A 72,089-nucleotide genomic window follows, 5' to 3' on the forward strand; every position below is an offset into this window, starting at 1 on the left:
ACCGGCTTCAGTCTCGCATCTTCTGGTGGCGGCGCCTCCCACGTCGATCGCCGAGGTTCCGCCGCCTTCTCTGGCAATTCGAGGCGCTCGTGGGGGTCGATGTCGACGAAGAACCAGTCCCGTCGCCATTCCTCCCACTTGTTGCACAGCACCTGGGGAATGTAATGGTCCCCCAGGCCTTCCCGGAGCCGAAGGTTGCAGCACCCCGCGACGTCCGCCGTGGAGTGCCCCCTCTTCTTCCCCACCGGCCGAAGGACGAAGAAATGGCGAAGCAGCGTCACGGACGGCATCACCCCCATGAACATTTCGCAGAGATACGCGAAGACCGCCAACGCCACGACGGAATTGGGGCTTAGGTGCACCATTTGAATGCCGTACGTCTCCAGCACTTGCAGGAAGAAGGCGGAGAACGACGGCACTAACCCCGCCGCCACAAAGGAAGTGAATAAGACGGTCCACCCAGGGACGGTCGTCGCCGGCGTCAGAGTCGCCGACCTCACCACCACGGCACCTTCCTGACCCTCCGGTACCAGCAGCTTCCTAATCTTATCCGCCGCCTCCTCGTTCCTCAGACGAGACTCCGGCAAGATGCTGTCCGAAGTCTTGTCCCGGCGACCTCCTCCAACCCTCGTCATCTCGTCAGGATGGAGGGTGTTTTTGGTGGTGAAGGGAGAGAGAAGGGAGAACGCTCCGGTCGCCTGGGAGTTCCCTGAGGGCTTCGGAGCACAAAGAAGGCAAGAGCGCAAGTGCGAGAGAGCGTAAAAAGGGGAACGGACCGATCCATTCCCCCTTTTATATCTCAAAGTTCAAAAACTGCCGCCCAAACGGTTCGCTCGGCGAAGCGTCGCCTCGATCGGCGCAACTGCCAGGCAAATCTCCCACCGATCACGCAATATCAGCGGCTGCCAGGCATATTTTCCTCGATCTGCGCGACGACCGCGCGTGCCGCCCGTATGGTCATCATACCCTTCGGAAGTTGTGTGGACACGCGTCCACTCATTTTCCCGTTGGAGCGTACTTGAGGTCTAGGTCCGCAAGGGCCACCTCTCGAAAGCTTGCCACATGGCGTCCGCGCCAGCCTTGGCCTCGGTCGCGACGAAGGGCCCATTCGCAGTCTCCGTCCCGTCGGCTACCAATGGGCCCGGGGGCTACTGTCGGTGTATTCAGAACCAGGGGTCCCTAGGTCCCGAGACCAGGCCGGCCATCCGCCACATGTCACCACCCTGCAAGGTAAGAAGAAGCTAAGTCCCGGGAGAAGGTGCTCGGGGCCGCCGCCTCTGGTTCCCGAGCACCCTAGTTCCCCGATGATCCGCAGAGCCCAAATACCAAGAAGGAAGTGCTCGGGAGAGAGTGGTCGGGGCTGCACGTGGCAGCCCCCGAGGACTCGGTGCCCCGAAGGTCCCACCGAAGTGCTCGGGAGAGAGTGCTCGGGGCTGCACGTGGCAGCCCCCGAGGACTCGGTGCCCCGAAGGTCCCACCGAAGTGCTCGGGAGAGAGTGCTCGGGGCTGCACGTGGCAGCCCCCGATGACTCGGTGCCCCGAAGGTCCCACCGAAGTGCTCGGGAGAGAGTGCTCGGGGCTGCACGTGGCAGCCCCCGAGGACTCGGTTCCCCGAAGGTCTCACTCAAGTGCTCGGGGGAGAGTGCTCGGGGCTGCACGTGGCAGCCCCCGAGGACTCGGTTCCCTGAAGGTTCGCGCAAGATCATTCGACGACCCGAAGGGTCCCGTCGTCAGGGTGTCATCCAGTCAAAGGTCCAATGCCGCATTTAATAGGCACGCGCGGCCTGACATCCCGACATCCTGACATTCTCAGCTGCCCACGCCCCAGTGTCAGACCCTGCCATGCACTGGCAGGGGGGGCGTGGGTCCATTAAATGCACGGGTCCCGTCCCGTTTCATCCGGGTGCCTCGGGATAACGCTGCCAAGATCGAAGCGCTCCGTCTGCCACCCTGCCATGGCGGAAGAACAAGACAGGGTGGGCGCACCGGTCATCTCTGAGGCTGCCCGGCGGGCCCCCTTTATGGCGCCCGAGGGCTTCCACAGTGGCGGGTGGTCGAATGCGCGCCGCCTTTCTCCACCGCCCCTGTCACTTCGCCAAGACGAAATGATTACGCCTTTCTCCGTGGCACCTTGGCATTCGCATCCCCTCTTTCCCATTCAGGATATGTTGAGGTTGGCGCGCCTATAAAAGGAAAGGATAGAGAACACGTAAAAGAGGGACCGGAAGTGTGTGAAGAAGAGGACGCAGACGCTCGAACCAGCTCAAGCCAAGCTAGAACACGAGAGCCTCAAGCTCTTTGTAAACGGCTCTCCCCTTGGAACCAGATACATCCTTGAAGAATTCCCTTCAAGGATAAATATAGCGCTCACACAGGAGTAGGGTGTTACGCCTCCGTGCGGCCCGAACCTGTCTAAACCCCGGTGCACCCATTTTTCTCGCATTAGGGCGATCATCTCCCACCAGCCATCGCATTTGTTTCCGTTCCCGCTTATTTCCCAAACAAGCTTTTCCAGGATCATCCCCCCGGGCCGAATCTCTAAAAAGGGGTCTCTCGGGATCCCTGCGACAGGAGTTCACCCTCCGACAAAGTCGCTCGATTAAGTTAGATCTATCTAGGATGGCCACACACCCCTTGTAACAATACCAAAGATCAATACAAGATAAATAGGATGTAGGATTATTATCCTAAGGGAGACTCAAACTTGTATAAAAACTCCTCTATGTGTTCCATTGATTCGGCTACTTGAAGCATCCCCCATATTTTGTACAAGTTCATAAGATTGGCAGTTCACCAATCGTCGACAGCTGGCACCATCCATGGTGATCATGATAATATGCATTGAAGATTCTACACACCATATGCTGTCGACTTCACCCATGCCTACACCGAGGACCAGATTCTTAGATGAGGGGTTCTACGGCAACTTCACCCCTCCCACTGATGAACCGATGATCGATCGGGTAAACTTCGATGAAGAACTTTTCAGTGATGATTCTAGTGATGAGGTAAGTCACTTTATGGATCAATGCACCAAGAACTACATCATTGAGTTTGAACCACTCAGCTGCCAAGACAACCATGAATGCACTATTCACACCAGGTCGAGATCTTTCCCTATAGCTTCCGACAACATGGATTATCGAGACACCTATCCGGAGCAATCAGATGAAAAATACATGATGGAGTTGAACTCCTCCTCTAGTGTAGCTTACCCCTAAACCCCTGAGATAGTGGTGATGATCTGGTCAACAATGGTGGCGATCCTACAAACTCTCATATCCCTCCTACTTCGGGTCTGAGTAATGACCATCTTCTATTGGCCACACCTCCTCAGGACTAAAACCCTAACAGAGCGCATGATCCAACATCTCCTGATCATTAGCAGGGGGCTCAGTGCTACATATCCACAATGGTGTAGAGGCTCCTCCAACAGGAGACCCTTATGTGACCTCCTACAGCAGACATGTCCATCAACACGCTCAAGCTCTACAAACGATCCCCTTGTCGCAGCCTTTCGTGACTTGGGGTCTAGATATTCTAGGGTCCCTTCCTGCTAGCACCCATGAGCTTCAAATTCCTTTTCATCTCCATCAGTATCTCTACCAAGAAAGGACTCAAATGTTGATATGATCAACCGAATGTCAAATCCCTCCAGATGTACTATGATGAAGACGTTTGACAATGAGCCCTCCAAGTCAGGAACCTGATTATATGACCTATTCAGAGCCAACATAACATCAACAAGCTATCCTCTAAGTGGGAGGGTCTATACTCAGTGGTCAAATATGCTCGCCCTGAGTTTGCAATTGAGGATGGACGATTCTTCAATAATTCTTGGAACATCGCCCAACTCCAAAAGTTCTATGTGCAAGTATTAAGAGTAAGTTTACACTATTAAACGTTCATTTTTCTGTATGGTCACTTGAATCTCTTTGTGTTGTTCTTTGTCTTACCTAAACTAAATGTCTGGCACCTGTAAGACGAGCATACCAGCAGTAAGCCGCAATCTAGGTACCTCTATCTATCACGCATACATGGATAAGCCCGTACAAGGTCATACGGGAATTGACTTCAGGAAACAAGAGTTTCTATGACCAAATGAGAAGTACGAGCATTCAATTCTTTTCTCTTACCCCGGCCGGCTAATTTGTATTGGCCAGTTGGTGATTTTTATCTTATTGTCTTTGATTGCCTATCTGAGTTTTCTTTCTAGATAACTAGTCAAGGATGGATGAATACTATATACTAAGAGCCAATGACAACATATTGTTTATGTGCCAAAACGATTTCCTCCACGTGGAGACGATGTTCAAAGTGAAGACCTCGTGGAATGTGACAAAGGTTCCCTATCGCATCCTTGAGTGCCAAGTGGCTATGATTCCTCACACTCATGTCGGACCTTGGGCAGACCCGATTTAGCTCCCCGATTAGTAACGAAATCATCCTACCTAGCTGGAGGAGAAAGCGAGTAGCACTAAGCATGTTAGGTTGTTTGTAACTCCTCGATATCGAGTTCCCAACAAGTTCCACCTTTTTTCATTTACATTATTTTTTGTTTTTTACTAATAAAAAGAATAAGTTTCTATTTCCAATCACATAATACAGAAGAAAACCTAAGTGGACTTGACGATTTTCCGACTAGCCACCACGACGATTCCAAGTGTTACTCGAAGCTATGATTTTCTATGCCAGGCTCCCATCAAATTTTCTATTCGGGATTGAAAGTGCCTAGAGGGGGGGGGGGGTGAATAGGCTTTTCTGAAAATTAAAACTAAAAACAACGGATTAAACTGCCGGATACTCCGGTGAAGTCCGGATACTCCGGTATAGTCCGGAGTCTCCGGCCTGACATGAATTTTCAGAATAAATTTGAACTAAAGACCACAGCTAGATTCTAAGAGTAGCACTAGGTCAAGTAGATATTACAAAGCTAGAATAACACTTAAAACTAACAAGATTGACACTATAGCAATTTAAATGACAAATTACCAAATGCACACGATAAAGTAAGTTTCACAAATAAGAACACGAGAATATATCCCGGAGTTCGGCCACCTCACAAAGAAGTGCCTACGTCTCCGTTGAGGAGCTCACAAAGAGCCGGGTCTTCTCCAACCCTATCCTCTTCTAGCGACCACAAAGATCAAGCTAGAAATTCTTACTCAATATGAAGTTGCTTACAAACTTCCCGAGGCACACCACAAGTTTTGGGTGCTCTTCGGGCAACTCCTTATCTTCTAGAAGCCCAAAGCTTCAAGGGAGATGATCGCAGTAGATGCTCGATGAAGAAATCAATGCTCAAGTGGCTTGAACCCTCTCCAAACACACACTCTCAAATTTGTGCAAATTTTGCTCTAGAGATGATTGGAGGGGCTTTGAATGCTCTTAAAGTGCTCAAGAGGTCTCAAAAAAACCAGCCACAGCAAGCACTAAATGCTATGGAGAGAGGGGGCATTTATAGCCCTCTCTCACAGACTAGCCGTTACTGTTTTTGTCAGAGCTTACCGGAGTATCCGGTGTACACCGGAGTCTCCGATCCTAATTCCAAAAACGGCGTCAGAACGGTCACGAACGTGTCAGAACTAGCCGTTACAGTTCTGTTTAATTACCGGAGTCTCCGGTGAACACCGGAGACTCCGGTCCTGACAGATTTTCCAAAACAGACTAAGTCCGGAGACTAGCTGGATCCTCCGGCATCTCCAGGTACCGGAGTATCCGGTGAACACCGGAGACTCCGGTCTTTATTTTTTTTATCAAAAAGATTAAATGCTAACCGAGAGCCTCTGCCGGAGTCTACCTCGGAGACTCCGACTGCACACTAAACATTTTACTAGAGTATCCGGTGAACACCGGAGACTCCGGTCTTTTTCTTAAAAAGATTAAACCGTAACCGAGACTCTCTGCCGGAGACTCCGGCTGAACGGTGAGTACCGGAGTATCCGGTGAACACCGGAGACTCCGGACTCTGAAGTTTTTCAGAAAGAGTTTCGTGTCCGTGAGTGAATGTGTCTCTCAACTGGGTGGTTCTAAAGGATCTCTTGAGCATTGAGACACTAATCAAGCAATCAAATCCATCCATCTAAGAAAAAATCTATCCTAGACTCAATTTCAAAAGTAAAAAGAATGTAAACCCTATCTTGTACCCTTCGTTGATTCTTCAATTGTTTTGGCGGGCGTCAAACGTCATTTACCTTCACAACTAATGCTTATACCTGTTCAATACTCGGAAAGCATGTTAGTTCTTTAATCGTTTTGTCATCAATAAGCCAAAACCCACTTAGGAGGCCTAGATGCACTTTCAATCTCCCCCTTTTTGGTGATTGATGACAACCTGATTAAAGCATACAAGGATATATGAAAAAGATTTTGAATTCTAGAAGATATAGTGAGCTCCTCCTAAATGTGTGCATTGGTTTAAACGAAGTTAAACATCAATGCACCTATTTGAGAATTTAAATTCACAAGAGCTCCCCCTATATCCTAGAATCCGAGGGATACAAAATTTATGATAAGACATAGAGCACACAAAACTTATGAAAGTACGACAATCATCACACTAACATAAAAGGTCTTACAAATTAAATGACACAAGGTTCATCACAAACAAGAGTCCAATTGTCCAACGGCGAAAGGAATTAAAAGGAGACCAAAGCTAAGGAACCTAAGAGAAAGGATAACTATCTCTCCCCTTTTGGCATCAAGCACCAAAAAGAGAGAGCCTACTCGCTGCTAACATCTTCCTCATCATCTTCTTCCTCTTCTTCACTTCCTTCGTCGCCGTCAGAGGAATCGTTTTGAGCTTGTTGTTGAGAACTCTCGGCAGCTGCTTGGGCTTCGTCACAAGTGATGCATATTCTATACACATAGAACTTGTTATCCGCACCACAATCTCCAATGAAATTAAATTTATACTTCTTAGCTAGTGTAGGTACTCAACAATGATCCCATAGATGTAATTTCAGAAATGGTTTCCATCATACAAAATAAAATGGATAGGCTCGCTATGCATGATATAAAATAAGGAATTGACAAGGGGTATTCACAAAAGCACTTCTTTATAAGTAATGATTTCCATATGAGCAGATTTGTATGCAACTAATTCAGAATGTGGATCAATCAAATCAAGGCATAAGTTCGCTATAGCAGGTATATGCTCACAATTATTTACCTTCTCTTGCTACATAAAATAAACCAAAACCTTTTTCATTACCTTTCATGTTGCCCTTACTTGATGTAGGTGTTGTGTTTTCACCTTCTACCTCAAGTGATGTGGGTTGTATATTAATCAATTTCTCTTATTTATTAATCCATACAATGTAAGAATCACTATAAGTATAGATCAAATTGTTAGTTCCAGAAATTTCATCACTTTTGATATTATGTACTTCTCTCATTTTTTTGGATCTCTCACAATCTCAATTTGGATGCTCTCAACCAAGCGCAATATTATTTAGCAGTCTCACTGAATTGGGATATGTATCCCTCATCTGCACATGGGTTTTGGTGCACCTCATCCTCCATAGACCATGGGCCAACAATGCCATAACTACCATCAACCTCGATCTGATCAAGTACTACATACATGTAGTAAAGGGGCACTAGATGTCAACATGGACGAAGGGAAAGTCCCATGCTCGACCATTTTCTCTTGCTTTTGAATTTTTTCCTCTACCTCAATAGCACAATGCACATGGTAACATATACTATTGAAATATTTATGTTGTAGTGCAACAACAATTTGAGAATTTAGTCCACTCTTGAAGTATGCCTTCTCTTTAAATGCATTGGTTATAATAGCGCATCGCAATGCACAACTAAACTTAACATTGTAATCTTGGGCAATTTTTCTCCATTGTGCTATACCCTCCAGATGACAAAGTAACTCTTTCTTATAATATGGTGGAACAAATTTGTCACATTCCAAATTCTTAATCACGCATTTAAGCAAAATCATGCTTCTTAAGCATTGTACTTAATTTTGCATAATAGTAATTCGGAGCGCTAATATACTTCGTTAAAAATCATTTGGATAAGAGAAAGAAAATTGGGGGGAGAAAATAATTGAAGTTGCATTGGAAACACCCATTTTCTCTAACATGTGGCCCCACACCAAACCCACTCCCTCTCTCAAGTGGGCAGCACCCCACCTGCCCTCTCTCTCTCCTCTCCTCACTCCTCACGCCCACCCAAGCTGCTGCAGCAGCAGCTCCCCTCCCTCTCTCCCTCTCCCACTCAAGCTCTCTCTCTCCCTTTTCTTCCCAAAATCTGAGCTCAAGTGGAAGATTCAAGGTATGCATTTGGTACCATTGCATTCTCTAGCTCATGAGCTACTCATCTATTCAATTTATTTTTGTTTTCGTGGAAGAATCAAGTAGTTCTTGAAGTTCTTAAGCTTTTTGGAGCAAAAATGGGGTTTTGGTCGAAAATGAGCTCTAGAGTTGTGTTGGTAGTTGATGAGCAAGTTCCAGTACCCTTAGACTATCCCTAACATGTACCATTTAGGCTTGGAAAGGATCGCAACTCGAATCAACCAAAAGTCCACTCAGAACAACTTTTCTGGGCTGACTCGAATACTCCGGACTCACTCGAATACTCCGGGTTCAGCAGAATTTATCTGTTGAATTGTGTTCAAATTTGGTTAGGGTTTCAAGTGCGAGTTTGGTTTAGTATCTCATGGATAGGGCATATGCACGTTTGTGTAGCGTAAATTTGTAAAATGAGTCAAATCACCAGAGTGGGAAAATCTTGAAGAACCCAAGTTTGTATCACTCGGATTATCCGGAAAAACCCGGAGACTCCGGGTAGTTATATGATCGTGTAGCCGAGAGCTTCGTTCGGAACCTCACTCGGAGTGTCCAGCACATCCTGGATAGTCTGAACCAACCCGGAGGTTCTGAGTCAAGTTAGAATAGTGCTAACCAAGAGCCTTTACTGGAGGATGGCCCGGATACTCCGAAACTCAGATATTCCGGATTCACCCGGATATTCTGGGCCAGTCAAATAAAAAGCAGCAACCGAGCACCTCTTCCGGAGGGTCACCCGGAGGGTCCGAGCCCGGATACTCCGAGCCATTCTAGAGACTCTTACTAAACTATAAGTTATATTTGGTCAACCTCTTATCCATTGGAAATGGTTCGTCGTAAGCTTTCCAAAATATCTAAGATTGCCTAAAACAGATTTCGTATGAGAGAGTTATACCCGTTTTACTGACTGATATCATGTGACTCGACTAGAGCTCTGCCTCGAGTCCGAGTAGACTTGGCCCTCGAAGGGTGATGTCTGTGTACGGTTTTGGTGCTTCTCCCACGTTTCTAAGCAATAAAATATCACAAGAATTTAATAGTAATCCATCTAAGGAAGCATGAACAACGAGAAACGAGTTCACCTGGTGGTTTAATTGTCATGCACGTGATGTTGTAATTGGACCCTGTATGATTTGAGGATTATCGGCGGTATTGATCGTATCTGAAGAAGCCTTGGGCTCATCATCCTCCCCCTCTTGAATTAGAGTCGTCCTCGACTCAAGCTCTTCTTCTTCTCCCAAGTAGAGCTTCAAATCTGAAATGTTAAATGTGGGACTAACCCCAAAATATACAAGTAGGTCCAATTTGTATGCATTGTCATTGATTTTCTCAATTATCTTAAATGGTCCATCAGCTCTAGACATCAACTTTGACTTTAATAGTTCTGGAAACCTATCCTTCCTCAAATGCAACCAAACTAAATCACCCGGTTCAAATTTTATTTTCTTCCTGCCTTTACTTCCAGCAATCCTATACTTTTCAGTCATGCTCTCTATATTCTTTTTAGTAGTTTCATGCAACTTAAGAATAAATTCAGCACGTTTCTTAGCATCTAAATTAAGTCTTTTCAAAAGTAGGCAAATGTAGTGAATCAATAGGCGTACGAGGATTAAATCCATACACTACCTGAAAGAGACTTACATTTGTGGTGGAGTGTACCGACCTTTTGTAAGCAAATTCAATATGTGGTAAACAATCTTCTCACATTATCAAATTTTTCTTTAAAACTGCTCGTAAAATGATCGATAATGTACGGTTGACAACCTCTGTTTGACCATCGGTTTGGGGATGACACGTAGTAGAAAATAGCAGCTTCGTCCCTAATTTATTCGAAAGTGATCTCCAAAATTGACTAAAAAACTTTGTGTCACGATCCAAGATGATAGTATTAGGCACTCCATGTAGTCGAACGATTTCCCTGAAAAATAAATCAGCTATGTTTAGTATCATCGCTCTTATAGCAAGGTATAAAATGTGCCATTTTAGAAAAATGATCCACAATTACAAATATGCTATCTCTCCCCCTCTTTGTCCTAGGTAATTCTAAAAAAACCCATAGAAATATCCTCACAAGGTACACTAGGAACAGGAAGAGGCATGTAAAGACCATGTGGATTAAAATGAGACTTAGCTTTATTGCAAGTGGTGCAACGTGACATGTAGTGCTCGACGTCACGTCTCATCTTTTGCCAAAAGAAATGAGCAGTCAGCACTTCTTCAGTCTTCTTTGCTCCAAAATATGCCGTTAATCCTCCTCCATGCGCCTCCTGCAACAACAAAAGACGAACAGAGCTAGCTGAAATGCATAGCTTGTTAGCACGATAGAGCAATCTGTCATTCAACACATATTTATTTCATATTTTTTCTTATTTACAATGTTCAATAACTTCTTTAAAATTCAAATCAGTAGCATATAATTCTTTAATGGTCTCTAAACCAAAAATCTTATGATCCAGTTCAGATAAAATGGTATAACGCCTAGAAAGCGCATCATCTACCACATTGTCCTTTCCTTTACTATATTTTATGATATAAGAAAGCGACTCAATAAATTCTACCCATTTAGCATGTCGTTTATTCAGTTTAGCTTGACTCATAAAATGTTTCAACGATTCATGATGAGAATGTATAACAAATTCTTTGGACCATAGATAATGCTGCCAAGTTTCAAGTACTCGAACTAAAGCATACAATTTCTTATCATAGGTAGAATAATTCAGACTTGACTCACTTAATTTCTCGATGAAATAAGTAATAGGTTTACCTTCTTGAATTAGCACACCTCCAATTCTAATCCCACTAGCATCACATTCTAGTTCAAAGGTCTTACCAAAATCAGAGAGTTAGAGCAATGGAGCATGGGTGAACTTCTCTTTTAACAACTTGAATGTTTGTTCTTGTGCAAGTCCACATTTGAAAACTACTTGTTTCTTTGTCAACTCATTTAATGGAGAAGTAATGGAGCTAAAATCTCACACAAATCGCCGATAGAAACCTGCAAGACAATGAAAGCTTTTCACTTGTATAACAGTCTCAAGAGTTGGTCAACTCTTTATGGCTTTGATTTTTGTTTCATCCACCTCTATTCCCTATGGAGTAACAACATAGCCAAAAAAAGATACTCGATCCGTACAAAAGGTGCACTTTTCGAGGTTACCAAACAAACGTGTATATCTCAAAGCATTAAAAACAACACGTAAGTGATCAAAGTATAGTTCATATGACTTGCTGTAAATCAAGATGTCATCAAAGTAAACCACTACAAATCTCCTAATGAAAGCACGCAAAAAACTTCGTTCATCAATCGCATAAAAGTATTTGGGGTATTAGTTAACCCAAAAGGCATTACTAACCACTCATACAAACTAAATTTAGTTTTAAATGTAGTATTCCATTAATCTCCAACTTTCATTCTAATTTGGTGGTATCCACTTCGCAAGTCAATTTTAGTGAAAATTATAAAACCACTCAACTCATAAAGCATATCATCTAACCTAGGGATGGGGTGACGATACCTTATAGTAATATTATTGTTGGCTCTATAATCAACACACATACGCCAACTACCGTATTTCTTAGGAACCAAAAGAACAGGTACAACACAAGGGCTAAGACTTTCTCGTACATACCCGTGGTTCAAAAGGTCTTGGACTTGTCGTTGAATTTCCTTAGTCTCTTCCGGGTTGGTCCTATATGCAGCACGGTTTGGCAAAGTTGCTCCCAGAATTAAATCAATTTGATGTTTAATCCCTCGAATAGGTGGTAATCCCTGTGGTACCTCAGCTGGAAATACATCTGCAAACTCCTGCAAAAGTTAGCAACAGCAGGAGGCAAAGTGCTAGACATATTCTCATGTGAAACTAAGGTCTCTTTGCATATCAAAGTATAGCATGGTAACTCATTATCGTAAATTTCAGCAATGTCAGATTTAAGGGCAAGCATAACACACACATTCAATTTAATTCCATCGGACTCAGAAGTTGTTGTTACTTTCTCCTTTTTGGGTGGAAAAATATTTTTTGCTACTTGCTGATTTTTAGATTCATTCTCAAACTTTTTTCTCTTATTTTTAGCTATCTCTTGTTCACGTTTCACGATTTCAGCAGGGGTTAAAGGTAGAAAAGTTATTTTTTCCTTTATGCATAAGAATGTACTTATTACTTCTACCATAGTGTGTTGTATCAGTATCAAACTCTCATAATTGTCCTAGAAAAAGAGAGAATGCTTGCATGGGAACTACATCGAAATCAATATAATCATGGTATGAACCAATAAAATAATGCACCATAGCTGTTTGCATTACCTTTACCTTACCACTGTTGTTGAACCATTGAATATGATAAGGGTGATGATGGTTTATTGTCAGCAAGGTAAGCTTCTTAATCATATCTGAACTTACCAAGTTGTTGCAGCTTCCTCCATTAATAATGACTTGAACCAGATAATCCTTTACTATGAGGAACATCTGAAATAAATTATGGCGTTATAGCTGTTCCGCTTGCTCCATTTGAGTGCTTAACACTTGTTGCAAAATGAGGTCCCTAAAATCCTCCATGGCAGTGGCATCGAACACTTCCTCATGGTCGATATCTGTCTCACGTCCATGCTCATCACCTGCATGGTTAGCTGCAAGAGCATATTTATCCTCAACATCACTAGCACTTATATATCCACTGTCTTTTGTTACAATGTACGCTCGCTGACTTGGACAACCTTTCATAATGTGACCCATTCCCTTGTATCAGTGGTATACAATCATGATCGAATGGCATGTAGAAGCAACCGAAGAAGAGCTCTTGGCTGGACCCTGCATACTTACAAATTTGCTTACCCCAGGAGCGTGTGATAGTGTCGAAGGTACTTCTGAATGCGTCCTATTCGAGAAGGGGTAGCAGACCGTGTGGCTGAATGTGGGGCTATTTTAACTTATCCCGGTGTTGATTTTGAAATGGTCGTACTTCCAAAATTGCTCCTTGGCCTATGTTGTCATCCCTGCAATTCTTTTTTCTGCCAGACATGCAAGTTGGAATAATCTATGAACACTATTGTATTCTTTGTAATCAACTATGTCCTGAATTTCACGCTTAACCCTCCATAAAAGCATGCAATTGCAGCCTCTTCATCCTCAATATATCACAACGCAACATACTAATTTGTAACTCATGATAATATTCTTCTACAGATCTATCACCATGGTTTAAGTGCTGCAATTTCTTACGCAAATAACGTTTAAAAGAGGGTGAAATAAATCTGTTACGCGTAGCAACCTATAAAGCATTTCATGTGGTAGGCGCTAATCAATCGATGCATACTCTACTCCACTAGATAATTGTAAATTCTTTAAATTCACTAGTTGCTTGCTTAACTCTATGCACTTGAAGAACTAAATGAGCATTAAACTTCTGTTGAACCGTGATATCCCAATCTAAATACTTTTCAGCATCATAAGCACCTGCAAAAGATGGTATGGTATACTTAACCTTAGCAAATAGATTATCATTAACACGTGAGCTATGTCGTTGAAAATTATTACCTCTTATACCTTAACGGTTGAAGTTCAATTGATTCCGTTGTCATGCATCAAAGGCGTCTTGTTCTTGCCTCAAAATTTCATCATCTGCAATGGACTCCTCTTGCTCATGGTCTGTGCCACGAGGATTCACAAGCCCATAGTTTGGTGGTTGATTAACCACTCGATCAAAGCGTGTATTAAGTATGACAATACTATCATGAAGTCGTTGTAATGTAGTGTTTGTCTTTGCAAGCTTCTTATCGAAGTCGTCAGTAATAGCTTATCGATGATCATTCAACACTATTGTGAGTTCTTCCCTCAAAATACACTCCTGTGCATCCGATGCTTCTCTAGCCATGGTTAGTCAAAGATAGAAAGCAACAAAAGATAAATTATCCATATCGACTACTAGGTGGTGGAGGTGGAGTCACACACTCTCAGGCGTCTTACCACGCTCTTGCAAGTGTTCTTACCAATCACCGCAGTTGGAACAACCGGTGGCTGGTTTGTGATATCTTATCGGGTGCGAGTGAGGTAGTTGCAAGGGGAGAAACTGTTCTGATCGAGAGAAGGTGTAGCTGGACATGCAGTATTTAGTAGTAAGGAATAGCAATAATTCAAATCAGATTAGCAAAGCTGAATAGATGTCTATAGTACTTGTCATAGTTGCTGGCCCGAACACGTTCCTAGAACTAGCTCAAGCAAGTCAAAAACTATCATGGACACAATCACAATGGAACAAAATTCGCAATGCAAACTGATTCTCTTTTTTTCACTCTTTCCTTCTTTTTTTGCACTCTTTGCTTCTTGCTTGCTTTTTTTTTTACGAATGTGACACAAACTCAAAAACTCTTCTATGGCTTTTTCTAAGAATAGTGAGGTACTTGGGTTACAAACTTTTTCCGAAGAGCAAGGGTATAAAGGTATTAAAAAGATACTCTCTCTCTCTCTGAACTTTGGCTACATCTGTCTAGGCTATCGAGTTATACTCGAACTTTGTCAGACAATGCTCAATATGATGAGTACGTAGGGTGTCCGAGAGCAGCCAGAAGCAAATAGACTCCGACTAGGTTGTGGAGGCGAAAACGAGTAGATAGTTGAATCCGACTAGGTGGTCGAACCTGAAAGGATGGTCGAATCCAACTAGGTGGTCAAATCCAAGGAGATAGTCGAAACGACTAGTGATTGAACCCTTGTAGATGGTTGAAACGACTAGTGATCAAACTCGAGTAGATGATCGAAACGACTAGTGGTCGAACCCGAGTATATGGTCGACTCGACTAGTGATCGAGCTCGAGTAGATGGTTAAAGCGACTAATGGTCAAACCTGAGTAGATGGTCGACTCGACTAGTGGTCGAACTCAAGTAGATGGTTAAAGCGACTAGTGGTCGAACACGACTTGATGGTCGACTCAACTAGTGGTCGAGCTCGAGTAGATGGTTATGCGACTAGTGGTCGAATATGAGTTGATGGTCGACTCGACTAGAGACACAATCCCGACTATATCAAACAAGGATAGGCCGAGATACACGATGATTAAACAACAAAACTCGACACTAGAAACTAGATCATGATGACTCGACCAGCAACAAACACACCAACGATGGACTCCAACTCAACAATGCGAATACTGAAAACAAAATTACAAAGGCATAAAGTGGTTTGGACAGCGGAAAAACTAAGATCTAAATATTTTTATGGGGTAATTTTCTGGACTCTAGGTAATGAAAAATGACGAAACAAGGGGATAACTGAGATTACCTAACGGGCAACCGAGGCTCTGATACTACTTGATGCACATTTGCCAGATCTTCTGAAGGTAATATGATAAGTCGATTGGTGGAGTTTCGACGTTGATGATCCAAAGACTCTGACCAAGACATATCTAGAACCCTCGCAACCACAACTCCGTGGTTATCAACAGTGCCAAGGCACGGTTGACCTCGCCAAGAAGGCTTTTTCTGTAAGCGAATCGAGAACACAAGTAAGAACAGATAGATGCAATCTTAATATTGCTAATTACCAATGAAATACTCGAGTTGAGTTCTACAAACTGAATAAGCGACAAACTATATAAAACAGAATAATCTAAGTAAAACCCAAGTCTAAACTATAATGACTACTATGTATATATAGGGGGAACATGAGGAGGTCGACCTAGCGTTGTGCAACTGTGGAAAGAGGCCTGCACAACCTAGACTCTGACCCAACACGATTACAAGATCCAACTAGATCCAAAATGGTGGCGCATCACCTTATTTCTTTGACTCTGACTAAACTATAAGGAATATTTGGTCGAGCTCTTACCCATTGGAAATGGCTTGTCGTAAGCTTTCCAAAATGTCCAAGATTACTTAAAACGTACTTCGTATGAGAGAGTTATACCCGTTTTACTGACATATTGTCCTGCAACTCGACTATGACCACGACTTTGATTACGACCACAACTAGAGCTCAGCCTCGAGTCCGAGTAGATTTGGACTTCGAGGGATGACGTCTGGGTAAGGTTGTTGTGCTCCTCCCACGTTCTTATGCAATAAAACATCACAAGAATTTAGTAATAATCTATCCAAGGAAGCATGAACAGCAAAAATAAGTTCACCTGGTGGTCTAATTATCGTGTACGTGCTCTTGTAATTGGATCTTATATGATTTGAGGATTTTCAGCGGTATTGATCGTATCTAAAGGAGCCATAGACTCATCAGAAAGAGAACAAGGGAGATGGGGAACGAGAGAGAGGAGATAAGGTAGAGAGAGAGACAGAGAGAGCAGACAAGAGCAGATGAGCGCAAAGGGATAAGGTCAGCCGGTGACCGAGCCGATCAGACGCGCGAGAGACAAAATCTTATTAAATGGAAATTTCGGGTCGGATGGCCTTCAATGGCGGTTCAGGACTGAAACCGGCACTGATAGTTGATTCAATGCCGGTTCTTAACGTCTTAATCATTTTTCAGGTGTGAACGGTTAAGAATCATCAGTGATACGTATTCAATGGTAGTTCTTATATAACCGGTACTGATGAGCCGCTATTTATGGCACGTTTTGTAGTAATGCATGTGGCCTCTCTTCGTCTCCTAGTTGGGTTATCATATTTATCATCCTTTTAGAGGGTGAGAAATAAATCCTACTGACTAAACGGACGAGATTTATTTCTCATCTTGAAATGACGACAGACCTATTTTTACAATTTTTTTAAACAGTGTAAATGATATGAAAATAAAAAAATCTTACATGCTTCCAGGGTCCAGAGCGCTTCAGGGCCCTCTCAACACAGGCGTGCAGGACCGGGATCCTGCTTCAGGCCTTGAAGTACGGGGTGACTTCACGTGAAATCACGCCGTCCGTGAAGATCGTGCGGCCCTCGCGAACGGGAGAATCTGAAGCAATCATCCAGCCCAGAAGCAATCGTCCAGACTCATGGTCGTGGGCACGTCGCTCCGCCGCAGGCCTCTTCGCTGCTGGCTCCCACACCCCCGCTCGCGTGGCCTCTCATGGTCTCCTGAACACGCGTCGCCACTCCAGCTCACTCCCGAGCTCGGCGACAGCACGTCGCGGCGGTAGCTAGGGGGTCCCGCGCTCCGTCTTGCCATACGCGTCCTCGTCCTGGTCCGGCAAGGCCGAATTCCACCACGGGAGGCTGTTCTGTTGAACCTGCTGCCTGACATATTTTTGATGCATAAGTGTGGCTGTTCTTACAATCTGTATGTACAAGGGACCATGGAAGCAAAAGGTATGGCCAGCGATACATATTCTGATACCTGACATCAAGTTGCTTCATTTATCAGAAAATCAAGAACCCTATGATTGATAACCCTGGTATATTTCCCTAGAATTGGCCTATGAGGGAATTCTTCAGACATCCTTCAAAGCTGCAAAGACACTTATCTTTCTTTTTCTATGCGAAACTGCAATATATGGGTACATTCATCAGAGTACAGGGAGAAACGGGCAATATTGTATCCTGCAGTGTACAAGGAGAACCGATTCGACAAATGGAGTAGTAGTAGTAGTTTACTAATCACTAGAACATATGGCACAACCTTAATTACGCCATTCATCGATACATTCAGGATATAAAAATACACAGCAGAATGTCAATCCAGTGGGAATTGCAATACAGATCGAGCCATCCCGGCCATACAGAAAAAGAACTACTACTTGAATCAAAAGGCATCAACCAAGTATCACTTCCTGCATCATCTAGGCTAATATCCTGTCAGCAGCTACAATTGTGAAGTATGGGATTCTAAATCAACTTCTGATGTTTCACAGACTATTGCCTTTTGATTCCTGCAACTCCACCTCAACAGTAATAACTTCTTTAACTTGCTAAAACAACTTCTGATGTTTCACAGACTATTGCGAGTGCTTTGAAGAACGAAGATCCTTGCAGAGGTTTTTTCGTTGGCAGCCAGCTTCTGCAAGACCTGTAGCTTGTCCATCCACGGCTGCTTCTCTGCAGCAAATGTCGTGGGCAGCTAATAATTAGTTACAATATCTCAATTTCACTGCTCAGAGGTACCCACCTTGAAAGAAGGTACTCGGTGCTATGAAATCGAACTTGTAGGACAACAAATTGCTCAATTGCATCAGCCACAACTAGGACTCGGGCCGTGGAGGAGGGACCGATCCGAGGAGGAGGTGAGGCGAGGCTCAGTTGACTTGAGGGCGTCGAGTACGATGACGACGAGGCGGTCGACGGCAGGAGGGGGCCAGGAGACGCACCCTGGGGAGACGTCCCGCTGGGGATCGTCGACTGCTGTGGAGGTCGAGCTCGGTGCGGGTGAGAAGGAAACCGTAGGTGAAGAGGTAGATGGCCAGCGAGTGTGCGGAGAGGATCGCGAAGAACAACAGCGTCCCCAACTGCGGTGGCTCGCCGGTCTCAATCAACAAATCAAAGCGGGATTTGCAGAAAGGGGAAATGCTGGGTACCTCGTGGTCTAGAAGCGGGGCAATTGCATTTTTACCATCCTACTAGATGGCACATGTCAAAATGTCACTATATGGGATCGGATGAATCGTAACCGTCAGAAGCTAAAAACAGTATATGGAGCTAAAATTCTTGTGTAGTTGAAACTAAAAAATGTCAAAAATGTGTCAATTTTTATACATACTCTATAATTTATAAGTAACCTATTTTAACTGAATTCACTAAAAATCTTGTGTAGAATTCAAACTAAAATTCTAAAAAAAAATACTATTTTTGCAACTTGTAGCAATTTTTAAGGCTTTACAAAAATTTCAAAAAATCTAGAAAAATTCACTAATATTCCTCTAATGTGATGTAATAATTTATAAATTTATATCCCACCTAGATTATAAGTTAAAAAGTGATTTCTTTTAGAATAAACATTACTAATAAATTAGTACATCACATTATAATAAATGAGCATTACAACGTAACTCACCTTTTCACTTATAAGTTATGGTGGGAGATAATTTTAAAAATTAGTACATCACATTAGAATAATATTAGTGAATTTTCAATTTTTGTAAGGCCTTAAACATTACTAGAAGTTGCAAAAGTAGCACATTTTAAGAAATTTTAGTTTGAATTCTACACAAAATTTTCTAGAGAATTCAGTTAAGTTAAAATGGTTGCTTATGAATTATAGAGCAAGTATAAAAATCGACACATTTTTTAGTTTGAATTATACAAGAATTTTAGCTCTAGTTACTGTTTTTACTCATTTGCGGTTACTGTTCATCCGATCTCACTGACATGTGGACTAAGCGGCAAATAGAAGTGAAGTTTTGGTAGAGCGGTATTTTTGCGTGTGCCACTCGGTAGGATGAAAAAAAAAAGCAGTAGCCCCTCTAGAAGGAGATAAGAGAGGGGAGATGGATTTTCCTCCGTTGGATCCCACGCACAGCTGAGATCGCGTGAAGTCACGGTGACCTGAATTGAGGGATCCCGATCCGTGCGCATCCAGCCTTCTCAGGGCAACGCAGCCCAGAACCACGCCGCCGGCCCTTCCCTTCCGCGGCCGGTTCCTCTCCCTCCCTCTGCCGGGCCCACCACCAGCCGCTCCTCTGTCCGCTGCTCCCTCAGTCCAGTGGAGTGGAGCGGAGTTGCGTCCCGCCGTGGAGGACTCGTTTCATCTTTTGCTGGTAAGCAGCAGTTCGTTCTGTTCCGCGGGAACTTTTTCTTCGCTTTGGCTTAGAGCAATCGAAGCCAAATGTTTCTTTCTCTCCATTCAATTTGTTGTGAACTTGCTTCCAATCCATTCAAAACCCATAGCACTCGTTGGTACCCAAGATACGGGTGCTGTGTATTTTCCAAAACTTGCAGGGATTTCAACACTCCATGCCCCAAGTTAAGTTTGGCCCTGTGTTTTAAAACATCTATTGTTCAAAAATTTGGTTCAGTCTTTCACATCCAATGAACTGCGAAGGCCGTCAAATTGATTAGGAAAGATTTTTCTTAGCGGCTTAAGAGTATATTCTTCATGTGCAGTGCCGTGTTACTGTGTTAGTAGCCTCACGTATGCCGTTCTAATCATAGATACATTTTTTGCTGTATATTAAGAATTAAAACCGAGTGTTTGCTTGATAGCTAATGTAGTCCAAAGTTTCCTGGTGCTCAATATTCTCTAGTAACTTTAGCCTAAAGCTTCTGGTAAGTATGTGTATTTCGTTCTTTGAAGGGAAGACCACTAGTTAGGATTATAAATTTGTGAAACTGAATCTGTGCAAAACATTTACACTATAATATGAGCTTATCGATGAGCCAAAATTAAAGAATCAGGCCTCCATGATGTGTTTATCGTTTTTAGATTGTTCGACTTTGTATGTAACTTGCAGTATTTCAGAGGGGGGAATATATCTTTCAGTTAGTGTTGAAGCAACCAATTGAAATATAACACTATTTCTAGTGTTGCAAATGATTCAATATGATAGCTACTGCAAAATTAAAAAAAAAAAGATTCTGTAGCTACTTCCTGGGCACATCTTGCTCGCTGTACAAAATCTGCCAAATTAGAGCCCATGTTCCGAATAATGCGAATAGCACACAAACTAAAGAGTTTTGATGAATTTATCTATTTTTTTATGCAGGCAGATTTCTTTTATCAATGATGTGTCGTAGGCAGGGCTGAAAGATTCATATCTCCCATGCTCCTTTGGCGGCAGCCCAAATGCATTGCTGAGTGGTTCAGGCACATGAAGGTTTTCCCTTGGGCCATTTCTTCTTGCCCCTTCTCCATGCTCGCCGCTTCAGTTCAATCAGACGACTCAAGCGGTGATGAAAAGCCGTATTGTGCTCCTGATAATGAACTTATCGTGAAACGACCCCGGTCTTTGAGCTCTGGTAGTGTTGTGCAGACACTCCGATGCCTAAGGAGTAGGCCTGCTGTCGCATTTGCTTACTTTAAAGATACAGAGAGCATTGGGTTCCACCATGACTTCTCAACCTACTCAGAAATCATACAAATTTTATCCCATTCATTCCAAGGGAAGATGTTGGTATCCTTGTTCTCTGAGATTATTTCACCAACTGGTAGTGATGGTCCTGAAATCTTACTACTCATTGATCACTTCAGGAAAACATGTGCCACTTCTCAGGCACTCTCATTTTCAGGCAATTGCTTAATCAAGGCATACACCACATGCCACGATGTACAAGCGACAATAGAGATGTTTGGTCACCTTTGCAGGCTTGGATTTATTCCATCAGTTTGGGCGTGCAACTTTCTGCTCAAATTTGTAGCTCAGAGCGGTGAATCGGAGATGGTTGTTGCAGCTTATGATCAAATGAAGTGCTTTCAGTTGACTCTTGATGCTTATTCATTAAACATAGTCACGAGGTCGCTTTTTCAAGCAAAGAAGGTAGATGAAGGATACCAAGTGTGGGTTGAGATGATTGAAATGGGAGTGAAACCGGATGTACATGGATACTCATCATTTATAATTGGTCTTTGTGATTGTGGAAAGTATGATCTAGCTTATGCTTTTCACCAAGAGATCACCAAGAAGAGGGTACCGATTGATGCCTTGGCATATAACATGGTAATCGATGGACTATGCAAAGAAATGAAATTGGAGGAGGCTGAAAATGTCTTGGAGAACAAGACCAAACATGGATCTGCCGCTGATGTATATGGTTATAGCCATCTCATTCGTAGTTATTGCAAAATGGGCAAAATAGAAAAGGCATTGGATCATATTGAAACCATCATATCCCATGGTATCGAGATAAATTGTCACATTGCGGGTTATCTTCTACAGTGCTTCAGAAGGTTAGGCATGACATCTGAAGTTATTGTGCATTTCAAGAAATTTAGAGATTCAGGGCTCCATCTTGATGGCATTCTTTATAACATTGCTATGGATGCTTATTGCAAGCTTGGAAACATGAATGAGGCAGTTAAGCTACTGAATGAAATGATGGCTGGGGGTTTGGCACCTGATAAAATCCACTATACATGCCTGATCAATGGTTACAGTCTCAAGGGAGATATACAAAATTCTCGGCAGGCATTCGAGCAGATGCTGAAGGAAAATATAAAACCAGATGTAGTTACATATAACATTTTGGCCTGTGGATTTAGCAGGAATGGTCTTGTTATGGAAGTATTTGACCTTCTAGACCATATGATGGATCAAGGATTGGAGCCTGATTCACGCACCTATGGTGCAACAATTGATGGTTTTTGTAGAGGAGGCAACCTGAGTGAAGCAGAGGTGTTATTTAATGTAGTAGAAGAAAAAGGGATAGATAATATTGAAGTGATGTACAGTTCTATGGTTTGTGGTTATTTGCATTCAGGCTGGACTGACCATGCTTATATGCTTTTTCTTAGGGTTGCTAAACAAGGAAATATGGTGGATCATTTTTCATGTTCAAAATTGATAAATGACCTTTGTAGAGATGGAAATGTCAAAGGGGCTTCAACTGTATGTAGCATGATGTTGGAAAAGAATGTTGTTCCTGATGTAATTTCGTATAGCAAACTCATATCAGCTTATTGTCAGAAAGGAGATATGCGCAATGCTCGCTTATGGTTCTGTGATATGATTGAGCGAGGCCTTTCTGCTGATGTCATTGTATACACTACGCTGATGAATGGTTACTGCAGGGTTGGTCAGTTGCAAGAAGCATGTGAATTATTTGTTATAATGACAAAGGAAAGAATTAAGCCTGATGTAGTTGCATACACAGTGCTATTGGATGGTCACCTAAAGGAGACCCTGCAGCAAGGTTGGCAGGGCATTGCTAAGGAGAGGAGGAGTTTTCTTCTTAGAGCAAAGCATAAGGAGTTGCTGAGCTTCATGAAAGACATGGAAATTGAACCTGATGTACCCTGTTATACAGTACTGATTGATGGCCAGTGTAAAGCAGAGTATCTAGAGGAAGCTCAGGGACTGTTTGATGAGATGTTAGAGAAAGGACTTACTCCTGATGTTTACACATACACAGCTCTTATAAATGGATATTGTAGCCAGGGAGAAATAGCCAAGGCTGAAGATCTTTTCCAAGAAATGATATATAAAGGAATGAAGCCAGATGTACTGACCTTTTCAGTCTTACATCAGAGAACCTTGAGATATCGGAAGGCTTAGTCATATTTATGATGTCCCCATGGTTGTATCTTGATGAACAACATTTCGACTGGAGATCATGCCAACAGAAAGGTAATGCTATCTTTGTAATTGTATATAACCTTGCCAATCACGAATTTACTGACACTAAAAATGTTGGCTTTCACTTGAATGTCATCCAATATGATGATGTTATCCAGCCACGCAGCGCTGTATTCCGAGAATCCTACCGGACATGGTCACCAGTGCTAGTGATCACCAGGCTTGTGTCCGCCAAGAAGGCGGATGCGTCCCCCGTCATGCTGCTGTGGGTTGCGTGATGTTATCGCACCCATTGCATGGGAAGACTGGTCCTCTTGGCACATCATTGGATAGTCGGGCAGAAGATCGGCATGCTGGACGCATTCAACGTCAATACCAATGGAACAACGATGTAATGTCTCCTGAAGTTTTCTGTTTGATGGGTCTTCATGAACAATCTATATAAATTGTTGGACATTCGCTTCACATGCTATTAGATCCTCTTCACAAGGCTTAGTTTGTCATTGAGTTCGATACATTGCACTGCCCACAACTAATCATGTTGATGATATATTCTTATGGCTAGGTTGTAATGAGGAGAGCTCACAATGTAGCAAATGCAGCATGGACAAGACCAGCACGGCAATTATCTTCATTGTCTGACATGTATAGTGCCAGCTACCTCAACTGTCATGTCAGAGGATATAAGAATTTCTACTTCAATGTTGACGGAAACCACTAAAAAGCACAGAGACAGTTGCATCAGAAACTATCCAGTGTACTGCATCAGAAGAGGTTCAGAGTTCCGTTGCTGTGGCGGCTGATGCTGTTGGCATGGTGGATGGCAGGGTAGATCGTGATGAAGACATTGGTCATCACCATGTGGATAATGATAGGAGGGATTTTTTTTAATATTACATTTTTGTACGGATATTACAGAAATAATATAAAAAATAAGGAAATTGTAAAAATAATACATATTCGCTCAACAGTTTGGCGAAAACATGTTTTCGTCTTACTTACGACGAAAATACTATTTTCGTCAAATTGTATGGTGAAAAAAGATGACATGGTATCGGCGGTAGGTTAGGGGTGTCCAGCTGTAGTATCGAGGTAATTTTCGTCAAATCGTTTAGTAAAAATTAATTATCGTCAAATCATATGGCAAAAATTAAATTTCACTAAACCGTTGAACCAAAAAACTTCATGAGGTTAGTGGGCTATATCTCTTGGCTTGGGAGCTTAGTGTGAACCATATCTTCTGCGTTCGAATGGTCGAAATTATTTCTTATATTAAAAATATATTATATCGTATTTTTATTTTACAATTTAACCTATTTTTGATACAGAATGGAAAGATGTAAAATAAATTGTAGAATCGCTTGTCTGACAATGGGACGTAGTATAGAATTGGTATGAGAGGCTACAATAGTAGCTGTAAAGCATAAGTAGCGTAGAACCTAGTATAGAGGTTACATACACTGATGAACATTGCATGTGACATAGGGTTCTTCGTCGTAGCGCGGATAGACCCTAACCTCAAAGTGCTATCGACAACAAATATTGGTATGCACGATACGTCAAAACAGTAACCTAATAGCATGCCGTTGTTAAACCAAATATGTCTTAGAGAATAGAAATAGGGCGAGGTACAATAGATGCTCTCTACTTAGTGCAGATAGGATATTTGCCATCAAGCCCCCCTACCTTAGCGCGACGGGTCCTCTCCTGCTTCATTTCCCTCTCTGCTTCGCGCGCTCCTTCGTGGCGTTCCTGATCCGCTCCTCCTCCTACCGCTTCATCCGTAGCTCCTCTTGATGTCGCTCGTACTCGTGGCGTTGGTAAGCTTCCCTCCTCCACCGCATCTCCATGTCCATCCACCGCTTTTGGTCCTCATTTTGCTCCATATCGAGCCATTGTCTAAAGTCGCAGATAGGTGGAGGAGACTAGATAAAAGAAACAAGAGGAGAGATTAATAAGAGAGTGCATGAAATCGTATGAAAAGGCCCACATGAGTGATCTATATCGCTATACTGATAGGTACTCGTATGGTCTATGTCGAGGCTTGTCATACTGGTAGTTTGCACACATGAAGAAGCGTAGGCCATAAGTGTAGGATATATTCTGGGACTCGCGAAGCCTACAAGAGTCACCACATAAGCACATCGGTGGTTCAACCTCCTGGAGGATAAAAATCCTTCAATGTTTCTTGGGTGGGCTTGCAGGAGCTGAGGAAGATATTTCAGTTGATGGAGCTGATGAATGAGTGGTCTATCTATGGATGATGGTGGGGTTATTTATAATGGATGGGGGCTGGTGCATGGACCGAGTGCATGGGTTTGGCTAGGGGCTGGAGCATTGGATACCCTGTGAAAGCTGAAAAAGTTGTGACATTGATGCTTGACAGAGATTCCCTATGGTAGCTGTTGCTTGGTGTGGTCATTTCATTCCACAAAAGTTCAGCAAGTAGTTATTGTTGCCTCTGCATGTAAGGCAGGAAATCCAATGAAATTATTGTGCTTAGAGAAAACGTGTTGGTAGAATGATAAATTCCGACCATTTTGTTGAAGAAAGTAAAGTATATCACATACAAGGAGATGATGCTGTAGTCCATGTTTATGAGCATTTCAGTGACGTAGGCTGCCGCTTCTTCCGTTTTCCACATTTCAGAGTACGAATAAATAATACTCACTTTATTTCCTTTTTTTCTCAAAACCATTTACTTATCTCATCTATCATTTTTTCCAGACCGATGATTGTAGGTTCCAGTACTGGATTGACCTGCTAATAGATCCACACAAGCAAGAATACATCCATCACTTGCACATTGTTATCAAGGAACTACAGGAATAATTGCGCCAAGAGGGATGCAACAACGTCATAAGGCGCTATATCCCACCTCGCATACAGGTCGGAGGAACAACTGAGAGTAATAAGGATGTGTTCTAGCGGTTGGCTTAGGAATTGATTTCATATTTGATTTGTACTGTGTTATCATTCCCTAAATATGTGAATCCCAATATGTACCCAGGACTCACCAAAAGCTTGCTCCCCCCATCACCACGACCACCGACGCTCTATGGTGACGTGTTACCTTAGCATTTTGTTATATTTTCTTGTACTGTGCTGTTCGTAATTGAATAAACTATATCCCCGTCATGTAAATTTTATTGTAGTTGAAAGTGTTATAGTTTTAGGGTTTTTTGATGCGATGGTTTTTTATTTTGAAAGTTTGAAGTGAACGATTTGAAAGGGGATTTGAAGGGAGATGAAGTACTCAGTGTGTATGCAGTGAAGCATATAGTGAATGCATCGGATGCATTGAATCCACCCAGTGATTCTCCTCTGCTGCTGTCGGTGGGTGAACACCGCAAGCGGGGATCCTGAGGGACCCCCTTTGAGATTCGGCCGGGGGGATGATTCTGAATCTACCTCGTATGTGAATTTAATGCGAGTATATGAGATGTAGGCGGGACGGATAATCAGATGCTAGCGGGAGTAAATGCTCAAGGGATTTTAGACAGGTTCGGGCCGCACGGGGTGTAATACCCTACTCCTGTGTGTATGCTATTAATGCTCTGGGAATGCCTTTTTTTGGATCTCTTGCGTTACAAGATTTTTTTGTCTAAGTCTAGAGCTTCAGTCTTCAAGCGCAGATCTCTCTGAGCTTCTACTCGGCTTCGTGCTTCATATGTCGTGACCTTGTTGCCTGCACCTTGTGACTCGTGTTCTTCTTCGGGGTGCACTCCCCCTTTTATCCCGTCGGGGAGGCTTGGCGTGCCCAGAAAGGAGGGCACGAGTCTCCATGAGCCATAAATGAAAAGTAACCATCATGGAGCTGCAGTTTGATGTTACGGGGGGTTAAAAATGCACCCCGAACGGTCCTGTCGCCTATCATGCCACCTTTTAGTGGGTGCAGCAGGGGGGCCCACCAGGCAGCCGTCGAGCAACCCCGCGTGCCCGCCCGGTCAGAGCAGGTCTGACACAGCAGGGCGGCAAGTGATATGCCTCGAGCCCAGTGACGATATTTCCCGCGTAGGATGACGTGCGATGGGACCCGTCCCATTAAATATCCCCACGCCTCCTTGCTAGGCGGTAGCAGGGACTGACAACAGGCGTAGGGGGGGGAGTGGTTGGAAGTGATAGGCCATGCTCCCTCTTAAATGCAGCATCGGGCCTCTCACCAATTGACACCTCATCGCTGAGCCCTTGTGGGGTCCACCGACAAGGGGCTTCTCAGGTCCTCGGGGAACTCTGGGTGCTCGGGGACTGCTGTTCATAGCCCCGAGCGTCCTCTCCCGGATACGTCTCTTCTCAGTCCTCGGGGAATTCTGGGTGCTCGGGGGTGACTGTTCATGGCCCGAGCGCCCTCTCCTGGAACTGTGTCTTCTCGGGTCCTCGGGGAACTCGGGTACTCGGGGACCACTATTCATGGCCCCGAGTGCCTTCTCCCGGAACTGCCTTCTCGGGTCCTCGGGGAACTCGGGTACTCGGGGACGTCTGTTCATGGCCCCAAGCACCCCTCCCGGAACTAGGTCTTCTCGGGCCTCGGAGAGATAGTCCCCGAGGGATGGCGCCACGTGGCATTCTGCTATCCTGGCCTCGAGACTCAGGGACCCCTAGTTCCCATGTCACCGACAGCAGCCCCTGGGCCCATCAGCAGGCGATGTCCTAGAGACTACGGATGGGGCCCTACTTCTTCGAGGCCGATCACAGCATCGGTGCCACATGGCCTGTCATCAGGCACCAAACTCTTGCGGTCTTTGCAATCTTTTTGGCCCAGGCTTTTGGTACGGCCTAGGCGGGAAACAGAAAGGACGCGCGCCCTTCCGATTTCCAAGGGGAGTGATAGCGAGGCAGGAGGCGCACGTGGCAACCGCGCGAATCAAGTGTAGTGCGCCTGGCAACCGCACAGATCGAGGGAGATGCGCCTGGCAACCACGCGGATCGAGGGAAATGCGCATTGCAAATTGCGTCGAGGAATGTGCCGTTTGAAATACCCATGATATGAAAAGGAGAGGGGCAATGAACCGTTACCCCTCACGCCATTCTCGCGGTTGTCGTCTTCTGCCTTCTTCTTCCTTGCGCACCGGGAGCTCTCTCTTTCAGCCCGCAGCGCACCTTGCTTCTAATCTCCTCCAGCCCACTCCCCACCCCCAAAAAATGCCGAGGGCAGGAAGCGATCGCCGGGACACGTCGAGCTCCAATAGCGTCCTGCCGAAGTCCCGCCTCATGAATGAGGAGGGGGCAGAGAAGGTTCACAAGTTGATGGTCCCCGCTGGCCAGCGGGAGGCGTCGGTGGTGACGCCGGCCAACTTTCTGCCCTCCACACGCAGGTCAGAGCAGATCGTAATCTTCGTGTCTTTCGTCGCCGCCGGGCTGGTGCCGCCATTTTCGATGTTCTTCCTGCAAGTGCTGAATATGTTCGTCGTCCAGCTGGCCCACCTGAGTCCGAACTCGGTGGTGATCCTGGTGATCTTCGCCCACTTCTACGAGATGTTCGTGGGAGTGCCGCCGTCGGTCGCGCTGTTCCGGCACTTCTTCGTCCTTCGAGCGGCCGGGAGGAGGAAGGGATTCGACGAGGTGGAGGTGGTCGGCTGCTGCAACTTTCGCCTGTGGGAGGGACTCGACGACGTCTACATCCCGTAGGCGGTGCACGGCAAATGGGAGGACTGGCACTGGGACTTGGTCTACGTCGACGTCAGTCCCCATGATCGCCTCTTGCTGCCCCAAATACCAGTGGGGCCCCACAGTCTGATCTGGGTGGCGGCCCCTGCGGAAGATGAGTGCATGCGCCCGATGCTGAACCGTATTGATGACCTGCGCCGGGCGGGGATTACTTCTCTAATGGTGGTTGTTGATTACCTATGCCGCCGTTTGGCCCCTCTGCGGGAGCGCGCCCACTTCACCTGAATGTACACCGGTTTGGGCGACTTGATGAGGACCTGCATCGGCGAAGAGGGGGACCTCGACGAGGGGGCGTTGGTGACCTTGCTGAAGGTGGTGACCGGCGTCGAAGACCTCGCACGGGCGGTCCTACCACGCGAGGAGCTGGCGCTTTGCGCGGATCCAGGCCGGGCGGCTCTGCAGGCGTCAATGCCGGCCTTCGATGCCCAGGGGCTGGTGGATCGTCCGGGGTGCCGGGACCATACACATCCCCGAGGTGGATGACAATGGAGGGTAGGGCGTCGCCACCGAAGGCCGCAGATTGGTGACCCGAGGTGATAAGGGGAAGCGTCCCTGTGTGTACGTCCCTTAGCCATCTTCATCTTCGTCGCCGTCACCTCCGCGACAACGGCCGACGGCAGGTGGCGCGAAGGAAGGTGGCCGAGTTGGCCAGTCTTCAGGAGAGGACTCCGGGACGGAGGCTGGATCTAGGGCGTGGCAACCCGAAGGCCAGAGCCCGGTTGGCGGCGCAAGGGCTGGCGGCCGGACCGACCAGCCTTCGGAGGCAGGCTCCGGGGCGGGCGCAGCGGCCTGGGTCGAAGCCGCAGAGCCCCGATTTCCGGATCTCAGAGTCCCGATGGCGGTACCACGGGCCCAAAACTACGTAATCTCCCTTTTTGTCTTGAGCATATTTTGCCCGGATTTTGGCTAGCTACTAACCTGTTCTTGTTTCTGGCTGCCCAAGGACTCTGCAGGAGGCCAGGAGCTCCCGGAGCAACCGAGGACAGCCCCTGTCCCTAAGCCGAGCGCACTGGTGGACCCTAAGCTTCTGGCTCCAGCCAGCTCTGAGCCAAGAGCACCGACCGCTCCCGAGCAGAGACCCCCGGCCGATCCTGCCCCGAGCCCTCCGAGGAAGGAGCGAACGGCCGCCGGGGAGGTGGTCGCGACATGGGCGGTGCCGGTGTGGCCGCCGTCGGGGTCCCCGAGCGCCTCTGCAGAGAGGGCTCGTAGGGGACCCAGCCCCTAGCCACCTTCTGGCCAGGCCCCGGAACCCCTCCCCGAGGTGCTTTGAAGCGCCCGGGAGGTCATCAGGCGGCTCAAAGTGGCCGTTGCGGCAGAGCGGTCTGAGCTTGAACACGAGCACGCCACCCTAGTTGATGAGAGGGGCCAGCTGGAGGAGGGCCGAAAGGTTTTGGCGACCCGTATTGCCTCTGTCCGTGCGTCCTACGAGAAATCCATGCACGAGGTGGCCGAGGAGCGGGAGGCGCTGGAGGAGACCCGCGACGAGGCCGTCGCCGTGTAGGAGAAGGCCAGCTGCATGGAGCGGCTTGCGGTAGAGTGCGACCAGGCGTCGAGGAGACACGCTGCAGAGCTTCTTGCTTGCGAGCGGCAGGTGGTTTCTTGGGAGGAGGCGGCTAGTAGAAGGGAGGAGGCCGTGCGGTCTGCCCAGGCGGACTTGTCCCACCAGAACGACGAGCTCTAGCACGGCCACGCTGAGGTCCTCCGCCGGGAGGAGCAGGTCGCGCTGTGCGAGACCGATGTCGAAATAACGGCGCTAGCGCTTGACGCCCGGGAGGAGCAGATCGCGCAGTGTGATGCGGATGCCGACTCAGCATCGTCAGCACTCGCCGCCCGGGAGGCACTGGTCACCAACCGGGAGGCCGACCTGGCTGTCCGAGAGCAGGCCGTCAAGGCCCGGGCCGAGCAGCTGGAGCGAGCACAGACCGAGGCGGCCGCCCAACGCCAGGAGGTCCCGACCGTGAGGGGTATCCCTATTAGCGCCGTCGACGGCACCAGCCTTGAGGTCCTGTTGAAGAACACCAAGGACGAGCTGAAGATCGTCCTCTCCTTGCGGACGAACGTGAAGCTGATGATGCAGGACATCCTTCAGCAGGCATGGGACTCCGTGGAGGCAGCCGGGCTTGGGCGCGTGTTCGTGGGCGATCAGTTGCTGGATAAGGAGTCGATAGGCCATATCGCCCTCGGGTTCGCACAGATCTCCCGGCGCCTTGAGGCCCTTCCTAACGCTGTGCAGGAGCTGGCAACCCGGGAGGGGCGTGCACTGGCCCAAGGAGTGGCCGAGCATGTTCTCGCCTGCTATCGCAGCTGAGATCCCACGTTCCCGCTGGAGCTAGCCCGGCAGGGCATGGTTGAGGCGGAGGAAGCCACCGCCTGGGAAGTCATCCGCGACATCGCTGCCGAGGTGGCGACGTGTTTTGTGCGGGAGTCGGGCCCGAGCAGCGATAGCAGCAACAACGTGTCCTCTCCTCCACCGGAGCCTGTAGATAGTTAGTGTTTTTTGTTTTTTGGAATGTTGTAAATATAGGAGTGATCCCCTCCTGAACGGTTCCTTTTAATATAATGGAAACCACTCTTGGGATCGAAACTCCGCTCATATTTATATTGTTTGCTTTTTGCTTGATGTCCCGAGAGGCACTGGCCGGGTGGAGCCCGGCACCCTTCCCCTGAGAAGTTAGGTTGCCCTGACCACTCATATTTCGAGTAGTGGGACCACCCGAGCGTCCAGCCCCCGAGCCCTCGCGAGTGTGTAGCTGCTGAGTCAAGGGACACAGACACGAACTTCTTTGCTCAGGAGACAAATCCACCTGGCACGGTACATGCCACAACTAGTGAACACTTATCACCCTGCGTCCTCTCAAACAAATAGACCGGTGAACTTCTTTGCTCGGGAGACAAATCCACCTGGCATGGTACACGCCACGACCTATGAACACTTATCACCCTGCGACCTCTCAAACAAATAGACCGGAGACGCGTGCGGGGGGAAATGCGACGAAGAGTCCCCATGGTTTGGTGGTGTTCGGGGTAGGACTGACCAGGCCGAGCATCGACAACCCACCCCTGGGGTCTAAGCAGCCCCGACCACTCTTTGTTCAAGTGGTAGGATTACCTGAGAACCCTAGAGGCTTGGTAGAGCTCGGGGTACTGCCAAGCTGGCCGGGCACCACGGCCACCCTAAAGGACCTAGGTCACCCATCGCCGCCTGTACGGTACACCGACTACTGTATGTTTTTGTCATTCCAGAAAAGTGAGCAAGTGGGCGGGGTTTTGCACGCGAGGAGACCGTCTCGCCGAACAGATTAGCATGCGAGGGTCCCGAGGATAACTCGGGAACAATAGTTTATTGCGTATATATGAAAGGAAATTCATATAACTTTAGTAACTCACCGGGTAGCTGTCAGCCTTCCGGTCAACCAGTCCAGGAAAGGGTAGATGTCCTGAGCTCGGGGCGCCCGGGAACTTGGGTTCCCTCATGCAGAGCGCCTAAGCCCCCAGGACATCCTTTTAGCACCTGAGTACTGGGAACCTGGTAATAGAACCTACGGCCTAGGCGGTCCCGACCGCTCATGTCCAAGCGGTAGGATTGCCCGAGGACCCTAGAGGCTCGAGCAGCACCCCGGGTGCTGAGGCTCTTGCAGTCGGGCAGCTTTGCTCTCGAGCATTGATCTGTAAGCTTGAAAAACAGGCAAAGATTCTTTGCTTGGTGCGCTCTGTTAGTGCGGTACTCATTATAGACTGCTCTCGTTTTTAACCCGAGATCTCTCGAATACCCGGACCAGCGAAGTGTACAGACAGAGGCATAACCAAGAGGTCCAATGGTTCGGTGGTGCCCAGGGTAGGACTGACCAGGCCGAGCATCGACAGCCCACCCCTGGGGTCTAAGCGGTCCCGATTACTCATGTTCGAGCAGTAGGATTACCCAAGAACCCCAGAGGCTCGGTAGTGCTCAGGGTACTGCCATGCAGCTGGGCACCACAGCCTACCACAACAGACTTAAGTCAGCAGCTACTACCTACGCGCATACCGACTGAGATCCGTTTTTATCAGCAGGAAAAATGAGAGAGCGTGTTTTTCTCGCACAAAACGAGCATCTCACCAAACAGATTAATCATATGGATTCCAGAGGAAAAAACTCGGAATAAGAGTGTATATTGACAATTTGTATAGAAGTGCTAACTTACATGGTTGGTGGCAGCCCCCGGCCAACCTGGGTAGGGGAAGGCCCTTGTCCTGATTGGCCTGAGCACAAACATGATGACTTATGGATAAAACTTGCGCAGATGCTCGATGTTCCACGTGTTTGGGAGAGGCTGCCCGTCCTCTGTGGCCAGCCAAAATGAGCCTTGTCGCGGGGCACCGGTCACGATGAAGGGGCCTTTCCACATAGGGGAGAGTTTATTCTTTCCTTCGCGCGTTTGGGTGCATCGGAGAACTAGATCCCCAACCTCGAGTGATCGGGCCCGGATGTGGCGCTGATGAAAGCGCCATAGGCTCTGCTGGTATCTGGCGGCTTGGACGGCGGCTAGTCACCAACGCTCCTCCAAGTAATCGACGTCGTCGCGTCTTCGTTGTTCCTGTTCGCGTTCTGAATAAGCATTCACCCGAGGAGAGCCGAGAGTGAGCTCGGAGGGGAGGACTACCTCGGCGCTGTAAACGAGGAAGAACGGCATCTCCCTGGTGGTCCGACTTTGCGTGGTCCGGTTGGCCCATAACACAGCAGGCAGCTCGTCGATCCACCCTTTCCCATGCTTTGCCAGCACGTCGTAGGTCCGGGTTTTGAGCCCCTTCAGTATCTCAGCATTTGCATGCTCGACTTGCCCATTGCTCCGAGGATGAGCGACAGAGGCGAAGCAAAGCTTGATCCCGAGGTCCTCCCAGTATTCTCCGAACAGGGCACTTGTGAACTGGGTGCCATTGTCGGTGATGATTCTGTTCGGGACGCCGAAGTGACTTGTGATACCGCGGATGAATTAGATTACCGTGTTCTTGGTAACCTTGACAACTGGGATCGCCTCTGGCCACTTGGTGAACTTGTCGATGGCGATGTAGAGGTACTCATAGCCCCCGATTGCTCGAGGGAATGGACCCAAGATGTCCAGCCCCCAGACCGCGAAGGTCCAAGATAGGGGGATGGTGTGGAGAGCCTGAGCTGGCTGGTGAATCTGCTTTGCGTGGAACTGGCACGCCCTACAGTGCCGAACCAACTCGGAAGCGTCCTGGAGAGTTGTAGGCCAGTAGAAGCCTTACCGAAAGGCCTTCCCGACTAGCGTGCGGAATGATGCATGGCCACCACACTCGCCCTCATGGATCTCAGTGAGGAGCTCACTGCCTTCTGCCCGGGTGATGCATTTCAGGAGGACACCGTCCGTGCCACGCCGGTAGAGATCTTCATCTACTATGGCATAGCGTTTGGACTGCTGCGCAATCCTCTCCGCAGAGGCATCATCCCCGGGAAGGATGTTTTCCTTTAAGTACCCTCGGATCTTGTCGATCCACGAGGCATCTTGAGAAGCACCGGCAAGCGCAGCGCACTCACCGGGCGGTGGCACCCTGACGGGACCTCCCACTGAGGGTGCTTCCTGGGTTCCCCCAACTAGGCTCGAGGGTTCCCCTTCATCCTGGTCGGCAGGCAGGACGGATGACCGTGTGAGCCTTTCTTCAAAGGCTCTGGCTGGGACGAGCGCTCAGGCCGAGGCCAGGCGGGAGAGGTCATCGGCCATAGCGTTGTCGTGGCGAGGTATGTGCCGCAGCTCTAGGCCATCAAAGTGCCGCTCCAGCCTCCTGACTTCCGCCACGTACGCCGTCATCTGTGGGTATGTGCACTGGTATTCCTTGGATACTTGGTTGACCACCAGTTGGGAGTCTCCCTTCACCAGCAGTCGCCGGATCCCGAGACCCACCGCTGCAGGGAGGCCAGCGATGAGGCCCTCATATTCCGCCATATTGTTGGTCGCTCAGAAATGCAGCTGCACGACATACTGGAGTACTTCACCCATTGGGGAGGTGAGCACCACTCCAGCCCCCGCGCCTTTCAGCGTGAGCGAGCCGTCAAAGTGCATGACCTAGTACCCGGCCCCATCTTGCCCGAGGTACGCATACAACTCTTCATTATCGACCTCGGGGACCGGCGTCCACTTTGCCGTGAAGTCGGACAGAGCCTGGCTCTTGATTGCTTGGCGGCTGATGAAGTGAAGATTGAATTCTGCGAGTTCGACCGCCCACTTGACGATACACCTAGTGCCTTCTCGGTTCCGGAGGATTGGCCCCAGCGAGTATGTGGTTACCACCGAGACCTTGTGCGCCTGGAAGTAGTGGCGCAGCTTCCTGGAAGCGATGAGCACCACATAAAGCATCTTTTGGGCTTGGGGGTACCTTGTCTTGGCATCTTGGAGAACTTCACTAACGAAGTACACCGGTCGCTGTATACAGCGGGCCCGGACTATGCCCTCGCTCGAGGACTTGTCACAGCCTCTGAGCTCGGCACAGTGGTCGGGGCCGGCTGTGATCTCGGGCTCGGCTCCCTGGTCGGGAGGAGCAGTGGTCTTGGGCTCGACTCCTTGGTCGGGAGGAGCCGCGGTCTTGGGCTCGACTCCCTGGCCGGGAGGAGCCCTGAGACCCGTAGGCTTCTCGGGGGCGGCTGAGAGCTCGGACCCAGCACCATGCCCTGAGCACTCGTCATGCTCCACCACCATACCATGCTCATGACCTGAGGAGTGGCCGAGACATAGAGCAATAAAGGTTCGCCTCGGAGGGGGCCACCGGTACGGGCGGTGAGGTGAGATAATTCCCTGGAAGGCTGGCTCGACCTCTGGTGTCCAATTGAAATGACCGGTCTTCTTCAGCAATTTGAAGAGCGGGAGCCCTCGCTCCCCGAGCTTGGAGATGAAGCGTCCCAGGGCCGCCATGCAGCCAGCGAGACGCTGGGCCTCCTTCAGCCGGGCCGGGGGACGCATCTGCTTGATGGCCCGGATTCTCTCTGGATTGGTCTCGATTCCTCGGCTGGAAACCAAGAAACCGAGGAGCTTGCCCGTGGGTACCCCGAAAACACACTTCTCGGGGTTGAGCTTCAGGCGGGTGGTGCGGAGACTATTTAAAGTCTCCGCTATGTCTTCCAGCAGGGTGGCCTGATATTGGGACTTGACCACGAGGTCATCGACATAAGCTTCGATGTTACGGCCAACCTGCGTATTAAGGGTAATGCGCACAGCTCACTGGAAAGAAGATCCAGCATTGCGCAAACCAAAAGGCATTGACACATAGCAATAGGTCCCCACCGGGTAGTAAAAGATGTTTTTCTTCGTCCTGTTTGGCCATGCGGATTTAGTGATAACCCGAATTTGCATCTAAAAATCACAAAAGATCGCATCCCGCAGTGGAATCTACTATCTGTTCACAAAGAAAAAGGATCTTTTGGACAAGCCTTGTTAAGGTCGGTGTAGTCGACACACATCCGCAACTTGCTGTTGGCCTTCGGGACGACGACTGGGTTGGCCAGCCACTTCGGGTGGAGGACCTCTCGGATGAATCCAGCGTCGAGGAGCTTACTGACTTGCTCCCAGATGAACTCCTGGTGCTCAGGCACCTGCCGCCAGATCTTCTGCTTCACCGGCCGCGTGTCCGGGCGCACGACAAGGAGGTGCTTGATCACCTCCCTAGGGATCCTGGGCATATCGGATGGCTGCCATGCAAACACGTCGACGTTAGCCCAGAGGAAGGCGACGAGTGCGCTTTCCTATTCGTCGCCTAGGTCACCACCGATTCGGATGACCTGGGGCGAGTCTTTGCCCACCATGACCTCCTTCGTGTGGATGGAGGCATCGACGGCGAGTCGGGGTTTGGATGAAGAGGGTCTCGGGCCCCCTGGGTGTCCTTCGACCTCGGCCCGAGCAGAGACCCAGGCCGAGTATAGCTGCTCGGCACAGGAGACGGCGCTGCCGGTCTCGGCGGGCACGGAGATGGGGCCTACGGGGCTCGACATCTTGACCGTGAGCCACCATGAACCGGGCAAGCGCCGGGCGCCTGAGGATGGCGTTGTATGGCAGAGGGACCTCCGCGACGTTGAAGATGATGTTCTCCGTCCGGAAGTTGTTCCGGCTCCCGAAAGTGACGGGCAGCTCGACCTGCCCGAGGGGCAGTGTGTGCCCCGGCGTCACCCCGTAGAATGGGAGGGATGGCTTTAGGCGCCCCGAAGGCACCTGCAACTTCTTGAATGCCTCCTAGGACAGGAGGTTTAGGCCTGCACTCCCATTGATCAGCACCCGGCTTATCTTCATATTGCAGATGGTGGGGGACACCACCAGAGGTAGTCGCCCCACGCCTGCAGTACTTGCGGGGTGGTCCGCCAGACTGAAGGTGATCGGGGTCTTCGACCACTTTAGAGGCCTTGCGGCCGCAGCGCCCGGGGTCGCCGAGCACACCTCACGTCGCATTGTCTTGACGCAGCGACGAGAGGAGGGCGTGTAAGCGCCTCTGTCGATGAAAGCGATAGTGTGCTCGGGCTCTTGGAACCCGAGTTCTTGGTTTTCGGGGGCGGCTTTGTCGTCGCCACCCCTGCGGTGTTCCTCGCGCTCCTTCTGGCGCTGCTCGATGAGGCCTTTGACCGACCGGCACTCAGTGAGGTCATGCCAGTCACTTTGGTGGATCTCACACCACTTTCCCGGCTCGGGCCTCGCGGGAGCGGGAGGCCTTGCGGGAGCAGGCTTCTTGTCGACAGCCACTGGGCCTGCGGGCAGGGCCCTCTGCTAGCACGTTAGGGGCAGCATTGCGCTTCTTTCTCTTTTTCTTTTCCCACCTTTCAGAGCAGGAGGGACCTGCCTTGTCAGCAGCGGGTTGCTTAAGGTGCGGGACGTGCCACGCCCGAGCCTCCGCCGCCTTGGCGCACTTGTCGGCCAACACGAAGAGCTCCGCGGTGGTTTAGACCTCATGCGTACCTAGCTTTTCAAGCATCAGCTCATCGCGGACACACTGCCGGAATGCGACGATGATGGCATGGGGGGTAATCCGCGGGATAGTGTTGCGGACCTGGCTGAAGCGCTGTATGAAGCGTCTCAGTGTCTCCCCTTCTTGCTGCTTCACGGCATGGAGGTCGCACTCCAAGCCGGGGCGCGTGAAAGTGCCCTGAAAATTGGCCACGAATTGGTGGCATAGATCATCCCAGGAGCTAATAGATCCTGGGGGTAAGTTCATAAGCCAGGAGCAAGTAGAGCCCCTCAAGGCTACATGAAAGTAATTGGCCATAACCTTTTCATTCCCGCTCGCCGCTTGAACGGCGGTGGTGTAGATCTGGAGGAACTCGACGGGGTCGATGGACCCGTCGTACTTCTCCGGTAGTTCTGGCCGGAACTTCATGGGCCAGTTGACCCGACAGAGCTCACTGGTAAATACGCGACATCCTTTGCCGTATCCCACGACGCCCGCAGCGCCCTTGGGGGGTGAACGCTAGCGTGCCGGGGAATCCCGACGGTCGTGGGCCGGCATAGAGGAAGCCTGGTCCTCTACCTCGGCCTCGCGCCGGGACTCCCTGTGGCGCTCGAGGGTGACGCGCGCATCCTTGCCAGCCCTCTGGTCATTGAGGTGTAAGCGGAGGTCCTGAGCTCCTGTAGTGACCAGGGGGGCGGCGCTCCGCCTGGAGTCCCCTCGGCCGGTTCTGCCGCCACCTGAGGATGGCCGGGCTTTTGTTGCACCGTGGTGGGAGGTCGCACGGGAACTTTCGGCCAGCACCTGCCAGTGAGCCGTGCCCACTAAGGCGGCCACCTCCTGGAGCCAACGGCCTTACAGGGTTTCCCTCGCTGCCTGGACAAGCGGGTGCCTGAGGAGTTCTTGCGCTGCAAGCAAAGCGCTCCCAGGGATGGTGTCACCCAAGGTGAGCCTACGCCGTAACGGTGCCCGACGCTGTCTGGATGTAGATCTTGCGACAGGGGCGTCTGCCGCTTGCTGATGGTTAGGCGGCTCGCCTGCGACAGCAGCGACGGCCCTGCTGGGCCCAACGCCGTTGTCCCCAAGGGAGGGGGGCTGTACTGGCCGACCGCTGCTGCTACTGAGGAACAGCAGAAACTAGGGCCTCTTGGGCCATGGGCTCCACTTCTTCGCTCGAGTTGGAGCCGGTGCGTTGGAGACAATGTCCGCCCGCCATTTTTCCTGCAGAAAATAAGGCGGATTCAGGGATGCAACCCCCCTACCTGGTGCACCAGCTTTCGGAGGATGAACTCCTCAAGCGGGGATCCTGAGGGACCCCCTTTGAGATTTGGCCGGGGGGATGATTCTGAATCTACCTCGTATGTGAATTTAATGCGAGTATATGAGATGTAGGCGGGACGGATGATCGGATGCTAGTGGGAGTAAATGCTCAAGGGATTTTAGAAAGGTTCAGGCTGTCGTGTCTGAGACGAACTCCCGCCACCGCCCTAGAGTCCTAGCGCGACCCGAAGCCCTTGACCCACCTATATAGGTCCCTGCCCCCTCCCTGATCTCATCGCATCCCAAAATCGCTAGAACCCGAGCCAACTCGCTGAGTTCCAAGCTCTGCCTCTGTCATAGCTGCCGCCCTCAATCTAGCATGCCGCCGAGCCACTCTAGTGCCGCTTTTCCCAGCCCGAGCCACCTCCGAGCTCCACCGTCGACTGTCGAAGCTCATCCCACCATCACCTTGGTTCCTCGACCGCCGGAGACCCTTCCTCATCGAGCTCCCGAGCTCCTCCATCGACCCATTTGTTTCCGACCTTCTTCTTGAGCCTCGCCGACCGTGGTAAGCCCTCAATTGAGTTCCCGTGTCCTTCTCTTCGTGATCCGCCGCTTGCCGTCATGTCTCGTGGCCGGCGACGAGGTTCCGGTGAATCTCCGACATGTCCGCCACCGTGTCTTGCTCGATCGTTGTCGTCCTGATCCCCTTTGGCCGCCTAACCTCCCTCAGCTTTCCGTATAAGATCGTGTGGCCACAATTAGATCAAGCAGATACCCCTTTTCTGGTGAGTAAGAAGTCGCCACATGTCGCCCTTAATCCCAGTCAGCAGCTTTGCCTGATCAGCATGCCATGTGTCAGGCACCTCAGCGCCACATCAGTAGTAGCGATGATGTGTTCACCGAGTCAGCGCTTGCATAGTTAAATAGGATTTACAGTATAAAAATAATTCTGATAATCCTACTAATTAATGTAGTTTTTCATAAAAGCCCCAATTTAGTAAAAGCCTCATAAGTTTTTCGTCGTAGCTCCATTTTAAGCGACTCTTGCACTGTTATATCCTATTTTTTAGAGCTCTATCTTTCTAGATAGTTTTTTTTTCTTGTTGTTATTTTGTTTTGTGTATTGTTCTTAGTGTGTTTTATGTGTGTTGTTTGTCAGTAATTGTGTGTTTAGACGATAACGTCTTGAATCAGTTTGAGGAACGTCAAGACCAAGAGCTAGAGTACACTGAGCAGCTGCAAGGAAAATGAAAGTGTCCTTGATCATCTTGAACTTATGTTTTAAATGTTTTGATTTACAAAATTGCATGTAATGTCTATCAACTTGATGGATAGTCACCTATGTTATGGTTTACCTAGTTCTTCCTTTATATTTCTTGAAGCTTAAGTGGCAGTTGATATGAGTCTCTTGGGTAGAATTGCTTAGCCATGCTTTTTGGGATGTTGGGGAAGTGTCATATACATGTTTAGTGGACATATGCAATGGTGATGATGAACTTGTTTGAGTAACATAGAACCCTAGGACTTGGGCAAGGAGTTGGCTTGATAATGGTGGTTCATGTGGTGGGCTTGTGGATACGTTCCAGGAAAAGGTGTTAGGTTTTGTTGGTTATTTCCTTGTTGGATAGTCTTTGCCCAAGTGTCACATATAAGGACCGGTTTGTGGAGCGATAACCCAAGAAATATCGTACCAAACATGAGGTCGATATGGGTAAGGCTTAGCATATCAATTAGACACTTGGCTGGCATTCGTTGGAGTACCATGACCTAATTGGGATTCATACTGATTCTCCTGGTGACACACAACTGGCGTGTGTTAAGTGTCTTGCAAACATGTCAACATGGGTATCACAACTTGTGGCTAAAAGTTGGACAATCTCTGCATAGTATATAACTGTTATAACAGTCGTGCCAACGGTTATGGTAGACTTGGATCCTCACATAATTAGTTGGTCATGGTAATGGTTTAGCTATAGGTTGGTAATATGGGTGATGATTGTATGGTTGTGGTTTGTAAGGTGGTTAGACTTGGGTAATGTTTAGTTGTTGGGTTATATTCATTTAATAACTATTTAATACTTTTGAATTACATTACTGTTTTCTTTACTCGCATTGACACAAATATACCATGTGTTAGCCTATTCTTGTTGTAAGCCTACGTACCATTATCTTTCCCACACTTGTTGAGTACTCCATGTGCTCACCCTTGCTATCTCCTACAATACATATATTGCTCAGTGGAAGACTTTGAAGACTTTCAAGACGACGACTTGGTGTACTAGGAGCGTGTCTTCCGGTCAGTGCCTGTGGAGTTGCTTGGTCGCCAATGCTTCTGTTCCGCTACTATCATTTAGTTGCTATCGTTTATCTAAGTGGTTGTTTATGTGAAGTCTTTAATGTAAGTGTTAAATGGTTGTAAGTTAAAAGTATTGCTTTTGCTACTTCACTTGTGATGTCCTTATTTGTATTGAACTTTCTGCGCACACATAAGCTGCACTTGGTTTTGTCCATTAAAACTGGGTGTGACAGAGGTAGTATCAGAGCTACACCGACTGTAGGATCGCAAACCTAGTTAGAATGGTTGTTCTAAGGTTTTCCCTAGTTCGTCTAAACCCATAGGAGCTTTTTCTTAGTTCTCATACTTATCTCTTGGTATCTTTAAGGTTTGTTCTTATATCGTATCTTCTCCTTTATAGATAGTTAGCCAGCTGCTCACCGCTCGCAAGTCAACTGGAGGACGTCCATCCATTCTTCAACATGTTCCAACTGAAGAGGAGGTTGATGATCCCACTTTTCGCAACATGGATCATGTTCCCGACATCTACGAGAGTGAGAGTCTTCACACTGGACACCTTCCTCGCCTGCTGTGGGGAATACTTTCTGGACTTGGATGTACGCAGAAGCTGATCTACATGAAAATTAAGAAGCAATACTTTGGATATGTGGAATGGAAGGTAGAAGTCACCGTCTATGACTACGAGCTAAGCGAAGATGAAGGAATGTATGTTCGTCGAGTTGTGGGCATTCACTCAGCAATGACCCCAAGAGCAACATTCACTGCTAGTGTTTGAGATGCAGCGTGTCAAGCCATATCCTGTGTTCGAGACCAATACAACAGCAAGATGGTCGACTATCCTTATGCATACTGTTCTCGAAGAACTTGTGGGAGTGATGAACCGTTCGTGAAGTGCCCTTTCGGAGAAAGCCTCAAGCTACGTGAACAAGTTGCGCTCACTATGGCCTTAGAAGATAAACTGGACTGCGCCCTATGGGAATTGGGAGATGTTCATCAACACCTCACTTTTGTCACTTCACTGCTCCAAGATGAACATGATGCCAACCAAGAAGAACCTGCAATAGATGAAGAAGAAGTCCTATCTATCCACTCACCTCCACGCAAGAGGATTTGCCTCAATGCCCCCGCCATAGAAGAAGAAGGATCAGTCGATTCATCCCCCTCAGGATCCCGCACTAGAGAGGAGTCCTAGCAGTATAGTCTTTAGTAGATCGTCTTAGTTTCACTAGAGTTGAGCGTCGATGTAATCGTTAAGGATAATAATGATAGTGTGAGAATTGTTATGGTGATAAGTATGTGATTTGGATCTTTTGTTCGCGTGTCGGTGTGTGCTATGGAATGCTTTGGCACCTTGTTCACAGTTGCATCTTTAATATCTATAATATAATATAGTTGGGTTTCCTTAGTTAAATCCTTTTCCAGTCTTGCTTATCTACTCTTGTCCCTCTTTCCATGCCTAATCAGATGGTTAACACAAGAAGGAGCAACAATACCAACGAGGAGGACAACAACAACCAGAATCGACCCCTGCCTCTTCCAGTGACCTTGGAACAATAGATGGCTATGAAAACTCAGATCTTACAAGCTTTAGCTCAAACTATGGTGTAGATGCAGCAACAATAGCCAAATCATGTTCCTCAACCCCATCAACCATCAAGATTTGGAGAATTCAAGAGAACTCATCCCCCACTCTTTAATCATGCAGTGGAGCCTATGGATGCAGATAATTGGCTGAAAGATATAGAATGGAAGCTACAAGTTGTATAGTGCAATGACAGAGAGATGGTACTCTATGCTTCACACCAACTCGCCGGTCAAGCTTTGGACTAGTGGGAAGCATATTGCGCTGCACATGTCAACCCAACAACTATCACGTGGATGGAGTTCAAATCTAGTTTCCACACTTATCATGTGTCATCAGGAGATGTTCGTCTGAAGAAGAAGGAATTCATGAGCTTGAAGCAAGGACCAATGACTGTAAGGAAGTATGCGGCCAACTTTACCCAGTTGTCTAGGTATGCTCCAAATAAAGTGGATACAAATGAGAAGAAGCAAGAACGCTTTCTAGAAGGTTTGAATGATGCTATTGAATATGCCTTACTTCCTCAAGAGTTCCCTAATTTCCAAGCAATGGTGAACAAAGCTTTATGGTTGAACACAAGCGTCGTCAACTAGACAAGAAGAAGAGGAAGATGTCTTTCCAAGGACAAGGAAGCAACACACTTCCCCGTGTGGCAACTCAAACTCCCCTGCAAGGTCCTATGTTTCGTACCAATAATCAGTATAGGCCTCAGTCTCAAGCCCTGTTCAGAGCTCCAACTATCAGACACCTCGTTAACTCCACCATCTACTCCTCAAGTCAAGAACAGTCTCGTTACTCCCGCCTCAGGGCAAATGAGGCTTTCACTATGGAGAGCTAGGAAACTATGTGAATCGGTGCCCTAAGAAGAATCTAAATAATTCCAACACCAATACCCCAACCAACCTCCATTCAGTTTCAATCCCAGCACGTAATGGAAACCAGATCCCTATTCAGAACAACCGTGGACAGCAGAACTTCATCATGGGAACATCAATCATGTCACCACAGAAGAAGCTAAAGATGTTCAGGATGTGGTGTATGGTATGTTCCTCGTCAACTCTCATTCTGCATCAGTTTTGTTTAATTCTAGAGCTTCACATTCTTTCATAACTACCCAGTATGTTACCAAGCATGGTTTACCTATGGTTATGATGAAACAACCTTCGGGTTTTGTAGATCCATCTCATGTCTACCAACTTAACAAGTCCCTATATTGTTTAAAACAAGCAACCCGCATGTGGTTCATCCATTTCACTTCCTTTCTCACCTCACTCAGGTTCCAATCCCCCAAAGCAGACTCCTCCTTATTCATCAACAAGCACAACAACCAAATAGCCTACCTATTGCTTTATGTTGATGACATAATCCTAACCGCCAACTCCACCAGCTTACTTCAACTCCTTATATCCAAACTAAAGCATGAATTCTCCATGACCGATTTAGGACCCCCTCAATCACTTTCTTGGTATCCAAGTCCATCATAATTTCGATGGCCATTTCTTATCCCAGGAACAATACGCTCTTGACATTCTCCAATGCGCCCATATGGCTCACTGCAATCCTTCTTCAACCGCTATAGACACAAAAAAAAAAGCTTCTAGTCTCGCTAGTCCGCCTGTGTACAATCCTATCGAATACATATCACTATCCGGTGCACTCCAATATCTCACCCTCACTCGACCTGACATAGTTACATATGCTATGTCGTTCAACAGATTTGCCTATTCATGCACTCCCCCAAAGAACCTCACCTCCGGCTACTAAAACGGGCCCTCCGATACATCAAAGGCACAGTCCACTACGATCTCCAGCTCTATCGCTCCACTTCATGTGATCTCACTACCTATTTGGATTCTGATCGGGCTGGCTGCCTGGACATAAGGCGCTCTATGTCAGGATACTGTGTCTTTATCGGAGATAATCTTGTGTCCTGGTCCTCAAAACGACAGATCATTGTCTCAAGATCTAGCACCGAGACCGAATATCTGGCAGTCACCAATGCTATCGTGAACACGTGCTGGCTTCAACAACTCATTCACAAACTACATCAACCTCCTGGCCACGCCACGGTTGTCTACTATGACAACGTCAGTGCCACCTACCTGGCAACCAAACCCATGCAATATCAACGAACAAAGCACATCGAGATTGATTTGCATTTCGTTCGTGACAAGGTGTCGCTTGGCGAGGTCAAAGTGTACTGCATGTTCCCTCCTCCCTGCAGTTTAGCTGATCTCTTTATCATGGGCTTACCATCGCTGCTCTTCCACGATTTCTGGCGTAGTCTTCATGCCCGTCCAGACTGAGGGGGGCGGGGGGGGGGGGGTGTTTAGCTCGATCACCAAGTCTACTAGGTCCACAGCACCGGATCAGCATCAACAACGGCCTCAAGCCCGTTTCCATTGCTCTAGCGCTTCACTCGGCCACGTAGCTAGCTTATAGGATTTGCAGCAACCTTCTCGTGTACTCAGCGCATGGACGCTCATATATTGTCTATATATAGTGGCTTGTGCCCTCTAATACAATCATCAATTCAGTCATTATCCTTTTACGTACACTACCTAGAACACTATGTATGAATGATTGCTTGGCTTCGGCATATCTATGGGACTAGAACCCTTGAAAACTTTTACCCTATCGGAATATTTTTCAGAATCCAGTAGTGGTTTAGGAGATCGAGTAAGCAACAATAACCCCGCCCCCCTGCCCTGCCCTGCGAAAAGAACATGGCTTAGCTTCATGTTCATCACATGTGCATCGCGCCATCTGATCAGGCGATTATGCTCACATATAGGTCGTTGCCTTGTTCTTGGTTCTTGCTATCGCGCATTGCCGAATCCAGCCACATCTTCCTCACATAACCAGGGCCCTTTGCAGCTCTCTTCTGTCTTCTGACTAGCCGTATAGGACATGACTAGTGGCCCGGCCACTATTGGATTTGGAGAAGCACTTGCATGTACTTGACGGATTGCGAAATAGTTTGTTTATGCAACTGGAAAGCACTCTGAGAAGTATTGAATGTGTACCCCTTATAGTTTGATTTTAATGGAAGAAGTTTTAGATGCATATGGGTATGCATGTGATGTCACATCATGCGATGTTACGTGCCCCTGTTGCCCATGAATTTGTGTTTCCTCCACTTCTTATAGGTATAAGAATAGCTTTCACATATTAATTAGACCGTTGTCACATACTCATTATGGGCTAATATTGTTGGTACGGCACCTCACATGGCCTAATATTGTTGGTGCAAGAGGGCAAACCACCGGGCTTTAATTTTATCCCAATTGTAAGACTAACTAGTCACATACTCTGTTATGGTCGGCAAAACATACAGCAGGCGCAAGAAGCAGCAGAAGCCGGCCTGATCAGAGTCCAAATCGGTTTCTAATTAGATGGAGGTTTCGGATTGATTTCAGGAAAGGTAGAAATTAAGGAAAGAGATATGTTTGATTAGGAAAGGAGATTGAGTCGGCTAGGAAAGAGATTGAGTTGGCTTAGGAAAGAAAATCAAGTCAGTTTAGGAAAGGGTTATTCAGTTTAGGAAAGAGAGATTGCGGTTGTCCTATTTATACATGACTCGTTGAATAAACCAAGAAAGAAAGATATTACCTCCTCTATCTACTATCTATGTGTTCTCTCTCCTTTCCTGCTTCTCACGCCCCTCTCATGTTCTCATCTCGCCGGCGACCACGACAGCCCCACGCCGCGGCTTGAAGCCTCGGCCTCAAGTGTTTCACAACTACTACATACGAAGGCCACGGTCTATCATACTCACATGTCAAATTTGGATAATCAACGGTCCTAACACTACTACAGAACCCCACCTTCAGTGCCGGTTCAAAGGAACCGGTACTGAAAGAGGTATCAATGCCGGTTCTAAAACTCCCGCCCACGATCGAGGGCCTAGAGTTAAGAACCAGCACTGATACATCAGTGCCGGTTCTAATAACAAACCGGCACTGATAGTGGTATTTCAGTGCCGGTTTCTCTTTAAACCGGCACTGAAAGCCTGCTACAGTATATATAGCCCATCTTCTTCCCCGTCTCGACCTAGAACAGAGCCGCCGCCGCCGCAGCCCAGTCAGCGCCTCCTTGCCATTTTTTTGGCGATTCAAGGTTTTTTTTTTGCGTGGGAGCCTTCAAAATTTGGAGGAGTCAACTGTTTTAAGTTTAGTGAGATCTATATTTCACTTTTGGATAGATTACTTGGTAAATTGCTCTAGGGTTGATGATGGATGGTGCTTGTTCCATGGTTATGGATTTAGAGATGTAGTTGAGATATAATTTAGGTAAATTTTGCAACTTTGTCGTTGTTATATGTATAGAGATGATCTAAATTTGATTTTTAGTTGGATTTTAGTTGTTAGATTTCTCTAGGTTTGAATTTAGGTGGTTGTTAGTTGGTGTTGAAATTTGAAATGAGCAAGAGCTCAAATATCCATATAAATTAGAGAAATGTCGCAATTTTATCATTGTAGATGATTTAACGAGTTGCAACTTTGCAACTTGTTGAACCATTATTGCCATTCAAAAATTGCAAAAATACCGCTAGAACTGTCATTCGAGTGGCATCCAAAGAATAAAAAATCAGGGAGGTATTTGTAAAATGTCTCTAAAATCTAGCTCTAATTTTCTGGTATGTGGATTGCGTATATTTTTAAAGTCATGAATTTTAATAATAATCCGATGAATTTCATCTGTTAATTAATCAACATACTGAATTTAACATGTACAGTTCATAAAATACTGTGTTGTAGGGATGGCACGTCCACCCACGGGTCGCAATCAGACCCGGCAGCCTTTGGAAGGTGGGTCCCCCGACCCGGCCCAAGTACCGGAAGGAGATGGGCCCTCAAATAGGGACCAATCAGGATGCGAGGTAATTCGATGAATATGTTCTAGATTCTGAAATGTTTAATGATTATAAGTCCAATGTGTTTAATTATAATGATTTGCAGATAGACCAGTCATGGATGTACAAGGAACGAGGGCCAGAGTTCATTGTTGGCATCGAGGCTTTTTTGAGGGCTGCCGCGGCGTACAAGAAGCCAAAAGGGAAGCGTGACGAGCACTATATATGTTGTCCGTGTGTCGACTGCAAGAATGAGAAGTAGTTTTCAAACATAGAGCAGATCCATGCACACTTGATTCGCAGGGGTTTTAAGGCTGGCTACACCCGTTGGACTGAGCAAGGTGAACTTGCAGATGTTGGGCGTGAAGGGCAACCAACAGTCGAAGGTGACGGAGTCAACGATCCGACGGCTAATGAAGACTTTGATATGTCGGCATTTGAAGATACTTTTATCGAGAACGATGATCGGGACAGTTTTGTTGGCAACAATGAAGAAGGCATAGAACAAATGTTGCGCGATGGGGAGGGGGACTTCACCATTGAAAGACAACATCAAAAGTACCAGCGCATGATAGAGGACTCTAAAACACCAGTTTACCCGAACTGTAAAGATGAGCATAGCAAGTTGCATGTGGTGCTGACACTGATGCAAATGAAGGCTAGCAATGGTTGGGCCGATAAGGGTTTCAATGAATTGTTAGAATTCTTGAGGGAATTGCTTCCAGAGGGGAACGCGTTGCCCGAAAACACATACCATGCCAAGCAGGTTGTCTGCCCGTTGGGATTGGAAGTAGAGAAAATACATGCATGTGAAAACGACTGCATGTTGTTTTGCGGTGAGGATGCAAACTTGGAAGCGTGTCACGTTTGCAATGCACCGCGGTACAAGAGCAGCGTTGATGATATCGAGAGCGATGGCGTAGGGGTGAAGAGAAAGAAGAAAAGACCCTCCATTAAGGTGGCTTGGTACTTCCCTATAGTCCCCCATTTGAAGCGATTGTTTGCTAACAGAGCGAATGCTGAGCTAATGCGATGGCACGCCAAAAAGCGCAAGAAAGATGGAATGCTTAGACACCCTGCTGATGGCATGCAGTGGAGGAGATTCGATTCGAAATACAAGGAATTCAGAGATGAAGTGAGGAATATAAGGTTCGGGTTGAGCACGGATGGGATGAATCCTTTCGGCAACACGAGAAGTACTCATAGCACTTGGCCTGTGGCTCTCTGTATCTACAACCTTCCACCTTGGATGTGCATGAAGCGGAAGTACCTTATGATGCCTCTACTGATTAGTGGGCCGAATCAACCAGGCAACGATATCGATGTGTACCTCAAACCATTGGTGAAAGATCTTCTTGTACTGTGGAAAGATGGCGTACGAGTATGGGATGAGTACAGACGCGAGAATTTCACCCTACGCGCGATGCTGTTTGTGATGATTTCAGATTGGCCTGCTCTTGGTAACCTATCAGGGCAGACTGTAAAAGGGTACAATGGATGTGTTCAGTGCTTGGAGGAAACGGAGGGGCGGTGGCTAAAAAACAGCCGGAAAATGATCTTCATGGGTCACCGTAGGTTCCTCCGTCCGGATCACCCATACCGCAAGAATAAAAGAGCTTTTGACGGGACAATGGAGCTTCGTCAAGCTTCGAAGATTCGCAGTGGAGAACAGGTATTTAAGATGGTTAATACACTTAGAGTTGTACTTGGAAAGGGGCCAGGCAGTACAAAAATGTAGGCTGGGCAAAATGCTCCCATGTGGAAAAAGATGTCAATATTTTGGTTGCTGTCTTATTGGAAGTATCTTATGGTCCGACACGCAATCGACGTCATGCACATGGAGAAGAATGTGTTTGATAGCTTGATAGGTACCTTACTAGACATACCCGGTAAAACAAAAGATACACTAAATGCACGGCTGGACCTGGAAGAAATGAACCTCAGGAAGGACCTACACTACATACAATTAGACAACGGTAAAAAGAAACTTCCCACAGCTTGCTACACTATGAGCAAGGAAGAGAAGATCCGCTTGTGTGGTTGCTTGCGTGATGTCAAAGTTCCGACCGGTTACTCCTCCAATATCAGGAACTTTGTAAACATGAAAGATACGAAGTTAGTTGGCATGAAGTCTCATGATTGTCACGTGATGATGACGCAGATGCTTCCAGTTGCAATTCGAGGTATTCTGCCGGATAAGGTCCGAGACCCAATCATTAAGCTGTGTTCGTTCTTCAATGCAATTTCACAGAAGGTCATTGATCCGAACAAACTGGCAAAGCTGCAGGAAGACGTGGTCCATACTATATGTCAGTTTGAGACTATTTTCCCTGTGATATTTTTTGATATAATGCCCCATCTAATTGTTCACATTGTGGGTGAGATAAAGAGCCTTGGTCCCGTGTTTCTGCATCAGATGTATCCTTTCGAAAGGTTCATGGGGGTTCTGAAGAAATATGTTCGTAACCGAGGTTGTCCGGAAGGTTGCATTGCCCAAGGGTGGAGTACGGAGGAGGTCATTGAGTTTTGCATTGACTATATGAAACTGAACGCGATTGGTATGCCTATATCTCGCTATGAGGGGAGGCTAAAGGGGAAAGGGATGATAGGTCATACTTCAATCCATATCAAAGATCGTGCTTCATTCACTCAAGCACACTTCACAGTTCTGCAACAGGCAGTTATAGTGATCCCGTATGTCAAAATGCATGTGAGCATGCTACGCTCCACAAATCCAACGAAGTCAGATGATTGGATCGCAAAAGAGCACAGAGATAATTTCGGTAATTCGTTACGTCAACTCATGATGGGTAAGGATACCGACGATGCTCTATTGGAACTGCTGGCAAATGGCCCGTCAACTACGATTCGCACATTCCAAGCATACAAGATTAACGTCTATACATTTTATACGCGAGCACAAGACAACAAGAGCACTAACCAAAATAGCGGTGTCCGTACTGATGCCTGTGACCACGCAGGCAACATGGAGACCTACTATGGATTCATAGAGGAGATTTGAGAACTTGAATATGGCGAGTTGATGGTCCCTCTGTTTCGGTGCCAATGGGTCAGACTCACAGGGGGAGTCAAGGTCGACAAGTACGGTATGACTACCGTGGACCCCAAACTCGTCGGATATAGAGAACAACCATTCGTGCTTGCCAACGATGTTGCACAAGTCTTCTATGTAAAGGACCCGAACCCAGCTAACAAGGAGGAGCGTCACGTGGTTCTTCAAGGAAAAAGAAAATCGTCGGTGTTGAGAATGTTGTCGACGACGAAGACTGCGACAAATTCGAAGACCTGCCTCCTTTTGGAGAGAATGTCGAATTGCTTCTCATTGATGACACTGCGGAAGCTACCTACATACGCGCGACCATAACGAAGCATTAATCGTTCAGTGAAAGCAGCTTTCATGTATTTGGTGAAATTTGTATAATATTTAGGTTAAGCTTTATTTTGTATGAAGGACATGTATGAGTGATGTAATAATATGCTTTAATTTATATCGAGTGCATATTGAATTTTTCTAGAATTATTTTTCAACATAAAACAAGTTAAAAAGATTTTATAAAATTTATTTGCAATTTTCTAGAATTAAAACTAATTTTATATGCAATAAAGCACATTAATGCATTTATTTTGTCAAACAAAGCACATTATAAGAATTAATTTGCTGGGAAATCAAGTATCAGTGCCGGTTATATGTACAACCGGCACTGATACTTCAACTATCAGTGCCGACTGTACATATAACCGGCACTGATACTTGAACTATCACTGTCGGTTGTACATATAACCGGCACTGATACTTGAACTATCAGTGCCGGTTGTACATATAACCGGCACTGATACTAGTATCAGTGCCGGTTGTACATATAACCGGCACTGATACTAGTATCAGTGCCGGTTGGGAAATAGAACCGACACTGATACGTCTCCTATATTTATCGCCAACACTTAGCCGCATCCTCGTTCCTCTATTCACCCTAGCGCTACCTTCCTCGTTAACTTTAGTCACCCGAGCCTTGACGCGCCGCCGCCTCCTCCCGACGCCACCCCGACGCGCCGCCGCCTCCTCCCGACGCTGATTTGTCCCCGAGCCGTCGTCGTCGTCAACCCCCACGGAGGAGGAGCCGCCGCCGCCCTTGATGCCGATGCCGAGGACCACCTCTCCTGCTCTGCTCTCCTCCATCCCCTTCAAGCCCAACGGGTAAGCACCATCTCGTCCTCCCCATTGAAATTTGTGATAAGGATGGAAGAATTTTGGAGAAATAGAGGAACTACGAACTAGGGTTCTATTTTTGTTCTGTGAAATGTGAAGTTCAAATATACATATATGCGAGACTATTTTTGTTCTGTGAAATGTGAAATCGTGTATAATGAATCACCTCTTTAGGAAACAATTTGAATGTGTAGCTCAGATCCTGATAGAATGAGTCTTCTAGCGGCATCACGTGCCTGTGTGTTGGTATAAGATTATGTGCACAAAGTCCTTTGACTTTTTTCTTCACCTCACCTGTTCTATATAGGAACAGGATACGTGTACTGCCCCCTTCAAAGAAAAATGAAGCAGCAGACCAACATGATTTGCAGCCACCATGTTTTAGGGGTTCGAGAATGTGCATGCCCTAGCACCCCAGAAAAGAAGAGGAGAAATAAATATGATGCTAAATTTGATTGATCATACAACAAATTGTAACAGACTCGCTATGGATAGTTCATATAAAGATTTTCAATTTTCCAAATCCATGCGCTGTTTAACACATTTCATGGTCATATAGAAAATGGCCACTACAGAATAAAAGTATTATAGATTCTTATCAGTAGTTCACTAAGAAAATTGAGGATTACACCTCAACTGATAATCAAGTACTCAAGTTCCAGGCATAAGCAGTATTATCATACCAGCCCTTACCTAGTGACATCATAGAACTACTAATGGTATTGGTGGCTTGATGACATTTATACTATTTAATCATGCTGTAGACAAACATTAAGGCTGGAGCAAATGCTCACTGCTGTATGTAACAAAAAAGCAAGCCAACTAAAAAGGCAGACATCAAAACAGAGTAATGCTTACTGCTAGTGTAACAAGGCATTTTATCAGTATCGTAGTGGTCAGATTTTCAGGTTAGTCCTTTTCTGCTTAGAAGGAAGGATGCCATGTGTTCCACCATTAAAACAAAGCAATATATGTGATAAAATAGAAGTGCTCATTACCATCTGGAATAATGAGGGAACCACAGAATTACAATTGCACTATTCATGTGCCCTTCAAATTTGAAGGCTCATCAAAATAGCAAAATATGTCAACGAGTTGAGAAACCAAGAAACCATTTTACAAACAGAGGGTGTTGTCTTTATGAAGATAGTTATGAAAAAAAGCCAAAGCTATAAGTGATTAAGGCTGAAATAATAGCATTTACCTAAATGGCTTTTTTTCTTTCTCTAGTCATTGATTCTAATATGTTCCTTTCATTTGAATATATAGCTTTGTATATATAGCAAGTCATTGATTCTAATATGTGCATTTCATTTGAATATATATCTTTGTATATATAGCTTTGTCATTGATTCTAATATGTGCCTTTCATTTGAATATATAGCTTTGTATATATAGATTTGAATATATAGCTTTGTATATATAGCTTTGTCATAAATTAGTATGTCATATGTGTTTTCCTATCCGTTTTGGATGGTTGTAGAACAATGACTGATGGTTCGGTGTGGACCATCGAAAAGATTGATAATATAGTTGTAGACCTAAGGAAGATGGCTAAGGAAAGCTTCGATCCCTGTTCGTGCAAGTGCTCTATGGATGCGAACTGGCTTGTACTCCAAATTGAGGAGGTAGTGAGAAGGCTTCAGAAGTTGTCCATTCAATCGGCCGAGGTGCTGGACCGTCAAGATGTTGGCCACCTTGAGGGCGATGATATGGATTCTAGCGTGGACCCGAACGACGTGGTTCCTTATGACTACGTTGAGGGCGATGATGTTGGCCACATTGAGGGCGATGAGTACTGGTGGTTGCTGAGTGATGATAGCGATGAGTAGTTTGAATGTATAATGCTTGTGTGGACCTGATTATTATGTGTATAGTACTCTGGCTATGAACACTTGCATAACTGAAACTGATGTATGTTGTACTTATGGACCTGATCAATATGTTGTACTTTTGCATTTCTGTATGCCTTATGCCCTTGCATTTTACGTCCCTTTCTCCTCATTTCTTCTATGTTTCAGTATAGCATTCGGTTTTAGATTATCTCTAAATCAAGTGCTTCTTGTGTGTACAATGTTGATGTAGGAATGACACGTACGAAATCCAACCGCCGTGCATGGCCCCGTCCTGACCCCCCTCCGATACAAGGTCCCTCAACTCCGGCTCCAGCCTCAGTACATGATGAACCTGCAAACATGGAGCCGGACCAGACATGGGGCGGTAGCCCGAGGTTGTACTTGAACATGGAACAGTTTGAGTTGGAGACAGCCGCTGAGGCTGCGCAGGGCACGACCGAAGGTGATGCACCGGAGGGTCAGATCGACCCTGATGCTGATGCTCCGGGTGGTGACGAGATGACTGGAGAAGAGATGAGTGGATGAGGTCCCAGCAGGATGCCCGAGGGACATTTCATCATCGCGGAGGTCAATGCAGTCGGGGAGCCCACGAGACCAAAAGTTATTCTGGGCCCGTACAAGACAACAATCGGGTGTCTGGTGAGGGACCATATCGCAGTCACATACAGAACTTGGAGAGGCAGACGGGATGACGTGTGGGTGGTTCCCGAAAATATCAAGGATCTTATGTGGGGCAAGTTGTTGGCAAAGTTTGAGTTCCCTAAAGGATGCAGCATGGCGAAAGCGAAGAGTCGTGCCCTATCAACAATGTCCATCGCGTTCAAGAATTTCAAGGGTAAGCTATGAAGAAATTATGGCTTGGTGGGCCGGACACCAAAATGGGACCATTATCCGACGGTTCAACCATTCTGGAACGATTTCATAGAGCACAAGCGTTCAGAGGAAGCACAAAGACTAAGCGAGATCAACAAAGCCAACTCCAAGAAGAACGTGTACCCCCACAGAACTGGCTCGCGTGGGTACGTGAGGAAATACGATGAGTGGGATGAGATGGAAGTATAGGTAACCCGCAGTGGTGCCACACCTCAGACGACTCCCTGGATTGAACGGGCGAAGCACTATCTGTACGCGAGAGGGGTGACCTTGGCGGCAGATGGCAGTCTGAACTTCAAAAGTGACAGAGAACAGGAAGTGATGCAGAGAATTGTAGATGCCCACACTCAGTCTTCCCAAGGCTCTTTCAGGCCGGATAGGGAGAACGACCAGTTAACCTTGGCACTAGGAACCAAGGAGCACCCAGGTCGCACCAGAGGCAAGGGTGTGGTGCCCTGGAAAGAGGGATTCCCAGAATCCGCCGAAAGTTATAGGAGTCGGAAGAGAAGGAGAGAAGAGCTGGAAGACCTGCTGGCTGTAGTGCGACAAGAACTTGTGCAAGAGCGTCAGATGACAGACGCCAAAATAAGAGAAATCAAAGAATCATTTCAGCAAGGAATCAGACAGCAGCAAGGCGAAGAAAATATTGTGAGCCCTGGTGGTCGTCGGAGCAGCTACGCGTCCACGGGGTTTGGAGAAGAAGAATTAGCCCGTTACCCCGTGGATGACATCACAGAAAGCAAGGTGTGCAAGCTTGTCGTGCCCACTATGAACATTACCATCACAGTGGCTATGGGGCAGGCCGACCAATGCGTCGAAGGGGCTCTCTTGAACGATCTTCCGATACCACAGGGATACGCTAAGGTCCACGTGGACTTCGTGCGAAAGCCGTACCGTAAGCTTGACATGGATTACCCCGGAGAGACGGGTTCCAAGAGGCTCGGATCAAACGTGGGTGGTTTCGTTTTGTGGCACAAGCGCTACATATTGTTTGAAGATGAGACAGACGAGTCGTCTGATGCGGAGTCGGACCCAGCACACAGAAGAGATCCAACTCCTCCACGGTCGGCGCTAGTGCCACCGTCACCAGGAAGAGATCCAACTCCTCCATTGTCGCCGCCACTGCCACCGTCACTGAGAAGAGAGCCGACTCCTCCCCCACGCAAGTCGCCAACAAGAGAGTCAACTCCTGCCCCTCCAAAGTCCGCAACAGTGCCACCAAGGGAGCCAACACCTCCCCCTCCGAAGTCAACATCAGTGCCTCCAAGTGAGCCAACTCCTCCTCCTCCGAAGTCAGCAACACTGCCACCAAAATTGCCAACTCCTCCGAAGTTGACAACACGCTCTCAGTCTAAGAAGGTGGCAGCACCTGAGAAGTTGCCTTATGAAAGAACTGCAGAGGAAAACAAAGCGATAGTGAACGCCGAAGTCAAGAAATTTTTTAAAAAGTGAGAGCCTGAGAAGAAAAAACCACTCACTAAGGAAACAAAAAAATTTCTCTTGACGCTGAGCAAACCTGCTGTGGCTAAGCGTCAATCAGACTACGAGCGTATCAAAGGAAAGAAATCCTTGAGGCAGGCTTCTATTGATCAGGTACGGGAAGAACAACAACTAGAAAGATTCCTTAAGGATGCCAATATGACAAAAGAGCAATTTTTTAACGAGTCCGTGGCACCCAAAGCAGTTGAGAGATGGCAATTTAAGCTGGGCGAACTATTGGTCACGCCGGACGAGTGGGCCAAACTGACATATCAACTTCGGAAATTTCATGCGTGGTACATGAATGAGTCGAAGGAGGGTAGGGAAAGTTTCGAGGCCAGATTCAAGGAACAAGATCTCCTCCACGGGGACGGCAATATTTTTATATTCTTCGAGGAAATGTATCAACTGTACCAGTATGATGCCCTCGACGTGTCTATCTTGAGTTGTTGGACTCTGTAAGTGTCGTATACGTATAATTCACAATATACATTTCTGTACCATTGTATTGAATCTCTTAACTTATTCCTTGTGTAGAATAGAGGTACAAAGATGCAGAAAGGAGTGCATCATGCATGTGGGATTTATCGACCCATATCTTGTTAACCCAACAATGATGAAATCTACCGACCTAAAGAAAACCAAAGACTACGTATTGAAGTGTCTTCTGGAGCTACAATTGAAGAAATACATACTTTTACCCTACCACTGGGGGTACCTGTTTCTACTCTTTTTAGCAATACATCGTTAGAAATTAGGACCAACTAACCTATAGTCACCTATGTACAGTTTTCACTGGATCCTTCTTGTCATCCAGTCAGATATTAGCAAGATCTTTATTTTCGACTCACAAGATAATCCGAAAGAAACCTACCAACCCGTCATTGACTTGCTACAAAGGTAAAAACCAACCATTTCGTTACTACTCTTGTAATATTTGATTTGATTGAATCTAAGTCTACTTACGGTAATAATCATACACATACAGAGTGTACCCGCGATACACCAAGAAGAGCGTTAGATACAGGCCATACACGAAAGAATGGACAGTCCGACATGGCTTTCCTTGTAGGAAGCAGGGTCCGGGCAATAATTTATGTGGTTTTTATGTAATGGAATTTATGCACAGCTTCAACATAGAGGATTCGATCCTGCCGAAAGATCCTGAGGTAGGCGGTATACACATTGATGACTAATTTTCAGGTTCGATACGCCAAAATCATATGTATTGATTTATTCAATTCTTCAAATTGCAGATCCTCGAGCTGTCCAAAGAACGTCTCATGCCTCATGAAATCAACGCGCTTCAAGAACAACTTGTCGGGTTTATCAATGACGAAATCATCAATCCAACCGGTGAGTTCCATGAAATTGGATCGTCTTTCTCGTTACCTTCAACCCATAAAAAAGGGCAGAGTTCAGATCCATCGGTTCACAAGAAATCTTAAACTCCATAATATTATTGTAATGAAACTTGATAAGTATGCGGTATATATATATTGTGATGAGACTTGATTTTTTATAAATAAAATTTATATGTGGTTGTGTATATATGATGTGATGAAACTTGATATATATGCGTGTCTATTTCCGGCAACGTCGAAAATTTGAAAATGGCACTGTACTGGCGACAACCGCCACATTTTTAAAAAAAGGCGGGAAACACTTATCGGTGCCGGTTGGAAACAAACAACCGGCACTGATAGCACTCATATCAGTGCCGGTTGATTATACTAACCGGCACTGATAGTGCACCTATCAGCGCCGGTTCTAATCTAGAACTAGCACTGATAGTGATTTTCAGTGCCGGTTCCATACCCGGCACTGATAGTCACTGACTATCAGTGCCGATTAATCAGTGCCGGTTCATAAACCGACACTGATCACATTTTTGAACCGGCACTGATCACCTGTTCTGCGGTAGTGTAAATGAACCGAATGTTGTACCAGCCATTCGATCTTTAAATGACTCATCTTACATTTACGCCCAGCCATGCTATCTACGTCAGCCACCTGCTTTGCCACCGTCCGATCTGAGCAGCAGTGATCGAGTCCTCCGATGTAAAACTCCCATCCACTTGGTTGCTCGGTTGCTCATGCATCTTACATATCTAAACGTGGTCACATTTACGATCATCATCAATACCTCTTTCTCAAGGCCTATGCTTCTATATTGCTATACCATTATTCAATTAAGCATCATTGTTGCATAAATTCATTAATCAAGTATAAGACATTTTTCAATATTCTCGACAGCATAGTTAAATAATTCTACCTATGAAAGATATCTAACCATAAACCACTTAGGCTTCAAGGAACGATAAGGGAATATCTAGGTAAGCCCTAACATAGATGATTTCTCATCAAATTGACACTAAATAAAAATTTTATAAAACAAAACATTTAAAACATAGGAGCAATATGATCAAGAAGTACACTTACCTTTTATCCAATGTTGCTCAGTGTTGTTGAAACCTTGGTCTTGAAGTTCCTCGAATAGATCTGAAGTGTTATCGACTAATCGCATATTCTATCGACAAACAAAAGAAATATCAAATAAACACCAGATAAACTCCAAATTGCAAAAATAACAGGAACAAAACGATGGATTGGGATCTTGTTTGATCTATACAAAAAGAACTAAGTTGGTTGGACTTCTTTTGAAGAAAGATAAAATGATAGGAACTAGAGTTTCACTTGAAATGATAGAAAGGACTTCACATGGAATGATAGAAAAGATTGTTTGAAGTATTAACATATATGACATACAAATTTATATATTATTTTAATATCATAAACTCATTTTTATGGTACAATGACATGTAGATCTTGCTAGGAACTATATGTCGTTAAGACAACCATAAATGTACTAATAAAAATAATATCTTCATGTTGTAGGGTCTAGATATTAACAAAGGATAACTACTTTAGAGATGTGAGAATTAATACCTAAAACTAGCATGTTTGGATAGATCATGATTTAAGAAGAATTTCGATGCAAGAATTGCCTAAGTCGGAATTACGATGAAGCAGGACAGGCTTTCGGAAGACAGATTATGTTGAAAGGGAAAGACTGGTTTACTGGAGTTATTTTCCTATAGGAAAAGACTTTACCATGCAATCATTGTGTCAGGCTTGACATCATTAGTGCACAAGGTTTAAAAAGTATAGGACTGACTATACTTCGTTGACTAGACTAAGAAGGATGATGTGGTGCTAACTTTGCATGATATGCAACCACCGTCTTGGATTACAGAATGGGTGCGCTGAGATCAAATCTCAACCATCCATGATGAATCAAATGGTAGGAGGTTGCGCTTCTGGGTTAAAGATACTATCGGCGACTCTACGTAGCGACGGCGGTTTGGGTTTCATCGGAGATGGCAATCGGGCGCGTGGTCACTGAAATCGATGTCAGGCTTCGGTGCTGTTTCAGCGAAACGAGGGAAGCATAGCATAGAACATGGAAAGCCTAACTCAAATTTATGATCGGTTTTGGAAGGGGTCATTCGAGGTAGTGGCAAAACAATGATGAACACTCACAGCTTCGATTGTGGCCACATCGAGATGCAGCGACGAAGATGCACGCGTTCACAGAGATTAGCTATGTGATTTGAGAAACCGTCTAAACAGAGACGTTTATATATCACGCGAACACAATGCTATAGCATGGGTTTGAGCAGATAATCTCCTGAGAGGAAGAACTATTTGCGGAGATGAGATGGGTGGCGGCTGTGACATGCTGCGGTTCGCAACCATGTTCCGGTCGTGTCGCTGCACAACCGGTGAAAGAGTCTAGGGTTCACATAGAAGACTTCATGCGACACACAGTGATGCAGATGGCACATTCATATGGCTTATGGATTGACGGGGAACGCAAAAGCAAACCCGGTGTGTGTGCAAAACGCATCCAGAAGCCGGACAGCGGGCATGTTGACTTTGATCCTGGTGGTTTAGCTACTCTTCTAGACTACCTGGTTGGTGAGGGAGTGGGAACATGATGGGGCATGCACTAGTGAAATGGCATGGTGAACGGTGCACTAGTTGTCCGGGAACATCGATGCTAATCGATGACGGCGCGACTTTCCATGACGGTGACGACCGTAGTATCGTAGATTGAGCTTTGGCCAAAGCTAGGGCTTGGCTAGGAACTTAATATGATGTTAAAATAGAGGTAAGCAAGGAGAAGGAGGGGTCCTCACCTTGCTTTGATGATCAGGGAAGGAGGATTCACAGAGACAACGATGTAGCACATCACGGGCTACGACGGTGACGACATCGGCGAACAGCAATGCACGAGAAGGGAAGTTGTGGCAGCTAGGACTTGGAGGAATGGAAAAGGGATAGAAGAAGATGTGTAGCACCTATTTATAGGGCAAGGTACAGCTGGCCGAGGTGGAGTCCAAGTTAGACACAACTCGGATTCGGGTCCAAGTCGGTTAGGGTTTCTTTTTCATAGCCCTCTATTCTGAGGATGATATCTGCATAGTCCGGACTCCAAATTGTACGTTTCTAAACTCTAAATTATAGTACCTGAAAAGATCTACAACTTTGGTATTCATTGGAACTTCTAGAAACGGCATCTTCATTTTCAAAAATGCATCACATGATAAACTATTTGAACTGAGACTTATCTGCGCAGCACTGATTTTGGGGGCCATAACTCCAAGCTCCATTATCCAAAAGGGGACTTACCTAGGTTCAAAACGAAGCTCTCAAAGAGACCTTCAACTTTGGTATTATCAAGATTTACATTTGAGGCCATTTCGAACTACAAAACTACGTGAAAATATAAGATTATTCTGGACTCTGTGAATATTCATAGATTTCATGGATCCTTTCTATTGGGCCTTCTTGAAGACTTGTGTGCTGATCAAGAGCTTGGGCTTGGGTAGGATTGGGTCCAATAGCACTTTAGGCATATCTAGGGTTTTAGAAAAAAACTTTTACAAAGAAATTTGAATAGGATTTGAGGAAAAGAAAAGATTGACTTCAAAAAATGATTTGGATAAGATTTGAGTTGAATTAGAGAAGGATCAAGCATGATCAAGGATTGAAGAGATGATGAATTCAAAGATTTTGAACTCCAACCATTAAGATCCTTAACTTATTTACTATTGAGTTTTGTAAAAACCTTTTTCAACCCTTTTTGACTCAAAACACCAGAGAGAAAGAAAAGGAAAAAAAAACTCTAATGTATTTACCTAGCTCCTAGCAAAACTCAGCATGCAATGCACATAAAAAACCTATGTTTATTGATTGTTTATGGAAATATGTTGTAAACCTATTGTACTGGTGAAGCTATTCAATAATCTTAGAAAATTTTAAAAAGTTACAAATTCTGGAAACTAGGGTGTTACAGCACTCACCGATAAATCCTTTGTCGCCTATGGACTCCACCTTGCGTGATTCCTGAGTTTTCGAGACTAGCTCCTTCCTGTCACACCCGATTTTATAAAGAAACAAAACTAGATGTAAACCATATATATGACAGGATCAAGTTTCATACATGCAGCAACTTCATCAGTGTATCACACACAGTTTCATTATTACAACGTTTAACTTAAAAAAATAGAAAGACCTCAAAATCTTTAACTCTAGCAAAACACAGTGAAACTTCCATCTTCTACAGGCAATTGATCAGGGGTCCACCAGCCTAGCAATCTTCATCTTCAACGATCTAGTAGTATGATTCTCCTTCATTATCTAAGCAGCGTTTGATATACATTTGGATGGAAATAGCAAGTGTGAGTACATATCGTACTCCGCAATTGTAGGAAATAAATGGCATGCAAGGTTAAATAAAGGAACAAACTATAATAGGTTAAATTTGCATAAATACCAACTATGCTATCGTATAGTTATAAAAGCAACCTATTTAACTAGGTGATTGATCACTAGACTTCCATCTCCTAGAAACATCTCCATACGTTTCTAAACAGGAAAGTTTTGTTCCTTTCCCACCACCATTACGCATCACATTACATAGACATATATATTTGCATACACGCACACCCACTAATTAAACAACTATTATCCATACTAATCTTGTCAAGCATTACTTAATACCTATCACAGGTAACATCCCACCAACCAACCAAACCGAACCAAACTAACTAATTATGTGAGGATTCAAGTCTCTCATGACCATAAGAACGGCTGATATATTAGATTTTATGAAGGTGATATAGCCTAGAGGCAATCATAGAGATGATTGTATCACACATCTATGTTCACGTACTACCGAATAATGTGTTATTCCAAGAATGACTATCGTTTATATTGATTTACAAGTATGTGACTTGTTCATTAAACTATTTATTTATATCATGATGTTATTCTTAGTCGATCCCTGGTCGAATATCATTGTGATGGTACATAAGACCAGCACATGTATTGATTGATGATCACGTTTCATGGATCATAGGTATAAAGATACCAGGTCAATAATGTGAACATTTATGTTAGAGAACTTGATGTTGGATAGACCCACCTTGAGATATTACTGAGATTGTTATTTATGATGTGCCATCAGTTGTTATCTCAAATAGTATACCTGCAAGATCCTTAGACTTGAGATCGTCATTGATTCCCAGAATGTGTAGTGGCATACTTTGAGGCTGTCAAACGCTATTTCGTAACTGGGTAGTTATAAAGGTAGTTTTTGGATTTGTCATGAAACATGTCGTGGGGTATGAGCGATCAAGATGGAATTTGCCTCTCCTTGATAACGGGAGAGATATCTCTGGCCCCTCGAGGTAGTTGGATTGAGAAAATGCATGGCCATGTCAATATGATTAAAGAGTTAATCATGATGAATCCACTACTTGATCGAGTGAATGGTCGAGATATCACAAGGGTGGCACGTATCTCGCCTTGAGCTTGACTAGTATCGTGAGGCGAAGGGATCGGTGCATGTGTATATCAAGGTTCAGCCGATATGATCTTTTATGTATACTCGGGAGTCAACATGTCCTGCTAGGGACCACTATTGATTTCGGTTTGGAAAGGGTTTCTGAATCGTAGCCATTTGTACATGAACCTAACGGGTCACACACTTAATAGGTTGAAAACATGCGAACTGGATTCGTATATGTGTTTTGAATGGATTGTGATTCGTGAGAAGTTAGAATCCTAAAGGGCTTCCAACATGGGAGCCCATTAGTGAGCTCTATATAAGAAGAGGCGTGGGTAGGGCGTGCAGGGGTTGAGCCACTCCGAAACCCTAGTTGCAGCCTTCCACACGATCTCCCAAAATCCTAGCCGCGTGCACAGTGCTAGCACATCGATGCTCGACATTTCTGCCCAGTACATGTGGATACCGTAGAGGCGCTGTTGCTATTGTGGCACTGATCTTCTTAGAGTTGGTCGAAGAGCACAACCACTTGCTCAGAGTTGGTTGAAGAGCATGACCACATACTCAGAGTTGGTCGAGGAGCATGACCACCTGATCGGAGTTGGTCGAGAAGCACGACCACCTACTCAAAATTGGTCGAGGAGCATGACCACCTACGTGGGGCTGGTCGAGGATCTGATCGAGAAGCTGCTCGAGGAGTTTGACATGCACGATGTTGGATCGGTCTACTATAACTATTCTTCCACTGCATTGTGCGTCGAGTGGTAACGATTTATGATCTCCTACTAGCATTATTTCCTGGGTGAATGCAGTAGAAAATTTTTATTTTAGGCTAGCGTAGCCTTCCCGTTTCCAACATTTTGCACTCTGCAGAGGTTGTCCTGCTTTCCCTATGAGTCATGATTTACATATTGCCGTGTTTGCAAGACATTTAACACATACCTATGGTGTGTCGCCCAAAAAATCACTACAAGGCTGTTACAAAGCATCCTCCCAATAATAATAACTTGCTAAGGTTTCACCACTGTCAAAATGGCATCACACCACCCAGAAGTCCCCTCTTGCGTCTTGTAGCTCCAGAAAATTTCATTCTTCCCTTCCACTACACCACCAGTGGCTCATTCTATGCTGAGGATCTACTAATTAATAGGCTAGATCTGTCCCATACTAGGCCACGTGGTTGCTACGCTACTTCTTGAGTTGTCGCTCCACAAGCTAGTCCTTACTTAGATCCCTTGAGCAAATGCCAAACCAACAAGCTGAATAGGGAAGATTTTTATCCCATCTAGTCTTGTTTTTCATGGTATAAGCTCTCAACATATCTTCCAGGATTTGATTTACCCTCTCGATCAGACCAACGGTCTGTGACAAACCAAGTTGAAATATGTCTGTGACAACATTGGATTTGAAATTATTTTGGTTGGCATGAGTTTGTGTTTGTGATCTTATTTATATCTAACCAAAGTTTGAATTAGAGCAGACTGTTTCAGAGTTCAGGAAATTATGCCTCACCAGAACATCTGGTCTGTGGTTTTTTGACCACACCGGATAGTTCGGTGTTATGGTCAAGTGAGCATCAGAGCATTTTCATGGCTAAAGAAGAAATAGAAGCAAACATCGAATAGTCCAGTGATGGACTTTGAGAGCACTGGAGTATTTTCTGCAGAGAGGACAATTTTGGCGCTAAGTTTGATTATGTACGCCGGATAGTTCGATGCTGAGATTGTGAACACCAGAGAATGTACTGGATCTTTTATTGCAAAGAGGTTGTAGAAGGGTGGTTCAGTGGATTGGCACATGCTGGATTATCCGATGATTGATATGAGATCACCGGAAGCTTCCACCGTACCTTTTCTTGTAGAGAGCAAAATTTTCCTGGAACAGATAGTGTTACACTCACCGAATGGTTTGGTGTTCACGAGCATAGCACACCAGAACATCCGCTGTTCATGTTTTCTGCAGGATCTGCTCTGAGTTGAAGTTTTTAATTTTGTGCTAACCTAGAGATGTTTTGGAGTGTGGAGAAATATGTTTGCTTGTTTCGATATGTGCGGGTGATGGATGAAACTTGGCGGTTGACAGCGGGTGATCGGGGCTAATCGGATGCTTGGTGCCGGATGATCAAGGAGGCCCGAGCAGAGTCAAGGGTGATCCTAGCTGTACACATGAAGGTCAACCAAGTCATGAAATGGAGGATGAAGACGACGTGTTGACAAAGTCAAGCGAAGGGGATGCCGATGCAAGTGACAAGGTGGCCCGAGGGATCGGGAGTGCAAGAGACTTGCCAACGGTCAAGATCGTAAGACGGAGGACACGCATCATCATCGGAGCGCTTGCTTCAGGTGGAAGCAATTGGCGGCTAGTCACACTTTGAGAAGCATGCTAGGGTTTCATGGTTTAGCCCTAAAACCGTGTGAGGACTATGGCATCATCATAAACCTTGCATCTAGGCAAAGCCAAGTCGTGAAGGCGCAGAGGCCGTCCAATGAATGGAGAAGAAAATTGATAAAAATGCTCTTGGTGATATATAGGAGTCTACTACAAGAGAGGGGTATTTGAGAAAAAGTTAGAAAACTTAGGGGTCAAGTTTCATATGCCTATAAATAGAGAGGTAGAGCTATGGGAGAGGATGAACCAGCCATTTGAGCCTCTTGTGCCACCCATATGAGAGCATTGTGCTAGGGTTTTAGAGGAGAGGAGGATGAGTGCTTAGCCTATGTAATAGGTAGAGTTTTGAGAGGAAAATCTTCGTAATCCACCTAAAATAGGGTTGATCTCTTTGAATAATAAAGTTTATTTTGTTTTGTATGTTTGAATTCCCCTCCTAGTTTGCATCTCTTGGTTCCCTTACCTTGTGTGCAAGTTTTTCCTCTTTGGTGTTGTTTTTCGTTTTTCTTTTTGAGCTGAAATTTTAACACCTTGGGAGATTGTTCTTCTTGATGCTAAAGGCATAAAATTCACATGCACATGCATATGTGATAGGGTCTTGAATTCCCTTACCTTTAGACCATCATCTTAGAGATCTTCTTCACCCGGTGTTCATCTCTTGATCCTTGAGTGATCTTTTCTCAAGATTCAACCTTTGCATCGGGATGAGTCATAGATTGGTTTGTTGTGAAACCTTATGTTCGATTCCAACCATGAGATTCACTTTTTGTTGAATCTTCTAGTTTGGTTTTTGATCTTTCTTCGGAGTTTCTAGAATTTTTGAGAAGGTGTAGTTTTTCCACTGTGTATTTGTGTTGTGTTCTGTTGTGATTCTTTTGTAGAGCTGCGTTGGGTGTTCGAGTAGGAGAAGGTCATCAATTTTGTAAGAAATTTATTGAGGCGCTTATTCACACCCCCTCTAGTTGCCACTCTTAATCCTACAGTCTGCGGATGATTGGCTAAACTAAAGTTTAATCGGGTGTCCAATGACTCATGTAGCTTTTGCCAAAACCTGGAGGTGAATTGGCTTCTTCTATCAGACACTATCCTCTTGGGTACTCCATGCAAACATACAATTCTAGAGATATACAACCCAAGATGTTTAGGTGTTGTGTATGTGGTCTTGATGGGAATGGAATGAGCAACTTTCATCAATCGATCCATGACAACCCAAATAGAATCATAACCTGATTGAGTTCGAGGAAAGCCAACAATAAAATCCATATTGATTTCTTCCTATTTCTAATCTGGTATCTTCAAAGGTTGAAGCAGTCTAGAAGGTCTCTGATGTTCAGCTTTGACTCTTTGACATATATCACATATTGCTACATACTCTACAATCTCTCTCTTCATACCGTACCACCAATATCGATCCTTCAAATCTTGATACATCTTGGTGCTACCGGGATGAATAGAGTACGCTGACTCATGCACTGCCCGAAGTATAGTTTTCTTGATAGATTTGATATCTTGGACGCAGATATGCTTCTCAAACCATACTGTTCCATTCTCATCCTCGGTAAAACATGGGCCTTTGCCCTCCTTAATACGCTCTTTGATTTACAAAATCTTCTCATCCTTGCCCTTTATGAATTTCTTGTTCCAAAGTTGAATCAACTTGCATTACCACAGCTTCTGCGTTGTTTACCAATCCAAGATTGAGTCTTTAAAACTCTTTGCATAACTCAGGTCGTCTGTCTTGCACAATCATTATTCTGAGATAAGTCTTTCGGCTCAAAGCATCGGTAACTACATTCACCTTTCCGAGATGATAATTAATTCCCAAGTCATAATCCTTGGTAAGCTCTAACCATCTTTGCTGCCTGAGGTGGAGATCTGGCTAAGTAAAATATACTTCAAACTCTTATGATCCGAGTATATCTCAAGCCTTTTTCCAATCAAGTAGTGTCTCCATATCTTGAGTGCATGTACCACGGCAGCTAACTCTAAATCATGTTAGGTTAGTGTTCCTCATGCTTCCTCAATTGCCTTGATGCATAGGCTACAACATGGCCTTACTTGCATAAGAACACATCCTAATCCTTGACAAGAGGCGTCACAATAGATGGAGAATGGCTTCTGTGTGTCTAGAAATGACTAATACTGGCGCAGATGTTAGTCTTTTCTTTGACTCTTTAGAACTTACCTCACAAGCAGTGGTCCATTTAAAAGTAGTAACTTGCTAATCCAAGAAAACTACGGATCTTAGAGACATTCTGGGGAGGCTTCCAATTCAAAACGTCTTCCACCTTTCTTGGATCAACTGCTATTCCTCCGGTGGAGATGCTATGACTGAGAAAAGAAACTTGGTCTAGCCAAAACTCACAATTGCTCAACTTAGCATACAACTGATTATCCCTAAGCTTTTGTAGAACCAATCTCAGATGTTCTGCATGTTCCTCCTCGTTCTTGGAGAAAACTAGGATGTTGTCGATAAATATTACTGCAAACTTATCTATGTATTCCCTTGTTCATCAAATAATGAAGTAGGCAGGGGTGTTGGTCAATCCGAAAGACATGATTGTATACTCATATAGTCCATAACAGGTGATAAAAGCAGTTTTAGGGATGTCTGATGCTTGAATTTTCAACTAATGATATCCTAAGTGAAGATCAATCTTGGAGAACACACATGCACCTCTAAGCTGATCAAATAAGTCATTGATCCTAGGAAAAGGGTATTATTCTTGATGGTTACCTCATTCAAGGCTCGATAATCTATACACATCCTTTGGGTACCATCCTTCTTGGGTACAAAAATTACTGGTGCACCACATGGTGACGAACTAGGTCGGACATAACCTTTATCTAACAACTCTAACAATTGTTCCTTAAGTTCCACTAACTGATTAACAGTCATTCTATACGACCTTTTAGAAATAGGAGCCATACCAGGTACTAATTCTATAAAAACTCGATGTCATGGTCAGGTGGCATACTTGGCAAATCTTCTGGGATTACACCTGGATATTTGCATATGACTCAAACACTCTCAATTGGATTTCCATCAGCTTGATTGACTATCCCTCTGGCCATTGGCGATACTTCTACAATATATTCCACTTCTTTTCCTTCTTTAGCAGTCAGACAAATGACTCTTCTTGCACAATCAATCATTTTATTGAATTTGGTTAACCAATTCTAGAATGATATCTATCTCTTTGGACTCCAAAACAATAAGGTTTGAAGGAAATTCTACCCCCTTATTTTAATACTAAGGTTAGGGCATACATGCCTTACTTTCATTTCTCCACCTAGGGAGCTAACAATCATTCTATGCTTCATAAGAGATATAGGTAAATTGTATCTTTCCATATACTTGGTTGATATAAAAGAATGTGATGCTCTAAATCAAATAACATTGTAGCAGGGTTGGAGTTGATAAGAAACATACCGATCATGACATCTGATGCATCTGGAGCTTCTTTAACTGCCACATGGTTCATACAGCCTCTAGCAATATTCTGCTTAGCTTGATTATGGGGCTAATTCTCATTGCGATTCTGCTGGTTTGCTCATTGGGCGGGTGGCTAACTTTGACGTCTTTGAGGACATTGGTAGGCAAAGTATCCCTCTGCTCTACACTGGAAATAAGGTTTTCCTTTGGTGGAGGCTTGAGTATTGATGCAAGTGTTGTTGTTCCTTTGAGGGGTCTGACTTGAAGTGCGGGATGCTTGAAAGTTGGAGCGTAGGTACTGTCCTGTATTCCTAAAGGAGCTTTGATTTGTAGACTAGGTCCTAGGCTGACTGTATTGCTGATTAGAACGATTCATAGATCTAGACTGAGAGGATTCATAACAGGGCCTAGTGTTGCTGTCTGACTGAACTAGGCGGTCCATTTTGTGCTTGCGCTCAATCTTGTTTCTCTTGTGCTCCAATATAAGAGCACGAACTACAAGGGCCTGGATCTTCTTGAAATCATGAGAAGCCAGAAAATACGGCAATCCATAATTCAGTCCTTCCAAGAAGCTACAAGAACTTTTAATAGATTTAAGATCAGGATCTTTATTTTGTCCAACACATGCCCTACTATACTCAATAGAGTTCAAAAAACGCGAGCACCCCATATACATATTTTATTATGGCTTGATAAGAACCAGATAGAAATCACACATGAAAAAATAGATAGTTTTATCTCTACTGAGATAGCTGATCCTAATATAGATCCTCTAGGTTATATACTTGTAGTAGAACATATGATTCACGGTCCATGTGGTGAGAAGGATCCAAATTGTCAATGTATGAAAAAAGGAAATTGCTCAAAATTCTACCCTAAATACTTCCAAGATGAAACCATTTTGATAACAATGGTTTTAAAACATATAAATATCAAAATACTAATATATACATATGAAAAGGCAATCACAATTTATAGTAGGTGGGTCATGTTGTATAATATTTCATTGCTTAAAAAATATCAAACGCATGTAAATGTTGAATATTGCAACAAGAGTAAAATTTTAAAATATCTATGCAAATATGTAAACAAAGGTCCTGATAGAGCCAATATAGTTTATGAGAGCATTAAAAAGTTGAACATACTCCTATAAATACTAATAACAATACTTGATGAGATAAAAGAATTCCTTGATTGTAGATATATATGTGAAGATGTGTTGTGGCGACTATCTGGCTATGACATCCGTTATCATACACCGTCTGTTGAATGATTGCCAATCCACCTCCCTTTAATGAATAGTGTAACATTCAATAATAATGCTCAACTTGAAAAATTGATACAAAATCCACATAACAAAGAACAATGCTCACCGAATGGTTTATAGCAAATCAAAAATATTAGAAAGCCTACAAATTAACATATTGCGATTTCCCTGACCAATTGACATGGGATGCAAAATATCAATTTTGGAAAGAGCGAAAACATGGTATTATAATAGGACATCTATATTACGTTAGTCCTGCAGAAGGAGAACCATTTTACCTACGTATGTTACTTATGATAGTAAAAGGTGCTAAAAATTATGATGACATCAGAACTTATAAGGGAGTTAGATATAACACAATTAAAGATACATGTGCAGCACGTGGTCCACTTCATAATGATGATGAATGGTACTCGACATTCAACAAAGCCACTACTTGGGAAAAATCATATCAATTAAGGCAATTATTTGTTATAATGCATTTATTTTGTAATATTCAGAATGAAAAGGATTTTTCAAAAACAATTGGAGATTAATGACAGACGACTTCAAGCGTCAATTACAATTAAAATATCAGACATCAAAGTATAAAATAGACGATACAAAGTTGTGATATGCTTTATATGAATTATATTACATATTATGCAACAATTGATTGAATCTAAGTTTATTTAATTTACCTCAAAAGACTAACACATATAGAAATTATCTCCCTGACAAACTTATTGAAGAGAAAATGAGGTACGATATCAACAAATTAGAAGAAGAAGCGAATGTTCTATACACAAAATTAAATGATGGCCAAAAGGAGGCTTTTAATACAATTGTCACAAGTGTTTTAGAAAATAAACCAGGATTTTATTTTGTATTAGGATATGGTGGAACAGGAAAAACATACTTATGGAACTCTATAGTTTCGTACTTAAGAGCAAGAAAAAAATTGTGTTAGCAGTGGCATTATCAAGTGTAGCATCGTTATTACTACCAAATGGTAGAACAACACACTCAAGATTTAAAATACCTTTGAATATCGACCCTACATCTATATGTGATATAAAACGAGGTACTAATCTTGCTAACTACTAATTGAAACATCATTAATAATATGGGATGAAGCATTAATGACAAATAAACAGTGTTTCGAAGCATTGGATAGATCACTAAAAGATATAACAAGTCAGTTAAATGAAAAATGAAAAAATTCCTTTTGGTGGAAAAGGTTGTAGTACTTGGAGGAGATCTCAGGCTAATATTATCAGTAATAGAGAATGGAACAAGGTCACAAATAATCAATGCAACTATTATAAAATCGGAACTATGAAAACATGTTCAAGTTTTACATCTAAAAGAAAATATGTGTTTAAAAAGGACTAATACCTCTACCGTTGAATAGGAAGAGCTACAAAATTTACGAAATGGATATTAGATATAGGAAATGGATTAGTTTCAACAACAACAAACAATAACGAAATAGAACCAACATGGCTACAAATTCCACACAATCTTCTTATTTTTAATGATGCTGCTAAAATCCCCGCAATAGTTGATACAGTTTATCCCCACTTTAATAACAATTTCTCAAATACAAAATATCTAAAGAAAGAGCTATATTAACTCCTTCAAATGAAGTAGTTGATGAAATAAATGCCTATATGCTATCTTTGGTACTAGGAGATGAAATGAAATTTTTAAGTGCATATTCAGTTGCAAAATCTTTTGATACTA

General features: G+C 45.3%; 1 protein-coding gene across 2 annotated transcripts; it reads left to right on the plus strand.

Moving 5' to 3' along the window:
* Positions 1 to 17,206: 17,206 nt before the first annotated feature.
* LOC133918927 (pentatricopeptide repeat-containing protein At2g26790, mitochondrial-like) lies at positions 17,207 to 24,355 on the plus strand. 2 transcript variants are annotated; one of them, XM_062363062.1, is made up of 4 exons: positions 17,207 to 17,550; positions 20,877 to 23,453; positions 23,561 to 23,793; positions 23,968 to 24,355. In XM_062363062.1, exon 2 carries the CDS (start codon positions 20,934 to 20,936, stop codon positions 23,379 to 23,381), a length of 2,448 nt encoding a protein of 815 aa, XP_062219046.1. In that variant the 5' UTR covers positions 17,207 to 17,550; positions 20,877 to 20,933; the 3' UTR covers positions 23,382 to 23,453; positions 23,561 to 23,793; positions 23,968 to 24,355. The 2 variants fall into 2 exon arrangements, with proteins under 2 accessions (XP_062219046.1, XP_062219044.1); XM_062363060.1 differs by lacking the exon at positions 17,207 to 17,550 and adding an exon at positions 19,365 to 19,931.
* The last annotated feature ends 47,734 nt before the right edge of the window (positions 24,356 to 72,089 follow it).

This window comes from Phragmites australis, chromosome 5 (genome assembly GCF_958298935.1).
Source record: "Phragmites australis chromosome 5, lpPhrAust1.1, whole genome shotgun sequence".
NCBI classification, from domain to species: domain Eukaryota; kingdom Viridiplantae; phylum Streptophyta; class Magnoliopsida; order Poales; family Poaceae; genus Phragmites; species Phragmites australis.

Coding starts and splice junctions, on each gene's coding strand:
- LOC133918927 (XM_062363062.1), top strand. CDS start 20,934: ATGCTCCTTTGGCGGCAGCCCAAATGCATTGCTGAGTGGTTCAGGCAC.